This window comes from Dreissena polymorpha, chromosome 6, assembly GCF_020536995.1.
Source record: "Dreissena polymorpha isolate Duluth1 chromosome 6, UMN_Dpol_1.0, whole genome shotgun sequence".
Classification (NCBI taxonomy): Eukaryota; Metazoa; Mollusca; class Bivalvia; order Myida; family Dreissenidae; genus Dreissena; species Dreissena polymorpha.
In genome coordinates, this window is record NC_068360.1 from 87,899,872 (window position 1) to 87,971,960 (window position 72,089).

Consider the following 72,089-nt stretch of genomic DNA (forward strand, 5'->3'; position numbering starts at 1 on the left):
CTTGCTAACAAACTTATATACTCCAACCAGTCGGGCTTCTTAAAAGGTCACTCCACAGTCGCTCAATTAATCGACATTTTTGATCAAATAACGAAAGGTATTGATGAAAAGAAACTCACATGCATGGTTTTCTGTGATATTTCTAAAGCGTTCGACCGCGTCTGGCACACAGGACTACTCTTCAAACTTAAACAAAATGGATTTGATGGTAATTTACTTAATTGGATAAAAAGTTATCTAGGGAGTCGCACTCAAAAAGTCGTGGTTGGAGCATCAATATCTCAAACGTTAGAGCTTAATGCCGGTGTTCCACAGGGATCTGTTCTAGGCCCATTATTTTTTCTTGTTTATGTAAACGACATAGTCAAGCACCTTCAATGTACTGCCCGCCTTTTTGCCGATGACACTTCCCTCTCATGTACTACCTCAAATATATATAACATTGAAATTGTTCTGAACCATGACCTACAAGTTATAAGTAACTGGGCAAAACAATGGCTTGTAGATTTTAATCCACATAAAACCGTGGCTATGTTGTTTTCATCACACCATGCTGTTCCCCAACCACATGTTTTATTTAATAATGTACCGGTCAATTTTGTAGAAAACCACAAACACCTCGGTCTTACACTCAGCTCAAACGGCAAATGGCACGAGCATATCACTAATATAGTAAAATCGTCATCGAAAATACTTGGAATTATGCGAAAAATTAAATACACGGTCTCAAGAAAAACATTAAATCAAATTTATATTTCCCACCTACGACCACTACTTGAGTATGCATGTGTCGTTTGGGACGGATGTGCTCTTTACGAAAAAGAAATGTTAAATAAAATACAAAATGAAGCGGCAAGAATAGTCACAGGTCTCACAAAATCTGTTTCTTTGTCTAACTTGTATTCAGAAATCAACTGGCATAGTTTAGCCGAGCGTAGGAAGTATCTAAAACTTATACATATGTACAAAATTCACAATGGCTTATGTCCAGACTACTTACAAAATTTACTACCAGCAACTGTCTATCAACAATCTGCTAGGAACCTGAGGAACGCAAATGATTATGTAATCGTTACTAGAAGGACGGAACTTTACTCACGCTCATTTATCCCGTCGGCTATAGATCTGTGGAACAACTTACCTCGCGACATAAGACTGTTAGATTCTCTATCAAGATTCAAAACTAAATTGAAACAATTATTTCTCCCAAATGTCGAAACTCCTTTATGTTTTCATACTGGTGATAGAAAATCGTCCATTTTACATGCTCGACTAAGGAATAACTGTAGCGATTTGAAATTGCACTTGTTCATCAATCACTTAGAACCTTCACCTTTATGCGTATGTGGAGAAGTTGAATCAGTGTATCATTTCTTTTTTATCTGTCCACGCTTTTCTGAACAACGTACTACTCTTTTTGAAACCCTACACGCAATTGAACAAATAAATTGCAATACAATGCTTTTTGGTAATGACATGTTAGATAATGACACCAACTGCTTCATATTTAAAAATGTTCAGATATTTATTAAGACGACAAAACGTTTTTTATAATGTTGTTGTAGCGCATAGTTATGTTTATTCTTCTGGACAGGACTTCACAATCTCAAGGTTGTACTGTATGTTTTATTTCCAATGCTTTACAAACCATGATTTTCTTTTGTATTTTACTTGCGCACTTGTATTTTGCTTTCTTAATACAAATGTAATCTTGACCATGTAACTTACAGCTTTTCAAAATCACGCTATCGTCACGAATATATGCAATGTAAATAACAGAACAGGGAAAGACCACCAATAATGTTGTTAGAACTTTAGGTCCTACCCTTTTTTCAAAACAGTTGTATTTCTATATATGTTCTGTAGTTGTGTAACTATTTTGGAAATAAAATATGTTTAAACGAAACGATTTTACGAATTCTAACATGCCACAACTTAAGAAGGTCCACACGTTTCCAAATGGGCAGTGATTGTATGTTTCTGTACATTTTGGATGAATTTATCTTCGCCGATTTTTTAAAATAATGCGAAATATGTTGGAAAAAAACCCATATAAATTCTAATCACCATGTACAATTATCCGTTAAATTTCAAAACATCCGGGCCTGAGCGCCATCTCTGAAGTAGCATCGGCTCATATAAATGCATCTCACAAAAGAGGTGGCGCCCGTGATTAACGGCCGTGCTACATCTTATCTTTATGCATTCAGCTAAGAATACTTTTTGAGAAAATGTAAGGTTAAAGAAGTCCCTACCTGCAAAATGAAGACTTTTTAAAACTTTCAATGTTTTTTAACATCAAATTACATAAGAATTTGTATTATTATAGTGTGTCTTTGCTTTTATAAAAGTGTAGCTTTGTTTTAGAGTCTTTGCCGAAGAGTTACATTGAGTGCATGCGCAGTGCGTACTGGCCAGACTGGGACGAATGTGTCACCGACTACTTCACAAAAGAAGCGACAAAAAAAACAGACCAGACAAAATAAACATATTTTCGTTGCTATGAGACATTGCTGTGATTTGCCATACATCAAAGGCTCCACAGGGTACATAAATATCAAACATATAGCAAAGTGGCATATTATTAAATATACCATGAAGTAAATTTAGGGCGGGTATTCACAATTATGTTAACAACTTGTCAACAAAAATATATCATCTTTTATAAATAATGTAGATTTCGTTCTATTTCCACGATTTTGTGTTTCCATGTGTATGTTTGTAATAACGTTTTCTTGATATTTCGTCGCTCTTTTTCATAACAGATACTCTTTTACTATATTAATTTTTATATCAAATGATACATAATCTGTACACAGTGTTATCCTCATTATTTATAAATCGAATAGCATTTTCTAATGGCATGTTCTGTATTTTATCGATATGAATTATCATCTAACTTAACACTGTCATACTCGACATTCTCGCGTAAAATGTCGCCCCAGATTATAATAGGCAATCCGCACAGTGGTCGACACTTTTCGCTTTTATCGTATTGTTTGTGTAAATACTTATTCTAGCCGGAAAGTGTCGTCCCCGGTCAGCATCCGTTAATCTGAGATAAGACACTTTAGGCACATGCATAAAGGCCCGTCTTTTCAGTGCAAGGCTCAATCATTTTCCTTTGTGGTCATGCCACTCGTGAAACTAATTTTTTTTCACCACTCGCGAAACAAAATTTGACATACACTGAATGACCGTAACACAAACACAACTTTGTATTGTTTAATTTTAGTCCGTGGACGGTACAATTAAACTATTAATGTAAGCAGAGTCTTGCCTATGAAACTAAGTGCAATATGTGCATAGCATACGACGTACCTTAAGGAATTTTAACATCCAGGAATATGATATATACACAATTTAGAAATTTCAAATTCACACGCGTGTTTCAAAGAACAAAAACACATTTTCATCAGCTTTGCTCATCGTTGGAGATTGGTTGGAAGCTACCCGTCATACTTCCCGAGCCTCGAACATCTCATTAAGCTAGTTAGTTATTCCTTTTTTAATTAAATAAATAATTTTTAAACAACTTAATTTGTGTTTAAATTGCTTGCATAAACTTCAAAGCAGTGTTTACGATAATGAGAAATAATACCATATGGAAGGAGTATTTGTTTCAATCCGAATTTGTAGTTGTTTTGTGCAAGTTCCATTCTCTTTGTAAAGTGTTCGTTTGAATTCTTTATACCGTTTTAGAACCGTTACGCTTACCATTTAAATACTTATAGAATCGTAAGCTTGCATGGTATTCTGTAAACTTGTATTATAGGAGTTTTCCACTACGACCCAATTCAACACGATTTGTCCCGATTTCCAATATTTTGAGGTCAGTGACATTCGTAGCTCAATCGGCGAAGGTCCTAGCTCAGTCGTAGCTAGTCGTGGGTCGGTCGTAAGTGATTCATGCAACTCGCGAGCTCCCGAAACATCGTGGCCAGATTTTAAACGTGTTTAAAATTTTGCCAGGACCTCTAAGACCTTTAATCGCAGTTGACTCGTAACAGCGTCGAAGTGCGCTCTAGGGCGTCGTAATGGAATCGTAGGTATTTCGAGACTCAATCGGGGAATCGGTGATCACGTGATCTGTCTACGAATCAGCTACGACTTTGTCAATACTCTCACGAGTGAACCCCGAGTGAGTTGCGAGCCCGCTAAGATTCTCGCGATTTAGATCAATATCAATACATAGTGGCGCCTAATTCATGGGTGCGTTCGGTGAGGTCCTAGCGTAGTCGTGACCGATCTGCATCGTTCGTAGTACAGTCGCAGTAGACATCTCGTAGTGAAGTCGCGACCCTATTCGCAAGATTTCTACCGAACCCCACGATTCGTCGTAACCCAATCGTATCGGTGTCGTAACTGAATCGTAGACCGTCACGAGTCTTCCCGATTCAGTAAATGTGATAAATCGTAGCGAATCGTGGGCTTGTTTTCGTAGTGGAATAGGGCCATAGTCTGGTTCGTTGTGTAATGTCTAATAAATAAAAGTATTGTTGTCACGGAATTACTGTAAGTGCCGCGCCAAAGCTCGCATGTATCGACATGAAAAGTAGAACTGTTTCATATATTATGTGGTTGAATACAGTGCGAATTGGTGGTAGGAAATCGATTGGTATATAATAAAATAATATATTTACGCGACAACAATGAAGAATAAAGAGCACTTATGTCCAACTTCAGTAAGTTAAATTGTTGCCTTCATGTGACGTCGTATTCCGTTTGTGTAAGTACACAAAATTAACCAGCTCTCAAACTTGCAGTTTCTATATGACAAGTAAAGAACTGTTTCCTAGTTTTCTTTCCAATTTCGCAGCATTAGTTACAAGGACGGCGGGTGCAAAAAATATCGATACAATGAAGTATTTTAGTTGTTGCATAGAACTGTGTGAATCGCTGTTGCTGACAGATATTGAACACTTCTTAAGCAGTGTCATTGTTGTGGATCTTATGATAGAGGGTTTTCCCATGTTTAAAGAATACGTTATCTATAGCATTTTATTGCATGGCATGCATTGTGAAATAAAATCATAATAAACATAAATCTTAATGCTGTTACAGTTTTTTGCTGGTGTATTGTTGTTGTTTTTTAAATAATAAAGTACTTACGTATACCTATATTTGTTGCAGTTAAAATTGACATGGAATAAAAACACAATGTAAAAGATGCAACACAGTATTTTTAAGAATCCCATTGACTGGTACACATTAGATTTGCCGGCTGAATTAGTTGGTATTGGCAAAAACATTGGGACTACACAATTTACACATACGAATCTCAGGGTTTGAGTCCTAACCAAGCCACAACTTTTACAGTTAATGGTAACGGAATTATTGCTAATTTCCAGAAAAATGTGTGAAAGTAAATTGACTGCTGTTATATGATTTCAATAGTGTTATATATGTAAGAAACAACCAAAACGGTTCATGGTGCTGTATAAATGAATAACTCCCATCAATGGCCCGTTATAAATTTCTAGTGTCACCACCGTACATAATCGTGATGCAGTCTGTTCGTGTTTTACATTAAAACAAGCATCCAAAGTTGAAGGTCAGCACCATATACTGATTTTCAATATTCAACGATTGAATAATCAATGGAGAACACAATTTAGTGTATTATATTGCTTATTAATTTAAATAAAACACTTTCCGCATAAACTGGATTTTCACTAAGAATATACCTCCTTTAAAGGAAAAATTCATTTAAAGCGGTTCATTTTAAGCGGAGAGTGTCGTCCATAATTAGCCTATGCGAATTTCACACGCTGATCTTGGATGACACTTAACGCGCATGCATTAAGCTCCGTTTTCCCAGATTTGCTGTCATAACTTCCGGTACATCATGCGTATCGTCAGATACGTATTCTTGTTCCGCATGTCGTGTTGGTAACGGCCTCAGGACCTGTCATGCTTACGATAAGTTTGCAGAAAATATATGTTTTAAATGTTCTTCAATTTTAAAAATGTTGATTAAAATCTTGCTTTAAGTTGATGCTGTAGTAACAGGTGTGTCGTTATACACATACATTAAATCAGTGTTTCGTATTTATTTTCATACCAGGAATATACTATATATTTTGGGGTCCAAAATATCACGTTACTTATTTGATTGTTCATGTTGTAATTCGCATAGTGCATACAACATCAGTATCAAATTAAGATTTTCTTAAACAAAAACGTTTCTTGTTTTAAGATACATATGGAATACGCGCTCTATTATTGTAATCGAAAGTTTGTATTCCCATCTTGCGGAATTTTCTCGCCATTGCAAGAAATGCAAACCAGAAAGCGTCGCAATCAACATACAACATATTATCGCAAACCTCACTCCTCCAAAACGTTCGCCTGATAGTTTCTAAGGTCAAAAGCTAGTGCACATATCGATCGGATAATCAGCGTAGCTGTGACATTTCCATCATCTTCCGGTGCCTCATTGCGGCCAGCGACATTGCAACCTTGTATCAACATTTAGAAACAAAAGACACGCTCGACACAAAACATTAGGACTATACTTGGTAAGGAATGCCCATATAACATGAGTCGTTACAACGTTTGAGTTCACTATGACGTTTAAATTGTGAGCAGCTGTTATTTTTCGGCGTAAGCTGTATTAAGCCAGCTTTTCACCCTGACTTGAACTTTGTAAGTGTCCAATAATACTCAAATAAAATTTCCCGCGGCTAGGTACGAATGAATACACTTCATTTATTCCATTGGCTGATTTGAGTATAACACCAGACCATTGGAAACATATCCGCGTCTTTGTAACACTGTTTTACTGCATGAAACAATTTTATCTCTAATTAAAAGGCTCAATAGATAGAACAGTTTTACAATCAATTTTCGACATAAATACAGTTTGTGCGTTCACCTTTTATTTTCAGAGAATTACCAGCGCAAAAGCGTTTATACTAAAGGCTATGTTGTCATATTTAGTACTTACTTGCATTGCATTTCAACCCGCGAGGTTCGGGTCAATGCGCGGCCATTCGTGAAAGTCAGAGTTTATATACAGTTCATCACCGGAGTTCGCAGAAGGGGTTGCGATCATTGTGTTACACCGGTCTTACTGACAATAACGTAGTGACTGTAATGCATTGCATTCCAATCCGCAAGGTATCAAGGTCAGTTTGCGGTCAGTTGCAGAAATCTTTATATATTTACGCCGTCTCGTAAACTTTGTGCACTTTAAGTCTGTTTTGATCAGAAAGATACTAAATAAAGATATTCGGCGATATTATTGTGGTATGTCAATCATCGATTTTTGATATGGTTTCAACATTTGCATGATAAGGGCCAATTTTTATAAAATTAATTAGAAATATTTATCCATTTAGACCAGTTTATTAAGCATGAGCACAATAATTCGCTATACTATAATTATGCAATTAAATAAGATTCGAGTATTGCCGGCTGACCTATATGCACTCGTTTATTTTCATGTTTCTTGTGTTTTTCTATTCTGTAAATATAGATATCTGAGTAATAATATCACATAAAGCAAAATAAGCCACGAAATCTGGCGCAACACCCCGTAATTGATTTGCTTATGATGTAGCTAAGAACTGCGCACAAAAAAGGCATCCGCTACTTTTTATCTCATAGAGATAACTTTTGATCGTTCATAAACATCGACCACAATCAACGCCGTATATCTTTTTTAAAGATATTTCTTGTTATATTTACAGACTTCTTTTTATGTCCCCCAGTATATACTAGGGGAAATATTGTTTTTGCCCTGTCTGTTGGTTTGTTGGTTTGTTTGCGTCAAACTTTAACATTGGTCATAACTTTTGTAATATTGAAGATAGCAACTTGATATTTGGCATGCATGTGTATCTCATGGAGCTGCACATTTTGAGTGGTGAAAGGTCATCCTTTAAGGTCAAAGGTCATATATATGGGGGGACATAGTGTTTCACATACATATCTTGTTCTACATGCTTTCTAAAATTACTCAAAATAAGCGCGTTACAACTTATCCTTTACTATTAATTCGCATCCTAAACATGTTATACCCGATTGCTTTTGCGTGATTTCATTAAAGCTGGACTTAAACTTGTGTCATCACTAACACTTCGTATATAAAAAAGTACAACAATACTAGCTCGCTAGTTAAATTTAACTAATATTATTGAAACTGATTATATGGTGCATGTTTAAATAAATGGGAGCAATTGTCACATATAACTTGCAATACATACCTAATTAAAATCATGATAAACAGATAAAATAATGTATACACTTTTGTATCAAATGTAAAAAAGTATCATGTTGATCCAGCCAAAACAGAAAGAATTCTGCGGGAAAATAATGGTTTGTTACTCACATACACTGCTTTACTCATAAAATAATGGTTTGACCCGTTTTAAAGATATCAAATGAATTGTTTTTAACATAGGTTTATTCAAACAGTATTTTACTGAAATATATGGACGATTTCGGATTTCCTAAATTCGACACTTTTAAAGGGACTTGTTCACAGTATTGGAAATGACGATTTTGGAGAATAGTTGTCATACATTAAAATTAAAAAACAAACATGCATGCATTCTGATTTAACAAGCGAAATACCGCTCTTGACTATGAAACATGTCTTGAAAAATGTGTTAATTAATGGATAATCATCATTCGAAATCGGTACGGTAATAAAGCCTTTGTAACGATATTTCTCGATAATTTGGATAATACATAGAGTATTTTGCGGTTATGTTTCGCTCATTAGTAGGAAAGGCTGCGTGGTGCAGTGGAAGCACGTACCAATTTGCTTCCTGGGGACCCGGGTTCGAATCCCGCGGACGGTTATATTTTGTATTCAACTTTTTTTCATGCTTTTATAATAAGTAAGGACTATACAAAACATTATAATCAAATTGTTAACTAAACATATTAAATGATATTTCTCAAAAATGCGAAAATCTGTGAACATAGAGAATACTATGTAAGTGTGATTGTGTACTTAAATTTATCCCACGAGTGAAGAAAGGTTTACATGGCGAGGCTTGCCGAGCCTTGTAAGCCTTCCTGAGACGAGTGGGATAAATTTAAGTACACAATCACACTAACATAGTATTCTATTTATCCTACAATATTTTTTTTATTTAATTTATTCCTGATGCAATCAAAATAGTAGTCTTTAATTGATAAAATAAAAGAAAAAACACAATAAATTAACTGAATCTAACATTGCGTAGATATATTAATTGTGATCTTTCCCGTTTACGGAACTCGAAATAGTCCATAAGAATTCCACGCAAAAGAAGAAAAAAAAATGTAAACAGTGTAAGAAGCAGTACGTTGGACAAACCATGCAACCGGTGTCAAAAAGAATGAACAGTCATCGATTTGACATAAGAAACTTTTCTAACCCTGAATTTTCAACTTTGGTCGCATGATCACATTTTAATGAAGATCACCACAGCGCAAATGACTTTTCCTTTATGCCAATTGATGTTGTTAGTAACAACATAAATCGTCTGTGAAAAGAAACTTACTGAATTCATAGACTTAAAACATTACACCCTAATGGTATGAATAACAAAGTTCTTTTTTACATAAAAGACTAGCTCTTCAATATAATTAAGCTTACGTTTGTTTTTTCCTATTAGTATTTTTATATATAATTTTATAGGAAATTGTGTATTCTTGAATCCGAAAGTAAAGCTTAATTTAATTAACGTTCATTTTATTGACGTACATTTTCCCGCATTTTAATGTACGTTAAGTCAATGACGTAGCATCCGCTTTCTGTTATTATTTGTATTATCCTGATGAAGGCGTAAGCCGAAACGTTGATAAAAAAGGAAAGAAAAATATGTGTTTTGTTGGATTTATCATACGCAAAAGAAGAGTAACGAGAAAAATATAGCTATACGCCTCGATTCAAATTTGATCAGCGTTCCAAATGTTACACACTCAAGTAGAACACAGACGGTTGTGTTCAAACTACAATTCTTGTTTCACCACTGTAAAATACCAAAAATCAAAAATGGCTGCCATTTTGAAATTTACAAAATGTGTAGACACCTACGTGAAGCATGATTCAGCATTTATCCCCGCTGTTAATTTTAGTCAATTAACAACTCTTCTTTATACACACTTTTTACTTACTGACATAAAAAAGTAAAACATATACTGGTTATTGTTCTACTCACCGAAGTTGTGTAATAACCATGTTTATTTTCGTAAAGTTAAATTTGCTTCCATGACGAGTTAAAATTCTGGACACATTTCTTCATAGTCATCCATCTTTTCCATTTTAAAGCACTAGATGTGAGCAGACAATTCTTTGTGGATAGACATTCTTTGATCGACTTACAAAGGAACGACTTATTCATCAAAGAAATTACCCTTTTAATTCAACATAGATTTCATTCGAAAAGTAAAAGAACAATTCACTGACACTTTTCTTTAAGTTAAATTAATCCATCAAATGTTCAACAAAACATCGCGTTATTCGAGTACATTCGATATTTTAACGAAATCGAAAATGCAGTCTCACCAGTTTCATTCTAGTTTTATATCCCAACTCTGTTATTCACATTCAAAATATTGAAATAATCCATCGTTAACACACACACACTCGTTTACTCGTTTAACGATTGCGTACCCAATGACCTGAATGACGCAATCAGGGGTGAAAGGCCAAAAAAGTAGTCCCTATGTATATGTTCTAAAAATATCTGTGGGATAAACCTTATCTAACAATATCTGTGGGATAAACCTTATCTTTTCTGTATATTTCCTATTATGTTCTATAAAATCATTTATCTGTAGGATAAAAGTCCCTTCAAGATTCAATCGACACGGTTTGACAACCCATTCGTATCGTACAGTGTCGAGAAAAAGTTTAAAAAAGTGAAATGTATAAAAATTTGCAACTATTTATTCAGCTGATGAACGTTTAAACAGCAATGCCAAGTATTGCTAACGTATGCCAGATACAGACATGTTCGTGTAGTGAACGTTGATTCGATGTCGGCTAACAGCGTGTGTTGTCGGGGCGGGGTCCCGTACTCCCGCCGACTGGGACATGCCTGAGAACACTTCCGGGAGCCAAGCGACGGTGATATTCGTCAATCTTCAGGCTAACAGCAAATAGTACAGACGATGCATGTTTATAATTTACACATTGCAATAACGTATACGTATTGCATACTTTGAATATATAAAACTTTATATAATTTGAAGATAATATAATGACACGTATGCATCTAATGACTTTGTATTTCAAAAACCATCAAAGCGTGCGTCATCTTGATTTAAACGCGGCTGCATTTTTTTCCGGATTTTAAAGAACGAGGAAAGCTAATTCAAATCTCCATATTTGATTTTTTAAATTTCATCCTTTACATTACAGAAATGTCCGAAAAAGTATGGACTAGGCACGTTAAGTTTAATCAACAACATAAAAACCATACGATACAACAACAACAAAACAACATGAACATGTTATTAATTTGCCGCACCCCACACGTTTTTAGTACTCGTAAGAGAAACTGATTTTAAGTCAGAGCTTCTTTTGAACATATTTACACAGATAGAGGAAATTTCCCAATATTGGACATGTTTATGCTTTCGATTGAATGGTAGTTTTAAATTGAAATCGGAAATAATGAATGTCCAGAAACACTATCAGGAGACACTATCACGTGCCATTTGTTCGTGAAGATAAATTATTAACCCTTTCAGCGCTGGAACCGAATTTTAAAGGCCTTTGCAAACAGTTTGGATCCAGATGAGACGCCACAGAACGTGGCGTCTCATCAGGATCCAAACTGTTTGCTATTCTAATAGTATTCTTTGAAAAAAAAAATCGAAGAAAATGCTAATTTTAGAAATTCAGCATATGATATTTTAGCTGACGACAAATTTCCCAGCATGCAAAGGGTTAATACTATCCATGATGTGTGTGGCGCAGATATCATTGAGTGCACCGAGATTTCATCCGTACGCCCATCGCCCTAGAGAGTGCAAAATAAAGGAGACGCCCCATCCCAGAGACGAGCCCGTGTCTTTAAGTGTCCGATATGGCGTATATATGACACAGTAATTCGGTTTAACGTCTGATGCAAAAGACGAGCTATTGAAAATACAGTTGAGTGGGGGATCGAACCTGCAATCCTTTAGTTTTCGTGCAAGTAAGACCACGGATTTTAGCAAACAATCACTTACGCAGTCCACTGATTGTTGGCCAATGCAGCGTTCAAAGTGAAGTACTTATTCACGGCGAGCGTGTCGACCACCCTGATGTAAAGAACACGTGTGATCGGGTTCAAGCCGTCCAGAATAACGGCGCTGATGTTCACGCCATGTACGGTAGGGTAGAACTAAATATTCATACATAATTAAGTTTCGGTCTGTGAAAACGGGGTTTTATGAATTTGCGTTAAATCCGCATATGCTAACCAAGGACGGCACTTTCCGCTTTAATGGAATTTTTCATTGAAAAAAATTATTTCCTTAACAAAAAGCCAGTAAAGGCGGAAAGTGTTGTCCCTGATTAGCCTTTGCGGACTTCACAGGCTATTCTGGGATGAAACTTTGCGCACATGCATTTAACCCCGTTTTTCCAGAGCGAAGCTCATATTTATGTTGAGATCGTTTGAATGAAACGTGTAAAACAAAAACAAAACAAAAATGATGGAATCATGTCTAAATTGTTTCTATTTTTAAAAGCGTCGACGCACGAATTTGTGGGTTTTACTCTGCGTTCAATTAAATTAGACGGATTTCAGAATATAGTTAACACATGCACAACAAAAGTTAATATACCAGCAAACGTTTTATTGCTCACACATATTATGCAATCCAGTTTTGTTTGCCACATTTCTTCTACACCACACTGTATTATTTTAAGCAGCCATATAATTATGCGGATGACCTGTAGCCGATGTAAAAGATATTTATATTTTTTGTTTCATTTTTTATACCATCTTCGCACGTGCATGTTAAAAATAACAAAAGGTTTATATACTTAACTGTAAAACCGCGCAGTTTTGTGACGTCATTATGCTTTTAATGGCATAATTTCTTCGTGTTTTCTCAGTTTTCAAGACAACGGGCGATAATGCAAAATTCAAAATGATGAGATAAAATATGATACCAGTTCAGTGTCAAATAAAGATACTTTTATTTTTTAGGCACGAATGTCAATAACACTTGCTAAGGTTCATGGTTAAGGTTTTTTTAATCCAACGCAATAAATACAACACTAGTATTCTCCCTCTATTCGACTTACCACGAAATACGCTTACCGTCCAGTGCATTCCGTTATCCGCGGTGTGACCACACCGTTGCGATCCGCTAGAACGGTCCCTGAAGCAGCCGTAGAGCTCGCTAGCATTTAGGCGGACAAAGCTGCAGATAGCGCCCATGTACTGGTTGTGGTAGTGCGAGTTGATGAACCTGCAGTGGTGATGTGTAGGCTAGTGGGCGATAATTCCAGTATGTTTGTTTGGTTCGTTGGATGTGACGCCATTTTCAACAGTATTTCAGTCAGATCACGGCGGTCATAGTATTGTGTATGCTTTTCATCGTTTTTATACATTTTTTAAAATAACGTGTAATTTAAGAACAAGCGTCGCAGGAGGAATGCTACGGAAAGTTCATACACCAATGAAATGCAGAAAAGTGCTATTTTATTGTAAATGTATTTTCTTTATTCTGTCAATATATTCCTTGACCAATGTCCCTGGTCATACCAGTGGGCCGCGAGGTATTTGGGACAGGTATATGGATCCTGCCCAGTGTTTTCTAACATGCCCCATCTACCATAGACCTCGTTCTGGGAAAACGGGGCTAAATGCATGTGCGTAAAGGCTTATATGGCACGGCACTTTCCGCCTAAACGACACTTTGCGAAGAAATAAAATTTCCTTTACACAAAAAATATCATCACAGCGCATATTGCGAACTTCATATGCTAATCTGGGCCGACTTTACGCACATGCATTTAGTCCTGTTTTTACAGAACGATGCTTCCATAATACCTGTGAGTAGCGAGGTATTTGGGAGAGGTGTAGGGATCCTGCCCAGTGTATTCTAACATGCCCCAGCTACCATACTTGCTGTACTGGCCAACGGACGCAAAGTAATTGAACAGCCCACCTGCAAAATTACAAATAGTTTAATTTTTAGATGAATCAATCTTTCTATGACAAGAAAAGAAAGATATGACCAAAAACTAGTCTTAAGGAGTCTTTAAGAGAAATTATTTGTCTGCAACACCTCAATAGTATTATTCCGTTTTCTGTAATATGTTCATTCTTGCTTAAACTGTGTATACATGAAATTATGATACAACACAAGGCATTGTAGACTAAACTGAAAATGAGCCTCGCTCTGTGAAAAGGGGGTTTAATGCATGTGCGCTAAGTGTCGTCCCTGATTAGCCTGGACAATCAGCAATGCATATTAGCAGTACCCAGAGGCTAATCAGGGACGACACTTTCCGCGTTTATGACATTTTTAGTTTTCTTCATTTTTTAGTTTAGGAGGAAATCAACAATCCATATAAGCAATCCGAACACTTCTTATCAGGGACGACACTTTCCGCGTGTATGACATTTTCCGTTTTTAAAAGTCTCTTAATAGCAACAAATCAGTTTAAAGAAGCAAGCTACTCGCAGGCTGTTTTCGTCTTATGCTGTTTGCGTATAGCAATTTCGCTTTGCTTATTAGTGGGAAAGGGTTTACATATATACCTGGCGCTGTGTTTTGCGGATCATTGTAGACAACGTCGTACCATGCCTGCATCAACTCATTCACGGAATCGGCCATAAGGTCGTGGCGATTGTATGCAATGGCGTACTGGGTTGAGGCATCGTGCGTGGAACTCTCTAGACCCGGTCCCCCTTCGTACATCAGCAGTTTCAGACCGTGACTCTTGTCAAATAGATGTAGGATTGAAAGGGACCATTTCACGTTTTGGTAAATTGACAAGATTAAAAAAATGGTTCTGATTCGCAAATTTAAGTTGAAGTTATGATATTTGCGAGGAAACAGTAATACAGTACGTTTTTAATGTTCAATGTCACAACTCATTTTCAAAACAATAAACGAATATGAACGAATGAAGACTATTGCAATATCAATTGACAGCCATATCCATAGTGCTTCTTTAAGACCATCACGACAAATATATATATTTATAACTCTACGCCAATACCGACACGTTAAACCGTGTCTTCAAATTAAAACAAAACATAATATGTATCCAAGTGTCCTTAACACAAAGAACCATAGAGATTTCCCAATATAATCTTAAGTTCATCGAAATCTTATCAACTGGAATACAAAACGTTTTTTCTTTCTTTAACATTAGTTTTTATTTATCAACGATTTTTTAGCAGTTAATAAGATCACACAGAGCCTTCTTAAAACAAACTGAAGGAGGGGTTTGACTAACCCTAGACAAGTTCATGTGGAAGTGGAAGTTCCGGATACTCGAAGCGAACTCCTGATGGCAAAGGGCGTGTATTTCCTCAGGCGACATTGAAGATATATTCTGCAATGTAGTTAAAATGAAAAGATCTGTTAATTCAAAATATTGGCAAAGGAACGAAATGAGCATTGATCTATGAAAACGGGGTTTAATGTATGTGCGTAAAGTGTAAAGAAGCGTAAAAGAAAACATACAATACAAGCGGAAAGTGTCGTCCCTGAATAGTCTGTGCAGTCTTCACAGGCTAATAAGAAACGAAACTTTCTGTGTTTATTGTACATTACGTTTTCTTGACAAAAATACAGCTTAGGCGGAGAAAGTCGTTCCTGGTCAGCCTATGCGGACTGCACAGGCTGATCTGGGACGAAACTGTACGCGCATACATAACACCCTCTTTTGCAACAGCAAGATTCAAATGTTTTCCTCATAAGGGCGGATGTTACTTTAGTTGGGTTGTACATCTTCAGACATACGCAAATGCCCGTTTCATTGGCCTTTAATGTCCACTTTTAACAATAACTAAGAAATAAATGTAAAACAACATCAACCAAATACAAAAACCGCTAACTATAGATAGACTTCTTAATGATCAAAAGAAACATACAAATGTGGAGTGCACATTCAAACATATAAACTAGTAATAAACTGTGCTTGTGGAAGGCAATAAATTTGAAAAAAATAATGTTGGCAAACACCTTGTTTTTCAGTAGCCGACATTGAGCATATATTCTGTAATTTAATGTAATTGGGCCGTGCTCTGTTAAAAGGGGGTTTAATGCATGTGCGTAAAGTGTCGTCCCAGATTAGCCTGTGTAGTCTGCACAGGCTAATCAGGAACGACACTTGCTGCCTAAACAAATTTTTGCTAAGGAGAGACTTTCTTGAAACGAAAACTATCATAACAGCGGACAGTGTCGTCCCTAATTAGCCTGTGCGGACTGCACAAGCTAATCTGGGACGACACTTTACGCACATGCATTAAACCCCCTTTTCACTGAGCACGGCCCAATTATTAGGATGTGCATGTGTTCGGTGCAGGTTAACCTTCTTTACCAAGTTCCCTTACACAAACATAACACAGTCGCTTGTTTTATAGAGTGTTAATGCATTGTGAAATTATATGTTTGAAAAGAACCGAAAAACTTGCAAAAAGAAAATTTTCGAATAAAGTAATTGATTTGTATTCCCGCAAATACATGACTTTTCACCTTATACACGCCGCTTGAGGTTTGGCTATTTGACATTGAGTACATGTATAGAACAGTAGACAATGAGCCACGCTATGGGAAAACTGGGTTTAACGCATGTGCGTAAAATGTAATTCCGGATTAGCCTGTGCAGTCCGCACAGGCTCATCAGGGACGACACTTTCCGATTTTGTGGAATGTTCGTTTTAAAGGAAGTATTTTCTAAACCAACACCCTGTTTAGGCGGAAAGTGTCTTCCCTTATTATTTGCCTGTGCGGAACAAACAGGCTAATCTTCAATGACACTTTACGCACATGCATTTGGCCCGTTTTTCACAGAACAAGGCTCCAAAAGTGCGCCCTCAGTCTGAAGACTTACGTGTTTGGTGCCAGTCACCTTGTCGCAGCCAAAGTATCCGGTTATAGCGTATGCTTTGAAATGTGCCGCTCTAGTTCCGAGGTCTTCAAAGATCTGTCGCGTGTAGTCATAATACGCTGTCTGCCATGCCCAAACGGGGATGACTCTGTTTCCAAGAACCTTGCCGGATTATAAAACAAAACCATTACTTTATAAATATTTATCAAAAAGCAGTACTAAACAGTGTACATCTATAATTAGTGGTTATAAGTCTTTCGAACAATATAACCTCGTGGCGGCATACTACAGCGCACACACGGAAAATATTATTTTCTTTTGAAGAACAATGTAATGCCCCAGTCCGCCGAAATTATTAATTAAATGTGCATTATCAAACGGCATTTCATCGAATGACAGCAATGACATGATGTTACTGAAAAAGGCCAATCAGACTGCACAGGCTTATCAAGGACGACACTTTCAACTCTGACTGTATTTTCGCTAGGAAGACACATAATTTAAAGAAAAAGAATACCATACAAGCGGAAAGTGTCGTCCCTGATTCACATGTACGGAGTGCACAGGCTTAACTTGGACGACACTTTACACACATGTTTTAAGTCTAGTTTGTTCAAGAACGAGGTTGGAATAATGATACTATACGTGTCTTACCGATGTCCATACGTCGGCAACCTCGGTTGCTCGTTTGTTGTAATATTTTGCACCTGCCTTCCAGTCCTGTGGGTCCAGACCTAGCTTCTTTCCTTGCTCTTTGGTGTAAGTTGTTTGTCGGAAAATGCTGTTCCACACTTCATTTGAATATTCAACGTACACCTGTACAATAATTGGAATAATGATAAAAGCCGCCTTAATGTTTGTGCGTAAAGTGTCATTCAAGGTAAGCCTTTGCAGTCCGCACAGGCTTATCAGGGACGACACTTTCCGCACAGTCTGGATTTTCGTTTACAAGAGACTTGTTTCAAACGAACAATTCCATACAAGCGGAAAGTACCGTCCCTGATTAGCGTGGACGGACTGGGACGATAATTTACGCATATGCATTACGAGCTGTTTTACCACAGCGCGACTGAATAATAATAATTAAAATATCTATATATAGACACTGTAATTACTAGTTTATTTTCAACTCGATAAATGATAACCTTTTGTCGTATTTTCACTAGTCTCCATAATGTGTTTAATAGTTTTGTGCTTGTTATAAACTGTAAAAATAAAACACTGAACTAACGGGTATTACTAGAGCTACCGATATCAAATTGTGGATCGCATGATGTATTTTCTTCCTTTATGGTTATATACGTGGGCATGCTATCATATCTTTTTCACATGATAAATTTACCTATTATCTTGACATATTTTAGACCTATGCGTTCTTATTATTGAGGAGCATAAGTCAACATATCAAGACAGTATGTCATCACGTTATTATTGCTTTGTCCCTTGTGGTTAAGAGGACACGCGCTAACCTTAACATCCGGACGTAAATCCGATAGCGCCAAACGCGCAAATCTGCTCAGGAAGTCATCATCCGCCGCATGGGGCTGACAGAACCAGGGATCTGCCCCAAGAATATTGGCCAAGAGGATGGCGTACTCGATGGCACCGCCCTCACTACCGGTCTGTGTGTGGAAGGTTGTTAGGCGTCTTGTTGACCACGTTGTAGGTTCAGGCTGTAATAAGCTTTTCATCGAAGATCATTGAACATACCAACAATTAACTTTAATCTCGTAATACTCCGAATGCTTTGCTTCACTATTTTCTCGGCGGTAATAAAAGCTTTTGTGTCTGTTTTATAACTATTTTTGTTATGGTTACAATGCCCGGTATTGTATAGATGATGGGCCACTCGCCTTTAACCCCCCGTTCTCACATAGCTGCGACTTTACGACGATTATCTCGATCAAGCCACGATCTGAAAAAAAGGATCGAGGCCGATCGGAGTCTTAAATCGAGCAATTTGGCAAATTATGGTCTTCATTTCGACCGTTCTACGATGCCCCTACGTCAAACGCTTACTGCGTTTACTGCCGCGACATTCAAAATCATACTACGACGCTACGCAGACCTTTTACTGCGCTTTTACTACGACCATGAAGATCTCTCCACGATGCTTCCGCGCTGCCTGTATGATTACGGCGCTTCTACTACGCTTTTTTAACGACTTAACACTGATGCATGTTGGCCAAGATCCCGCTACGCTTGTTTTGAGCATGTTCAAAATAAGCGTGGCGAGAGCGTAGAGCTCTCCGATCATGAAGACTCTACCGCGATCATACTGCGCTTATGAAGACTCTACCGCGATCATACTGCGCTTATGAAGACTCTACCGCGATCATACTGCGCTTATGAAGACTCTACTACGTTTCTCCTGCGATTTGTCACGATCGGCCACATGTTCGGCCACGCTTTGATCCTAGTAGAAGCGGCGTCTATGTGTGAACGGGGGGTAATAAACACTATAGAATTTTTGTATAAGAATTTCTCTGATGATATTTCATCTGGAATTTTAACTGTCCTTTAACCTAGAGGCTATTGGCTTGATTGTTTGTCGGACCACTCTTATATAGAAAACCGTTTACTGTTAAATGGTGTTTGTCAGTCTTTATTCATAGATGGCGTATCATTTACTATGCCAAACTCACGTATTCCTAGTGGCATTGTGTAGGCAGCGAGTTAATTTGCAATAATTAAAAAATGATACACGATTCCTTATGCGTTTGTTCCTTAAATATAATGAAGACATAATTGTGCTAATTACTGACATAAGTCGTTATTTGCAAACTAGCTCGTTACTACTTTTCCTTCCTTTTTTGCAGTTGAAATTTCTTTGCTATGAAAACGTTTATCTTATTCAGAGTTTATGTAAAATCTCTTACAGCTTAAATCTTACTTCAAGCAATATCATATGATACCATGATGAGACATATAGTAGATCCTAAATATGATTCTTTTCTATATGAGCCTTGCACTTGGAAATCGGGGGTAAATGCATGTTCGTAAAGCGTCGTCCTAGATTAGCATTTGCAGTGAGCTTTCCGCGTTTATGGATTTTTTCGTTTAAAAGAAGTATTTTTAGCGACAATCCAGTTAAGGCGGAAAGTGTCGTCCCTGATAAGCCTGTGCGGACTACAAAGGCTAATCGGGAACGAACCTTTGCGCTCATGCATTGACTCCGTTTTTCCCAGAGAGAGGCATAAACACTATGTAAACTTAGGCATTTACCGTGTGTCCATTTGTGCTTAGGAAATCCATGAACCTCAACTCCGAGTATCGTTTGAGGTTTTCTACGAAGGGAGGGTAAAATGGAAACAACTCGTGTCTATCTTCAAATCCAGGCATTATCAACCGGATGTTGTGGATAGGGTTGTTTTCGTTGGTTCTCATTATCTTGATGAGAATGCCTTGATTGCCTTCGTGAAACTCTACTGTCTTACGGCCTATAGTACGTTAGAAATATATAGCAGCATAACTTAAATGTTGTTAAATCAATAACAAAAAGTTTTGTTTTGTATATAATATCTCTTATGAACCATGCCATATCAATGTCTTATTGTTCACCACTGAATGATTTAAGGAAATTAATTCTTTCAATCTTCAACTAAGTGACCCTTATTAACGGTCTTTATATACATATTTTGCACTCACAAAAGCATGCGTGATACAAGATGTTGAACATTATAACTCGTTTACACGTTTATTTCATGGGCAAAAATGACATTTTGACACGTTTGTAATGCCTTAGGAAATGTAATTAAATTAAATATATCTTAATAGATTCAAGTTTCAAATGCTTTATTTTCAACCCTTAGATACAGCAAACAGTATAAAACCTGAACAGCCGACGAGTTCCTCGCAGTCTGTTCTGGTCTTATGCTGGTTGCAAAAGTCATTTTCACTTTGCTTCTGAGCGGTAAAGGGTTAACGAGGGAATCTTGCCTTTTCCATTGTAGTGCACTGTGTGTGATACCAGGGCAAATGTGATTTCGCCGTCGCCATCATACAGTAAGGAGAAGTTACCCTGTGGGCCGTGTACACCCGCTGTACTCCGAAGAACTAGCTTCACGACTGACAGAGATTCTGCGGAGAATAGTAATACAGCCGCGCTCTCAGAAAACGGGGTTAAATGAACGTGTGTACAGTGCCGTTCCAGATTAGCCTGTGTAGTCCGCATAGGCTGATCAGTAACGAAACTTTCCGCCTTAACTCGATATTCGCTAAGTGGAGACTTCATTGAAACATAAAATACCATGACAGCGGAAAGTGTCGTCCCCGATTAGCTTGTGCGGACTGCACAGGCCAATCTGGGACGATACTTTAGGAACATGCATTAAACATATTTTTACAGAGTGCGGCTAAAGTATTTAAGGTAAAGTTTGATTTTTTTCTGTATCACGAAATCGTATTGTTTAATGCCCGTACTAAATCCCACGAGTGGTCTAAAGTGTGTTATAAGTATTGTTTATTAAAATAAAATATCTTAAACACAAACGTATGCCTCAAATATAATATATTCAGGTAATTTGTTTATGTCAAATGTAATTGGGTCTGGAAGTGATGAGACTCAAGAAACAACCAATAAGAAGCTTAAAAGATTCAATTCCCAGACCCATTCTTAGCTGGCAATAAATACTGTATACTAGTAATCATTGATATTCGCCAGTATGCAATTTCTGTATTAAAAAAATATATGTTAATATCGCGGACTTCTTAATTCGCGAACTTCTGATTTCGGGAAAAATATGAAGTATTTGCGTCGATCATTTTCCCCAGAAATCAACGAAAATTCATGTCCCACAAATAAATATGATTTTACAATTTCGGCTTCTAATGATCCGTCGTCTGACGTATAAGACTGCAAGACTAGGGGGATTGAATGGCCATGGGATCAGAACGTGTCAATGTTTAACCTTTGAGTTCAAACAATTTTCAAGATACAACATTCGAGTTCCAGACTACTTTAACCTATGAGTTCCACCTACTTGCCAAATGCACTTTCGAATTTCATGGTGCTTTATTTACGGCAAGTGACCAATGGCCAAAAAAGTACGAAACAACATACAAAAATTGTAGAATAAAGCTGGGGTCACCGCCTTGGAATGGTCAATGCAAAGCACTGGGTGTTTAGACAGGTTTTAGAGCGCTCAACCTCACACTTGGCCCATCAATATTCATGAAACATTAGAGTGTAAACTTATAAACTGATATAAACTTCGAGTTGCAGACTTAGTTAATATCTAACATTAGGGTTACTCCAACTTATGATGTAAACTACGAAGTACAGACGTAGTAAATATTTTACCCCGGAGCTTCACCTACTTTCAAGCCTCGCCGGGTATCCATCATTCCTCCACGTGATATTGTTCTGCTCGTGTGTGTCCCATCGGCCGTCGTGATCTCGTTGAGTGATCCAAGCCGACGAGAGTTTGGCCACGTCGACGAACTTCAGTTCCGGCGACCAGTAGGAGAGCCCTTCTATGTTCATACCAACAGAAATGTTGCGGTTCATCATGCTAAAAGAGGAAAAACACTTCAAATGCATGTACGTTAAATATTGTGCAAGATTAGCCTGTTCACTCCACATAGGCTTATCGGGGACGACAATCACCGCCTTGATTGGATTTGTGTTTTGTTGTGACTTCCTTGAAACGAAAAAGTTCATAAAAGCGGAAAGTATAGTTTCTAATTAGCCTGCGCGGATTGAACAAGCTAATCTAGCACGATACGTTACGCACATGCATTAAACCCCGTTTTCTCAGAGTTGGGTTCAAATGAATATTGTGTATGCGTATGCATGTTGCGGTTCGATATGCTGAAATAAAGGATAAACACTTCACTATGGAGCTATACAATACCCAATCGAAAAAACTTAACCATTTTCCACTCAGATCCTAATTTTTTTCATGTTTGTAGTTATTAAGAAAATAAAATAAAATAAAGACCTCTCTTTAAAAATTCACGCTGTTAAGGCTTCATTTCCAACCCTTAGATACTGATGAGCAGCAAACTTTATAATACCTGAACTGCCTTCGAGTTACTCTGTTCTTGTTTTATTCTGGTTGCATGTAGTCAATTATTACTTAGCTTCTGAGTGGGAAAGTGTTATGTATACAGCATCCAATTGACAGAAAAAAATCAATAATTTTTTTATGCGTATTTACATGTATTTAAAATGATACTTTTTCATGGTTTAAACTAAGAACAAAGTCTAAATGATCCTCGAATTTGGAAAACATGGCTTAATGCATGTGCGTAAAGTGTCGTCCCACATAACTCTGTGAAGTCAAAACAGGATAAGCAACAACGAACAAATACCAACAAAGCAGGAATGTCGCCCCTGATCAGCCCGTGCAAAGGCTGATCTAAGACAACAATTCCCACACATGCGTTTAGCCCCGTTTCCAGGAGCGTGGCTCATATGTGTTCAAACGGTACAACATACGTGTATGTACATTTTGTCCTTCATGTTTGTTACTAGTTTACTATGGTTACGTGTTTTTGTCCTACATGTTTGTGACTAGTATTTTTTTACGTGTTTTGCTCCTATATGTTTGTTACTAGTGCACTATTGTTACGTGTTTTTGTCCTACATGTTTGTTACTAGTTTACTATGGTTACGTGTTTTTGTTCTACATGTTTGTTACTAGTGAACTGTTGTTACGTGTTTTTGTCCAGCCTGTCACATCGGTCGCCCGTGTACCCTTCCCAGCATTCACACTGCCCGTTCCAGCAGGTACCGTACCGACACGCTGGCGTACATGCGCATACACCGGGGCCCATGCATTGCACACCTTTGAAACACATGAGACGCACTCTGTGAAAAGGGGCTTAAATGCATGTGCGTAAAGTGTCGTGACAGATTAGATAGTGTAGTCCGTACAGGCTAATCGTTGGCGGCACTTTGGGCCTAATCAATATTTTCGTGAAGAACATTTTCTTTAAACGAACAAAACAATAACAATGGAGAATGTCGTCCCATGTTAGTCTGTGCGTACTGTACAGGCTTATCTGTCATTACATTTTACACACATGCATCTTTTCTCAGATCGCGCCTCATACAATGTTGATCGTGATTTTTGCTAATGTTAAAATACACGACGATTTTCTATAGACGAAGACAAGTTGTCGTTGTAAATACGCCAGATAAATGTGATGTAAAGGTCATCGATCATATGATATAGTGGGTTTTTTGTACACGGGAACCCACAATCTTGTTTGATTTGTTGAACCCTGTTTTACTTCGAAAATGATTTATTACACACATTATACGTATTTAAAAAGAATTCGGGTTTAAAGACACTTTATAAAATATGCATTTGGATGTTTTCGTTTTTTTATTAATGCAATTCATATTGCTTTTCAAACTGCAATTTATGTAAGGTGACATCTTAAAGGCATATTTTGAAGGTTAAAGGTATGACCTCAAGGTAATATAACAAGCACACTTCTATATAAATACCGGTGGGGCAAGTACAGTCCCATATGCACTTGTGTTGGGAGCTTGACCATTTCCAGCCATTGTCGCATTGACATGTGTTATCTACAACAGAAATTGCGCATTTAAAACAAAAATGCGAACAAATATGTATAAGTATTTTTATATGTTTATGAGTTTAGATTTAAGTTTCAGTACTAGGTTATCTAGGATATGCCAATAAGAAAATCACATCAAAACAATTTTGTGGTGCTAACTACTAGTAACTTATCAGAAGGGTATACGTTAACGTGCTTACTATAAGGGTAAAAATAATCCAGTTTACTTTTGCCGATCTATATAATTCTATGAGCCGCGTTCTTTGAAATCTGGACTTAATTCATGTGCGTAAAGATAAGCTTATGCGGACAACTGTGCAGTCCGCACAGGCCAATCAAGGACGACACTTTCCGCTCTTACATACTTGTTTCTTTTAAAGAAATTATCATTTAAACGAAAGTCCATTCTAGGTGGAGAGTATCGTCACCTTCTAGCCTTTGCAAACTCTACGGGCTAATCTGGGATGATACGTTACGCACTTGTAAGCATTAACCCATTTATGCCTAGCGTCCTGGAAAAAAGAACTTTGCAAACAGCATAGACCCAGATGAGACGCCGCATGATGCGGCCTCTCATCTGGGTCTGCGTTGTGCTTTAAGGAATTTCAGTAATTAATATTCTAAATATAGAAATAAATATACTAGACATTCCTAATTTTGGAAATAACGTGATCCAATTTAGGATGATGGGAGAGTCCACTAGGCATAAATGGGTTAAGTCCGGTTTTCTCAGAACGAGTTTATTTTATACTCATAGTCTTTCGTCTTTTCTTTATAATCCCATCGAAATAAAATGCCTTCAATATTTTGTTTGTTTGAAGTTGTGTGAAAGCACGGCGTTCATTGGTTACACAAAGTGTCTTGAATTGTTTGTGTTAGTTATTGCATTAAATAGCAATACGTAAATCATACGTATCGCGTACCTTGGTTACAAACCCCGTGTCCTTGACAACCACAGTCCACGCTACAGTCGGTCCCTTTGAAGCCCTGGTAGCATTCACATTGTCTAGACTCTGTTTTACATACGCCGTTCCAGTTACAGTGAACGCAGTTTTCGTCCATAATAAACGCCTCGCATAGGCTTAAAGTAACGAGAATACATGTATGTTTGTCTTTGTAAAATCTTAACAGGTTTTTCCATTGTATTTGTCGTAGAGCTTTTGACCTTTTTTGAACTTGCCATTGTAAACTCAACCCCTTTCCACAAAAAAACAAAATTAAAAAAACAACAACGAAGTAAGCCGAATTGATAATTAAAATTTTCGTATTTTTTAAAAGTACCAAAAACTGCAAAATGTGCCATCTACAAACTCTTGCCGCAATTATATTAAAAATATACTCTATTTGATAATCCATTTTGTGTAGCATTACGTATTTTTTATATAATGTTAATTATTTTCTTTCACAAAATTGTTGAATTGTTTTCACACTTGACATGTAAACATGTCGCAGTTTTATAATATTTACACAAGCTGTCGCTTGAGCAGTGCAATCGTGACCCCTCTTTCTTAAATTATATCTTGCACGGTATCATGTGACAAATGCGCAAACCGGAAGTCCTGACAAAAAGGGTATATGCTGTCAGATTGATAACAAGTTCCCATTGTTGAGTGCATGATGAATATAATCATTAAAGTGCATTTTATATGATGTTTTTTAAGTATCAATTTGAAGGTATATATGTAAGCATAGGAAAACAACTCATTTCGTCGCTTCATTCTTAAACATTACTGGTTTCTAGAGTCACATCTTTTGTTAGTTGTGTTTTTTGCGGAAAATGGCAGCCTCCACTCCACTGAGTGTGTGCGTGCGTGTGCGTGTTTTTGAGCGTGTGTGCGCTTGCGTGCGCGAGTGTGTGTGAGTGTTATTCAGAGTTAATTTACAGGTTGCCGCTAAGTTTTCATGTCTACATTATGTGCGGACTTCCGTGCTACTGAATGCCGCTGTGTAATTAATATGTTGAATATTTTGAGTAACAACATCTATTTTAATGGTGTTTTTATGGTTCTTACCTTATATTCCAACCATGTACGCTAATATATTGGAAAGAAGCTTTGTCATGGTGAAAATTGTCATCAAACATTGCCAACGTAATTTAGAACATTTATTTTATATGCGCTGTGTAATCGTTAAAGCAAGTGAGCGGCCAGCCTGTCTGGAAATTGCCATTTCAATGCGTTCCCGTATATTTAGGCGAAACTAGAATGATATTGCGACCAGATATGTCTTAAAAGAAGATATTCGGTGTATGCCATTCATGTTATAATAATAATAATACACACATGGTAGGGTGATAATATGTTATAAATGGGTTTTAGATAAGAGAAATGCCATTAACTCGCTAAATATATTACGGATAATCGCGATTATTCACGTACTTTAAATAATCAAATAGCTGCGTTCGGAAAACATAAAAAAGTGTATACAGGTCTGTTCGAAGGTGTGTGAATATGTCATATATATATGAGCCTCGCTTTGTGAAAAGGTAGTTTAATTGAAGTGCGTTAAATGTCGTCCCATATTAGCATGTGCAGTCCACAAAGGCTAATCAGGGACGACACTTTCCGCCTAAACTGGATTTTCGTCAAGAATAGTCTTCCTTAGAAAGGAATTGTTATAAAATACAGTAACAGCAGACAGGGTGACTACAAAGGAAAGCAGACAGGGTGGACTGCAAAGGAAAGCAGACAGGGTGGACTGCAAAGGAAAGCAGACAGGGTGGACTGCAAAGGAAAGCAGACAGGGTGGACTGCAAAGGAAAGCAGACAGGGTGGACTGCAAAGGAAAGCAGACAGGGTGGACTGCAAAGGAAAGCAGACAGGGTGGACTGCAAAGGAAAGCAGACAGGGTGGACTGCAAAGGAAAGCAGACAGGGTGGACTGCAAAGGAAAGCAGACAGGGTGGACTGCAAAGGAAAGCAGACAGGGTGGACTGCAAAGGAAAGCAGACAGGGTGGACTGCAAAGGAAAGCAGACAGGGTGGACTGCAAAGGAAAGCAGACAGGGTGGACTGCAAAGGAAAGCAGACAGGGTGGACTGCAAAGGAAAGCAGACAGGGTGGACTGCAAAGGAAAGCAGACAGGGTGGACTGCAAAGGAAAGCAGACAGGGTGGACTGCAAAGGAAAGCAGACAGGGTGGACTGCAAAGGAAAGCAGACAGGGTGGACTGCAAAGGAAAGCAGACAGGGTGGACTGCAAAGGAAAGCAGACAGGGTGGACTGCAAAGGAAAGCAGACAGGGTGGACTGCAAAGGAAAGCAGACAGGGTGGACTGCAAAGGAAAGCAGACAGGGTGGACTGCAAAGGAAAGCAGACAGGGTGGACTGCAAAGGATAGCAGACAGGGTGGACTGCAAAGGAAAGCAGACAGGGTGGACAGCAAAGGAAAGCAGACAGGGTGGACTGCAAAGGAAAGCAGACAGGGTGGACTGCAAAGGCAAGGGAAAGCAGACAGGGTGGACTGCAAAGGAAAGCGACAGGGTGGACTGCAAAGGAAAGCAGACAGGGTGGACTGCAAAGGAAAGCAGACAGGGAGGACTGCAAAGGAAAGCAGACAGGGTGGACTGCAAAGGAAAGCAGACAGGGTGGACTGCAAAGGAAAGCAGACAGGGTGGACTGCAAAGGAAAGCACACAGGGTGGACTGCAAAGGAAAGCAGACAGGGTGGACTGCAAAGGAAAGCAGACAGGGTGGACTGCAAAGGAAAGCAGACAGGGTGGACTGCAAAGGAAAGCAGACAGGGTGGACTGCAAAGGAAAGCAGGCAGGGTGGACTGCAAAGGAAAGCAGACAGGGTGGACTGCAAAGGAAAGCACACAGGGTGGACTGCAAAGGAAAGAAGACAGGGTGGACTGCAAAGGAAAGCAGACAGGGTGGACTGCAAAGGAAAGCAGACAGGGTGGACTGCAAAGGAAAGCAGACAGGGTGGACTGCAAAGGAAAGCAGACAGGGTGGACTGCAAAGGAAAGCAGACAGGGTGGGCTGCAAAGGAAAGCAGACAGGGTGGACTGCAAAGGAAATCAGACAGGGTGGACTGCAAAGGAAAGCAGACAGGGTGGACTGCAAAGGAAAGCAGGCAGGATGGACTGCAAAGGAAAGCAGACAGGGTGGACTGCAAAGGAAAGCAGACAGGGTGGACTGCAAAGGAAAGCAGACAGGGTGGACTGCAAAGGAAAGAAGACAGAGTGGACTGCAAAGGAAAGCAGACAGGGTGGACTGCAAAGGAAAGCAGACAGGGTGGACTGCAAAGGAAAGCAGACAGGGTGGACTGCAAAGGAAAGCAGACGGGGTGGACTGCAAAGGAAAGCAGACAGGGTGGACTGCAAAGGAAAGCAGACAGGGTGGACTGCAAAGGAAAGCAGACAGGGTGGACTGCAAAGGAAAGCAGACAGGGTGGACTGCAAAGGAAAGCAGACAGGGTGGACTGCAAAGGAAAGCAGACAGGGTGAACTGCAAAGGAAAGCAGACAGGGTGGACTGCAAAGGAAAGCAGACAGGGAGGACTGCAAAGGAAAGCAGACAGGGTGGACTGCAAAGGAAAGCAGACAGGGTGGACTGCAAAGGAAAGCAGACAGGGTGGACTGCAAAGGAAAGCAGACAGGATGGACTGCAAAGGAAAGCAGACAGGGTGGACTGCAAAGGAAAGCAGACAGGGTGGACTGCAAAGGCAAGGGAAGCAGACAGGGTGGACTGCAAAGGAAAGCAGACAGGGTGGACTGCAAAGGAAAGCAGACAGGGTGGACTGCAAAAGAAAGCAGACAGGGAGGACTGCAAAGGAAAGCAGACAGGGTGGACTGCAAAGGAAAGCAGACAGGGTTGACTGCAAAGGAAAGCAGACAGGGTGGACTGCAAAGGAAAGCACACAGGGTGGACTGCAAAGGAAAGCAGACAGGGTGGACTGCAAAGGAAAGCAGACAGGGTGGACTGCAAAGGAAAGCAGACAGGGTGGACAGCAAAGGAAAGCAGACAGGGTGGACTGCAAAGGAAAGCAGACAGGGTGGACTGCAAAGGCAAGGGAAAGCAGACAGGGTGGACTGCAAAGGAAAGCAGACAGGGTGGACTGCAAAGGAAAGCAGACAGGGTGGACTGCAAAGGAAAGCAGACAGGGAGGACTGCAAAGGAAAGCAGACAGGGTGGACTGCAAAGGAAAGCAGACAGGGTGGACTGCAAAGGAAAGCAGACAGGGTGGACTGCAAAGGAAAGCACACAGGGTGGACTGCAAAGGAAAGCAGACAGGGTGGACTGCAAAGGAAAGCAGACATGGTGGACTGCAAAGGAAAGCAGACAGGGTGGACTGCAAAGGAAAGCAGACAGGGTGGACTGCAAAGGAAAGCAGGCAGGGTGGACTGCAAAGGAAAGCAGACAGGGTGGACTGCAAAGGAAAGCACACAGGGTGGACTGCAAAGGAAAGAAGACAGGGTGGACTGCAAAGGAAAGCAGACAGGGTGGACTGCAAAGGAAAGCAGACAGGGTGGACTGCAAAGGAAAGCAGACAGGGTGGACTGCAAAGGAAAGCAGACAGGGTGGACTGCAAAGGAAAGCAGACAGGGTGGGCTGCAAAGGAAAGCAGACAGGGTGGACTGCAAAGGAAATCAGTCAGGGTGGACTGCAAAGGAAAGCAGACAGGGTGGACTGCAAAGGAAAGCAGGCAGGATGGACTGCAAAGGAAAGCAGACAGGGTGGACTGCAAAGGAAAGCAGACAGGGTGGACTGCAAAGGAAAGCAGACAGGGTGGACTGCAAAGGAAAGCAGACAGAGTGGACTGCAAAGGAAAGCAGACAGGGTGGACTGCAAAGGAAAGCAGACAGGGGTGGACTGCAAAGGAAAGCAGACAGGGTGGACTGCAAAGGAAAGCAGACGGGGTGGACTGCAAAGGAAAGCAGACAGGGTGGACTGCAAAGGAAAGCAGACAGGGTGGACTGCAAAGGAAGGCAGACAGGGTGGACTGCAAAGGAAAGCAGACAGGGTGGACTGCAAAGGAAAGCAGACAGGGTGGACTGCAAAGGAAAGCAGACAGGGTGAACTGCAAAGGAAAGCAGACAGGGTGGACTGCAAAGGAAAGCAGACAGGGAGGACTGCAAAGGAAAGCAGACAGGGTGGACTGCAAAGGAAAGCAGACAGGGTGGACTGCAAAGGAAAGCAGACAGGGTGGACTGCAAAGGAAAGCAGACAGGATGGACTGCAAAGGAAAGCAGACAGGGTGGACTGCAAAGGCAAGGGAAAGCAGACAGGGTGGACTGCAAAGGAAAGCAGACAGGGTGGACTGCAAAGGAAAGCAGACAGGGTGGACTGCAAAAGAAAGCAGACAGGGAGGACTGCAAAGGAAAGCAGACAGGGTGGACTGCAAAGGAAAGCAGACAGGGTGGACTGCAAAGGAAAGCAGACAGGGTGGACTGCAAAGGAAAGCACACAGGGTGGACTGCAAAGGAAAGCAGACAGGGTGGACTGCAAAGGAAAGCAGACAGGGTGGACTGCAAAGGAAAGCAGACAGGGTGGACTGCAAAGGAAAGCAGACAGGGTGGACTGCAAAGGAAAGCAGGCAGGGTGGACTGCAAAGGAAAGCAGACAGGGTGGACTGCAAAGGAAAGCACACAGGGTGGACTGCAAAGGAAAGAAGACAGGGTGGACTGCAAAGGAAAGCAGACAGGGTGGACTGCAAAGGAAAGCAGACAGGGTGGACTGCAAAGGAAAGCAGACAGGGTGGACTGCAAAGGAAAGCAGACAGGGTGGACTGCAAAGGAAAGCAGACAGGGTGGGCTGCAAAGGAAAGCAGACAGGGTGGACTGCAAAGGAAATCAGACAGGGTGGACTGCAAAGGAAAGCAGACAGGGTGGACTGCAAAGGAAAGCAGACAGGGTGGACTGCAAAGGAAAGCAGGCAGGGTGGACTGCAAAGGAAAGCAGACAGGGTGGACTGCAAAGGAAAGCAGACAGGGTGGACTGCAAAGGAAAGCAGACAGGGTGGACTGCAAAGGAAAGCAGACAGAGTGGACTGCAAAGGAAAGCAGACAGGGTGGACTGCAAAGGAAAGCAGACAGGGTGGACTGCAAAGGAAAGCAGACAGGGTGGACTGCAAAGGAAAGCAGACGGGGTGGACTGCAAAGGAAAGCAGACAGGGTGGACTGCAAAGGAAAGCAGACAGGGTGGACTGCAAAGGAAAGCAGACAGGGTGGACTGCAAAGGAAAGCAGACAGGGTGGACTGCAAAGGAAAGCAGACAGGGTGGACTGCAAAGGAAAGCAGACAGGGTGGACTGCAAAGGAAAGCAGACAGGGTGGACTGCAAAGGAAAGCAGACAGGGAGGACTGCAAAGGAAAGCAGACAGGGTGGACTGCAAAGGAAAGCAGACAGGGTGGACTGCAAAGGAAAGCAGACAGGGTGGACTGCAAAGGAAAGCAGACAGGATGGACTGCAAAGGAAAGCAGACAGGGTGGACTGCAAAGGAAAGCAGACAGGGTGGACTGCAAGGGAAAGCAGACAGGGTGGACTGCAAAGGAAAGCAGACAGGGTGGACTGCAAAGGAAAGCAGACAGGATGGACTGCAAAGGAAAGCAGACAGGGTGGACTGCAAAGGAAAGCAGACAGGGTGGACTGCAAAGGAAAGCAGACAGGATGGACTGCAAAGGAAAGCAGACAGTGTGGACTGCAAAGGAAAGCAGACAGGGTGGACTGCAAAGGAAAGCAGACAGGATGGACTGCAAAGGAAAGCAGGCAGGGTGGACTGCAAAGGAAAGCAGACAGGGTGGACTGCAAAGGCTAGTCAATGATGATACTTGACGCACATGCATTAAACCTCATTTTCCCAGAGCGCGTATCATATGGATGATTCGTGTTAGCCGGGGTCCCTATATGTTATTTTATATTTCATTTTCACATAGTTGTTTGTGTTTTATCTTTAGATCAATTATCAAAACTATCTAATAATGAGAAATAAGTCACAGCAACTTTCGCAAAAGCACGTAATTGGCGTGGGTGTCATTAAATCATTGATATAACTGATGATCGGTCACCAACGCAAACCAACTTCAACGCCGTATATCTTTTTCTTATGCATTACACTTATATATGTCACACAAAGCATTTCGTTCATTACAACATGATTTATTGAACGAACCATTCTACTTGGAATGAATAGTATACACATTACGTTATTTATAATCATATTAACGTACCTTATATGAATCATAAAAAATACTTCATCAAAGGAAATAAGTTTTAAATCTTATACCGGTAAGTGCTGCCCTCTTTGAATACCTTAGCGGTATTACTCGACTTTTCTACAAATACATTCTTAATTTCTTAACTAAAACAAAAACAAAACAAGTAACTACCTAAGCGATATAAATCCTAATATTAGCAGCATTTTCCCGTGAACATATCAACGCATCCTTGATTCTTTGTGTACAGTGATGTCCCAGACTATATATACACATCGAAATGTACGTACTGCAATCACGTTATCAGTTAAGTCCCTGTCCTCTTTTAGCATAGTACGAGAAATGAGCAGATGTTAAGGTCATTTTACTTGACAATTTTTATGACACAAACAGTATGGTCGAAACTACCCTTCTGCATAACGCTCTGAAATTATATTTCATATTTGGTTATAAGTAACCTGTTTATATTTGAACAACAACACGTCTACTGTAGCATCTTGATTTAACAATTATACAACTCCGTCATGGGCAATTATTTCGTTTTAATTGATTAACTTGTTAACTATTGTTTACACTCGCCATACACTAGATCCTAGATGGCCGTCCGCTTAAAGGGGCCTTTTCACGTTTTTGTAAATTGACACATTAACAAAAGTTGTTTCATATTCGCAAATTTTCGTTTTAGCTATGATATTTGTGAGGAAACAGTAAAACATAAAATTTACCTTGCTCTAAAATATACACGATATGCATCTTTTGATGATTTGAAAACCTGAAAATTATAAAGCGTTGCAACGCGAAACATGAATAATTTGGAAAGTTCTGTTGTTGTCGTTATATTTTGTTAAACAACGAGGATTGCTTAATATATAAAGTAAAAAATACATCCACTAATAGCATGAGCACCGATGGCCGAGTGGTCTAAGCGGAATACTTTTAACTCCAGGATTCCAGGGGTAAGTGGTTCGAGCCCTGTGGAGGGTTACTTTTTTACTTTTTTGAATTGTATTCTTGTTTTTTTACTGGAGATGTTTAGGTCCAATGTTTAAATTTATCAATATATAGCATTTAATAACAAACTTCAATACATGCCAAAATCTGTGAAAAAGCCCCTTTAATTGTATGTTTCATAATTTCTCTAACGTGACGAAATATAGTTTGATGAATGACTTACACCAAAAGTTGGACTACCTCCTCTATTTCCGCGCCAGACAATACAACACAGTTAAAGCTCAATAACATGCATTACTAACTTAACACATGCTTCATAACAACACACTTAAATGGTCAACACATTTTTTCGGCTTCTAAATTACTTTTCATTAAACATGTAAGACTTTTTCTGAACAGAACAATATTTAATGGCTCCTTTACCTTTCGACATCTTAAGCACGTATCATACGAAATTGTCTACCAGTGGACATAAGGGTCTCATTGGTCACCGCGCACTGGTCTGTTCCACAAAATAAGATCTTTCAGTTGGCGAATATCCGGGAAGCTTGGAAAATATTACCTACTTTGGCTCAAAATTATCAAAGCGCTGAAGGCATTGCATTTATTTTCTCTTTGAAGGTATTGAATATTACTTACAGTAACAGGTCAGACTTTTGAACACCAAGGTCATTTACTTTTCATTGTCTACAGTGGTGAGATTTTGAAAAAAGGAGGGAAGTGCCATTGATTTACATTCTCTTGTTATTTCATGCAGGATTCCCACAAACTCTACTTATGATTACAAAGATGAAAACAGAAATTCAACGTATATTTAAGTTGGCGATAGGGAAAAGTCTGTGAGTCTAACAAAGAATGAACCACACCATAATTCTAAGAATTAAATGTATTTGTATCAACGAGCTTCGTATTAAATTCTCGATCAAACCGAATTAAAAAATATTAAATATTTTAGCCTGAAATTAAATGCTTTATTGAATGTATTTCCATTTCATTTCCATGTACTGGCCTAAACGCGTAACTCCTCTACTCCACCCGTCACCAATATTTTTATGAACGAACCATATACTGGATCTTTTAATTCGTAAATTAACGTAAATTTAATATAGCTTCAATGGGTCAATACTTTTCATCGTGTGCATTTATTCCGATTTAAATTTTTCCTCCTTAAATTCTTAATGTACTCAATTGCTCGTCTGTATTAAGTAACAGCACCTGGTCTGTTGCATCACGCACGCATTACATCTATGGAACTTGATAGTCGACAGCAACTATTTCGAACTCTTATAATAACACGATTTTTGAGATGCGTTCAAATGTACTTTAATGAGCAAATATCAACAAATGGCTATACAATAAAAATATACATGTACTGAAATTAAATTGCTACCGCATAGATTCTTAAAGGTTTTTGTGTTCACAACTTACTCGCCATAAGGATTCAGTTGTTCACCATTTGCTTGTAACTTTTCATAAGTAACTATTACTTGCAGTTAAAAGGTGTGATGATGGTACCAGACATTGTCTTTAATGTAATGTATTAATTACCGGTTTATACTACGTAAATGGTAAAATTGTAATTATGTGTTAAACAATCTGCAGTGAACGCTTAATTCATTGTTCGACGTCAATCAAAAATAATTGGCGTCAGTTAACCTCGGAACCGATTGGGCGGCGGAAAATACAGTTTTGCAACTAGAAAGTAACCTGCGAATTTCCCGTGACGCATCTTTGTAAGCAAAAATGACTGTAATGTGGCTTGTCAAATTTACATCGGTTGCCAGGGTATTCGCAATAATTGTGATCCAAATAGACCAGTGCACGGTTGCAATTAACACCTTAATTTGCACTGGTAAACAATTTAACGGCAATTCATGTCTGGTTGCCCTTTATTGGACAAGTTAACACAGCAAAGGGAGTGCTAAACATTGAAAGATCTTCTCCCCGCTCCTCGCGCGCTGCGCTGCTTGAATGGCCTCTATAGACGCCACAAGCTGTCGATTCGAACCCCAGCACGGTTTTCCCAGCACGTTGAGTGTACTTGATACCGCCGTCCTTCGACACTTCCATTATCTTCATAGGGCCACCCCATCGAAATCCTGGCCTGTATCTCTGCCCAAGGTCCGCCACGCCCGTCTTCTACGCTGCCACCTCCGCTGTCCCCGTCCCTCTTCCGGCGATGTAGTGAAACCACTATCTACCTTCGGACAATTACCATTCCGATCATCACAGTCGTCGTTATCGCCATCATCATCATCATCACCATCAGCGTAGTCATCAAAATCGTCATCATCTTCCTCATCATCATTATTATTACCATCATCATCATTAGCAGCAGCAACAGAACAATCAAAGCACAGTCTTTTAAAAATTAAAAAAAGATAATTCTTTACAAAATAATGTACAGCAATAATGTGTATTCGTTTTGTAGCTGAATACAATCGTCTTTAAAATTAAAAAGTACTGACTTATGTCGCAGACGTTGTTTGCAAACAAATTATTTGCCGTATTACATCCACATACATTTCACGGAGTACGAATCTTATCGGAGACGTATGACAGTGTTGGGCGATCTAGATATTGCATCTCTATATGGTATTTATCTTGCTTTTATGTAAAATGAATATTTTGTATTTAATACTATTAAAGACCTATATAAAACCACTGCATACTGGCAGTAAAACTCAATAAGGATCAGTTGGTGACGTTTCTACAAAATTACCAAATCAACAGAAAAAGTAAGAATTTTCCATTAGGGTTCGTCCTTAATGCTATACTACACACTCATAATTTTCAGCCAGTGTTCAGACTTTAATTTAACTTATTTTAAAGACAATGTGGAACTTTCTTGATTTTCCTTAATTTAGACATTTTTGTAACTGCCTAAATTCCATTTATTTATTAAGGGCCTACTCTCAAACATGTTATTGGCCTTGGGTAAAGGTAAATTAAGGTGATAACCTGGGTAAGACAGCTAGGCTAAAAATAGATTGATGATCTCAAGATCTAGAATCTCAATTGCAATGATCAGAACAATAACGGTAAACACTATTTCACTTCTCAATTGCAATGATCAGAACAATAACGGTAAACACTATTTCACTTCTCAATTGCAATGATCAGAACAATAACGGTAAACACTATTTCACTTCTCAATTGCAATGATCAGAACAATAACGGTAAACACTATTTCACTTCTCAATTGCAATGATCAGAACAATAACGGTAAACACTATTTCACTTCTCAATTGCAATGATCAGAACAATAACGGTAAACACTATTTCACTTCTCAATTGCAATGATCAGAACAATAACGGTAAACACTATTTCACTTCTCAATTGCAATGATCAGAACAATAACGGTAAACACTATTTCACTTCTCAATTGCAATGATCAGAACAATAACGGTAAACACTATTTCACTTCTCAATTGCAATGATCAGAACAATAACGGTAAACACTATTTCACTTCTCAATTGCAATGATCAGAACAATAACGGTAAACACTATTTCACTTCTCAATTGCAATGATCAGAACAATAACGGTAAACACTATTTCACTTCTCAATTGCAATGATCAGAACAATAACGGTAAACACTATTTCACTTCTCAATTGCAATGATCAGAACAATAACGGTAAACACTATTTCACTTCTAAATTGCAATGATCAGAACAATAACGGTAAACACTATTTCACTTCTCAATTGCAATGATCAGAACAATAACGGTTAACACTATTTCACTTCTCAATTGCAATGATCAGAACAATAACGGTAAACACTATTTCACTTCTCAATTGCAATGATCAGAACAATAACGGTTAACACTATTTCACTTCTCAATTGCAATGATCAGAACAATAACGGTAAACACTATTTCACTTCTGATTGTGATATTGAACAAAAAAAGGAATTGTGATAAAAAGGCCCCATAATGCTTTCAGAAAGCATGATGACTTCAAATGTATGATAAATATAAGTAGTTATTAATTATGATAACTAAATTAATCATAACTTAAACCCAAAAAATAGCATTATTTACAAAGAAGTGTCATCTTGAAGATTTGATCCTTTTGTAATTAAAAAATAATATTTATAAATAATGATAATTTAATATAAACAAAATCGCATATATATTTTATCATGAATACCATCAGAATTATAATACATGGTTAGGATTCAGTGTCATTGTTAAAGAGTTATCATGTCATGTAGCGTTTTATATGCCATTTGCTAAGACATAAATAACCCAATCATTTGCGAAGACATACAGGACTACAGGCAGCGGGAATACCATTTCAATCCAATGAGATTTTTCTGTTAAACAGAGATTGTGTAGCTTTAACATATTTTGATTAAGTAACCAAAAAACATATTAATGTCTTGATAAGTTCAATATTGTTATACAGTTACTTTTTTCATAATGTACAGAAACAACAGTATGTTCAATGCTGCAGTTGCAAAATGTGGCAGACTCAAAAAACTACCTAGTATCATTCGGTTACCTTTAGTAAATCTGTGTCGCAAGAGGTAACGGTTGCTGAACCCGTGCAGAAAGGCTAAACGACAATCTTCCCATCAAATTACAGAAGATCAACCAGTCATCAATCTAAATTGTTTGCTATACTTCCAGTTTTTCGCCTGACTGCCACAGTTGACGTCTGTTTATTTTCCAAGTATAATGATTCCAAATCGTTACTTAGATGAATGGCTGCACAATGACATAAATACGAAATACATATGTAGTATTACATTATTCAACCATCCGTTTTTTTACCGACTTAATACATTAACCGCTTAAAAGTATTTCCGTTAAATATTGTACAGATACAACACTCGTTCCAAACTTGTGCAAATCTTCCTGAACATTAAAGAACGGCCAATATATATACACATAAAAACACAAACAAGTGAGTCGAAAGTAATATATTAATTAATATATATTATTATTTATATATGTGACAAGGTATGCGACATCATCGCTTGAAATGCTGATCTCGGCACAACAGGCAATGTATGAAGCTCACTTCTTCATCAATGTTAAACCGATTTGCAAACCTTGGTATTAAACAACACACAATACTTCGTAATAAAGGAATCAATTGATGCATGTTCGCACACGTCTACAGTGAAGCGGTAATGAAACAGCAAATTGCAGAAACATTTTCTAGAATCGATCTGGCTACCACGAACATTAATTGCAACATGACATGCATAATTCGGCTTGACCGTCATTCCTACTGTAATTACAAATAAAATAAAATCACAATTATCGTTATTTTACACTTACTTACAATAATATCCCTCCAAATCCAATTGCGATATCAGCTTTCCAACTATTCAGCATAATGTTATTACTTTCGATTAACAGGAAACCCCGCCTCCGATATTAACCAATGAGAGCACAGCTTTGTTAAAAACTATTCCCGCGGCATATATGGCGTACCGGAAGTTAAAACATGGTCTATCAAAGTAGAAGCCATTTTGTCTCGTTCTTCGCAGTAGTAATAACGCATGCGCAAAGAGACAAATTCACTCGATTTTTTCAATAACTGATTTGTTAACGAAACGAAAATCGTTTTATTTTCAAAGAACGTTATTTTTGCACTAAAAAAGGTCTTAGACAAAGTCTTAGAAGAAAACCTTCTAAAAACAATTTTCTAACAGAAAAATTGTAAGAATGATACAATTCTATATAAAATGTATTAGTATTGTTTAAAATACCACCCCAGAAACTGGCAAAGTTAGTTTTATTTGATATTCTGCTTCAACAAATTTAGCAAAAATCAAAAAGTTCAAGTTGCGTGTTCAAATACTATCCAGCAAGATAATTTATTATTAGACACCCAAGAGGTCAATACGTTTGATTCGAAAATAATGTCTATTTACTGCGCCTTGAAATATATTTGTCTATTTATGGGGTGTATGAATAAAAACCAGTATAACATAAACATTATATTATAATGCTTGGCAAGTTTTACCATCATATTCATGTTAAAATTTACAATTAATATTATTTTATTTTCAGTTTTCGTATTCTCACATTCCACGTTCCACTACGGATTTACAAAAAGAGTCTTTGATTCAACCTGGCATATACTGTTCCTAACAATTGAATGTTACCCAATAATACTAGTATCTAACGTTCTCAACACTGCCGGCGTAGCAAAATGTCTGGCGAGAAAAGAAAGTAGCAGCAGTAGGGAAAATAGTGTTCACACCGTTCGTCTTGTGATGTTTGGTGAGTTTGGGTGAACGTGAGTTTGGGTTTTCTTTCCGTCCCGATTTTGTGTCTGCTCTGTAACTTCAACATATCTAGAAGAAAGGTTATATAGCTTAAAATAAGTATTCCACATGACTAGATCCAAGTAATTCCATGATCCTCGGAAGGTTAATGTCAAAACTCAAGATCTAAGGTTATACGTTTTGGTGTCCACACTTTAAATTTCATACGGACTTTTAATGACTTTACTATAACTTTATATACATTATTATTCGCAATTATAAGAAGATGTGTTGTATATAGATTCTATGCTCCTCGGTTAAAGGTCAAGATCACAGTTTAAGTTCAAAGTATAGAAATGATTGCCGCTTCTCGAATAATTGTAATTGTCTGGTAGGATCTAAATTTAACTTCTAACAATTATTCCCCATTGCCAGATAATGTGTCACATGTAAATTCGCCCCATGCTCAGTAAAAGGTCAATGTCACAATTCGATGTTTAAAGATATACATTTTCGTTTCTGATCTGTAATATGTCAGTTCCACAGAGGATTTTAATATAATTAAGAAAAATTATAATCAACTCCATGACCAAACAATTTGGTGCAAACAAATCGAATTCTCCTGTTCTGTGTGAATGTTCAAGTTAACCATTTCCCACTAGGATACGGATTTTGACGCATTTGTAGTCCCTTAGAACGTTGTATTTATTTGAAGACCTTTCTTAATAAATTCAAGTTTTAAAATTACCAACCCTTACTTACAGAAGAGCAGCAACCAGCATTAAACCTGAACAGACTGCGAGTTACTGTTTGCACATAACAAGTTTCACTTTGTCTGTGAGTTGGAAAGGGTTAACAGGGTTTACAGTTCAATTTTTAAGGATGTTATATCCACTCCGTAACAAATACAGGTGTACATTGAACCGAACCGTTTATGTAGGCTGCAGTCTGCATTATATGTTTGTGTAAATATACAAAGTGGCGTAGTTTTATCATTTATCTTTAATGTAATTTCTCACTTCAATTTGTTTGCTTATTTAATCAATGTGTGCTAAACAATATTTAACACATTTACATAGATGATGCTATACTATCCGTTTAACTGCAATGATGAATTGTGAGGCCTTCATTCAAAATAATAACATTAATGTATGATTATAACTGTTTTTTATCTTGATTATATTGAACGCCTAAATGTTTTGAGGCAATCTCAGGGTTGTTGTTTTGGTAGAATCAGTACTGAGTTTCTGAAAGAATAAACTTGAATTTTTTTATTATTTTTTTAATGTTTTTTTTTCAATATCATACATACAATGTAAACATGTATATGATCATACAACATAGTGATTGTACAAAGCAATATAGTTCAGACATGTTATACAAGATATGCTAATATATATATTTTTTTAGAGAGAAAAGAAAAGAACAACAGAGGAATAGTTATGAAATATGATGAATTGTATAAAGTTGAAAGAAAACATACTGGACTTGTGTGTTTTGTTGTATATTCACAATGATCTTGTCTGATTGAAAAAATAAGAATAAAAAAAATTAACAAAACTATTTTAGAGAGATAAACTAACATTAGAGTGAAATGTATATAAGTGGACAAAACATTATGAGAATTTAATCCGATTCCATTTTTGTTCAAAGATGTGTAATGTGTCATTACTGAGGGCTATTTCTTTCTCAATCTGAATTTTTAGTTTAAGACTATGGACAAAACAATTAAAATTTGGTACTTGTTTTTTGTACTTCATGTTTCAGATAAAATATTTCATCAATATAACCATAAAATTCACAATATTATTACAGTCTATTGATTTCAATGAGTTAATTCCGAAACTTACATTTAAGAGAGATAGTTTAACGTTTAGTTGATGTTGTTCAAGAAAAGATATTAATTGATTCCAAATAGGCTGGATGTGTTTGCACTCCCAAAAAGATGTTCTATAGTTTCAATGTTTTCACTGCAGAAGTCACACGGATTTGAGTTAGATAATTTACATTTAAAGAGATATTTATTTGTAGCTATAATTCTATGGATGTATTTATATTGAAAATTTCTCAGTGTGCTTTCAATAGTTGCTTTTTATGGCATGGTAAATATGTGTTTCCAATTAAATTCATACTTTCATATTAAAACCTGGAACTCCTGATTGACTGGTGGACATTATACACAATACTCAACTTATACGGGTTATCAATGCAGATTTGGCATTACTTTTTTAGTGGTTGTTTTCACATGATATATGAACTAACTGTTTGGATTAACTGTTTAAAGTCTCAGTTAGTTGAATTTGTCAAATTTAGCAATGAAGACATACTGCTTTAATTTATGTATTTTTTATATAGGTTAAAATATTAAGTTACTGAAAGTGCATATGTACATTTATTTAAAAGAACTCAATTGTCAGCTTCAAATACTTAGAGCTAATTATTCAGAATTCCTCTTTATTTTGAAGCTTTTACTTGTATCCGAATAATTGTTGATGCTATGTTAATAATATTTTTGTAAAATTTTATATTGTGTATTACATTTTAATTTACCACTATTTAAAAATGTCTTTATTTAACATGTTATCGAGAGGACCAATTCTTACCTCCGATTTGATTATTGTGGGTCCCTAGTTTAAGAAACTTCATTGAACACTATTTTATATCACTGAAAATAATGTTGCTCAGTCACACAATTTTTTTTAATGAAAACAAAAAACACGATTTTTAAGTTATTTAGATAAACCTTTTCGACCCCAAAAATGTTATGTTTGTGTAAACTCTGTGTTTTCCTAAATCTGTCAGTATAAAGCACAAAAAATGAACACCTCTTATCCTTACTGGTAAATTACTGCTTCTGAAAAGATAGTGATGACGTTTAAGCATTAAACTAGCCTTATCAAAAAGCCACCTTTTCACAAACAAAGTGTTCGAGTAACCTTCAGTTGTTTATTCTAGGCAAGATTATTGTGTTCAAAATTAACCACATATCCACAAATCGTTTTTTTTTATAAATATAATACATGTTACAAATCCCTTAATAATATCTTTTCACGTACTATCGACGTTTATAATATCATATATATGTTTTGATGTTTTCAACGACCTTGAGTGCTTAAGACAGTGATATTTATATGTAATTGTTTCGTATTTTATGTTCATACATACTGTATGGTGGCATAAAGCAGTCGCACTGTCCGTCCGTAAGTCGGAATGTCCGCCAGACCGGAATTCCGTGTCCGGAGTAAACTTCAAAAAGGCTTTCAGATACTAATCTGTTTGCTGGAATGTGAGTCTACCTGCATGAATTACAGATCAAGTTTGAATTTCGTTCCGGTCCATTGATTCTATGCTACCTTATAGACCGTGTTCGTATAAAAAAAATCTACAAAAACAGTTTTTCGAAAAAAATATTAAACGCTTTAAGATATTGACCTGATGTTTCGTATTTGATGCTACTTACATGGCTTTCATGCTCATTGATTTTTGACAAAGTACCGATCCTTGAACTTTACAATTTACTTTGAAATAGCACTTTTGCGGTGTTGTTTTTGTCCGAAACGCTTTCAGATACTACACTGTATTATGTGTGAGTCTGAATGACTCAAAGATCAAGCTCGAGTTTTGCGATAACTGCTTAAATTGCGTCATTGGTACGATACGTTAATCACTGGAAAAAAACAGGAGGGTAGTGTTATCAATATATGTATTATACCAAAGTCTTCATAAATATAAGTTGTCCGATGATTCTATACTGATTGAGTCTACATAAGTTTCAGAACACGCGTTGCCATCTACGAATTGGGGTTATCAAAAGCAACAACCGCGCCGTCTCAGATTTAATCAAAATGTCAGCATACGGTAGATTTATGTGCAAATTATGTGACGATTTCTTGGTGATTTTCGTTATTTGCTAAAGAATGTATTTGTGAAGCTTTATAAATAATACAATGGGATGCTGAGTCATTAAAAATTGGTTGTCGGCAGCGATTTCTATGCATATAACTTTCGCAGAAAGAATGCCATGCACAAACGCAGCAAAATATCATTTGTTACAGAGTGATATTAAACCATCCATATTCACTCATCTGCTTATATTATTTCTTATTTCAGAAGAACTTTTAATAATTGTATATATTTATTTACACGTTAAAACAAATTAAAAATCATCAATAAAATAAATTAGTTAATTTAGACTAATGTCCGTATTCTGATCTCATGTTATGACATGATGTCAGTAAACTATTTATCTGTATATTTTCAATATATAATATTTATCAGGTAATATAATGTCTAATACTCGTTCCCTGACCGATAATGAAAACAATATGTCTACGCTTTAACATGCATATCAAGGTATTATGCTAGAATACATGTAGTTAATATTGGAAGACTTTTTATTTTTACTATATCTTATTGGCGACAGAAACAAGAAACATAAAGACTTTGTTTTGTTTTATTTTAAACGAAATTATTGACGAACGATTACTCCGTGTGTAAAGATGTTGTCTCAGGCAAAGAGATGCACGTGTTTTATTTTATCAGCTGTACTGCTGAAACATGGAATGTAATATTCGACTGAAAAATCTCTGGAATCGGCCAGTATGTCGAGCTCAAAAAGGTCGATACTAGAATTATTTAGCCAATTATAAAATGTGTCATATTTAATGTACAAAAACCAAACTATCAAGATATCGCCAAAATTTACAATTCAAGAACTAAGTTCACATACATATATTACATGTATATGGTATATTTTGTATTAAAACAAATAAATCAGTAGAGTTTTATATTTGGAATCACTTATTATTTACAATATATACAATCTATCTTAACATTATCATCGTAATCACTCGCTAAGTAAATTTGGACGTGCCTCCGTTGAATGTCTTTATCGCTTTCGCACGTGATCTAGGCAGTATACATTTATTATTTTGTACAGTATGTATTTTATAAAGTTCAGTACATCTTTATGTTCATGGTTAGAGAATTACTTATTTTCATCGCGTAATTACTTAATTATATCACCATTACAAATATTCCTTTTTTGTAGACAGTGTAACTTTGAAAATATATCTTTCTTTCTTTCAGTGAACATATCAATGGTAATAGTTATAGATTGGTGTAAGTTGTAAAGCGTATTATAGTCATATATGAATATACTAAAAGTTTTACAATTTAATATTTAAATATGTTAAAGTTATGACAACACACTCAATTTAAATGACCAAACTAAAACTGAATGTTGTATATAGGTCATTTGTTTAAAACAGTTTAAAATGTTGGCGAAAATAAATGTTTAAAGCCCAGCAAAACGAAAATTTATAGATCTATTACAAGTACCGAATAAGTGATTTAACATACCAATAAAATGTTATAAAACCTAAGCCATGCAAGTTGTTTTTGAAAAACGTTTCTGATCATAAATAGTATTATATATTATTAATGTACGAAAGTGTTTCTGACCGTTATGCAGCACCTGCAATGTTTTTGATGACTACGCATCCCGATGACTTTAGTTATTACGGCCCATCCATAGAACCCGTCTATTCTGACGTAGATACCTAAACGAATTCCGAATAAAAATGTAGTTGTAAGGGATCATTCACAGCACCCTTCTATTCTGTTGTAGACGCCTAAACCCATCTCGATGACTTCAGTATTGACGGACCATCCACAAAGCCCGTCTTAGCTGATGCAGACGATTGGCTCTAGTTATTAAAGACTACCCACAGAACCCGTCTATGACCATCCTACAGCTGGCTTATTTCAATTGCTTTATATATATAAGTTATATTTGTATAATGCACATATCATATTATAGGACGTCTTTTGTTATTAATAATAGTTTTATGAAGCGGTGACTGCGTTACTTCTGATTGGCTATAAGTCTTGCTTCTATGCATCGATCGTAATCATATGCAATGGAGTTTAAATGATCAAATATAAACTTAGCAATTATAGATAGAAAGATAGATTTATTTCGGCAAGGAATGCATACATGGGCATTTACAACATGAACACTATATAAAAATATCTCATAAATTAAGATAAAAATACAATGACATACACAACAACACCAAGGATAACACAAAAATTAGTAAATCCATATTTTCATTGTGGTCCTTTGTGCTGGTGGCAGGATAAAGAGTGGCACTTATAAAAATGGAGAATGCATAACATTTATGGAATATAGGATCAGTGTTGTGAAAATTGATGACTAGAAATGATTCCTTAATCCAAAAACACAAACAATACACATACAAGTTACGTATTTGCTAATAAATGAGTTTTTAAAGACGACTTAAAAACAGACAATCTATCAATCTGTGTTATACTGAAGGGTAAATTGTTCCATAATGAGCATCCCGTGTAACAAAAGGACTTTGACCCGAAACCTTTGACTTTAGGGACAGCAAATGCACCTTTTAGAGTTGACCTGGTCTTGTATGAATAAAAAGAGGCCTGCGGAATAAAATGTTCTCCCATATAGTCAAGGGCCAAACCATTTTTAATCTTAAACACACAAGAACAATCTGGTCTGCACGTTTATTGACTGGTAGCCAGTTGAGCAATCGAAAGTGTTCTGGCCCAATATGTGCCCTTGCATCGATACCTAGGACATACCGCAATAACTTATTCTGTGTGATTTGGAGCTTATTTTGTAACGCTTTGGTGAGACTATGGTACCATATAGATCAAGCATAATCAAAATGACATTGGATTAAAGACATGACAAGAATCTTTTTGGTTTGCTGGGTGATATATTCTTTTTTTCTATATAGATGGCACCATTGCAAGAAATATCGAGAGAATGGTTTGACCTGATTCTATGCCTAGAACCAAAAATAATACACTCCGTCTTACCTAAATGCAGAGACAACTTATTGTCAACCAACCACTGACTAACCAGATGTAAAACCTCTTTCAATATCAGTTTTACACTTACCAGACACGAGAATACCTGCGTCATCTGCATATAGAAGGAGCTTATGTTTAACCACAGCAGACATATAATTAACATATATTAGGAAGAGCAGGGGACCTAGAATAGACCCTTGTGGAACTCCACATGATATTGGGGCTGTACCGGAATGAGTGCCTGAAACATCAACAAGTTGCTGTCTATCTGAAAGGTATGATTTGACCACCTTAAGATATCATCACCATGACCTGCTGCACTTAATTTCATGGGAAGTATAGAGTGATTAACAGTGTCGAAGGCCTTTTGGAGGTCTAGAAGAATCATCCCTACGAGATTACCTTTATCCATTTCCAACCTGATATTATCAGTCAGATGTTTGAGACAGGTGTCCGTTGAAAAACCACTTCTGAAACCAGACTGAAATTTATACAACAATTTGTCAACGTTGAAGTATGACTTAACCTGGTCATATACAACCTTTTCATATATTTTAGATATAATACTCAAAATAGAGACTGAACGGTAATTATCAACATAGGTTTTATCACTTTTCTTAAAAATAGCAACACACCTAGCAGATTTGAGATCCTTTGGAACAACACCCTGTATAAGAGATAGATTAATAACATGAGTAAGAGGTTGAGAAATAATCGAAGCCCCATCTTTCACAAAACGTGAGGGCATACTGTCTAAACCTGTTGCTTTATTAGAACTAAGCTGGTTTAAATATTTGAGCACTTGAAAGCGAGTAGATTCTATAAACGATATTTATACTTTTTAAACCGATACAAGGTTTATAAATAAAAAAAGCTAGAAAAAAATTCAAAAGAAATGCTACCAAAACATAAAGGGCAAAAAAGGTTTATTAAATTGAAAAAAACATATCATTTACAGCAGATAATTCCTTCACGTAAACATGACATGTACACTGTTAGGAAATCCCAATTAGTATGTGCTGCTTTGTTTAATACGACGTTTAAAGACACACTTGTGTTAATGAAACTAATTCGTGCAAGCGTATCGGTGTCGGCGCAAACGTTTTCGTTATTAATTGAATTTATTAGTTCAATATACATGTGGTTGATAGTATCATATAATTCTTGCAATACATTTATATATCACGCTTCATTCATATTCATGTGTTGGATTATGATTTAAAGAATAAAAAATTGACCCCGGAATCGTATATACTCGCTTGCAACTCAAACATTCCATATTTATAATCAACAAGCTATTAACTTAAACTTTATTCAACATTACTCTATTACAAAATGGAAATTTTGCTTGCTTACTTTTGATGATGTCTGAAATAATAACGAAGGACAATCGGTAAATAGTTCCTCTAGTTCTGTCTTTTGACCGCCTTTGAATTACACACAATTACTTAATTAATTGGGTTAAAATGTTAGCGATTTTCTTTGGAGACATTGGCATTTTGCGTTTTTGCTTTTAATAATTCATGAAAGAAAGCTATTGAATTCGTTTTGTTAAGTTTCATTCATAGTTAAAGTTTTACCAAGTGTACAATTTATTGTAAAGTGTTTGGGGAAAAACACAAAGTCGATATAAGTGTACACATATTTCTTCGCACAGCACAATGACTTTAAATTTAAAATTCTACTTGTTACATGACGTGTTTTGCATTCTTATTCAATTAACACCACTCCTCAACCACGTACACTTTCTCGTGACAGAAATACATTAAACGCGTGTAATCAAGACCATTTGCATTAACCAAAATGTACAAAACATCTTTTATGGTTATTTATTCTTTATGTTTGTCTTGTTTTGAACTAGTTATAATTAATGTAAGTTTGTCATTTTGCTGTAAAATACATTGATTTACAGCAAAAAGTATTTCTAGTACAAATACACATTTCATACAGCGTTCTTAGGCCGATAACCCTGAAGATAGGCGGTTACCCTGAAGAACAGATTTGTGTTAGCTTTTGTGTTGTAGAGATTTCATGGCAATTGGTCATATGCTTTGACTGAAGGACCGTGTATTACAAAATAATAATATTTAATTCCAGGTTATTTATACAGAGTTCCACTTTAAACAGCAACTACAGAACTTTAAATGAAGAATTTTTTTTTTCTGTTGGTCTTCCTCGTGTAATGATACATTAATATTACATTTTCAACATAATGCAGACACATGTCTCTATATAATCATTATATGAACTTTGCGCACTGATATTTATTCATGATTCTTGGTTGCCTATAACAAGTAACATAATTTCGTATCGACGCAGACATACAGATTTGTGCGTAAATTATGCGACGAACACTCAAATAATATTATCAAACTCATCAATGGTGAGCTTAATGGTCCGCCTTACACAACTGTCCACGACTTTTGGGTCTGCAAAAGGATGACAAGTTTTTTATTTATATCTTATGGCTTTCGATCATGCACAATCTTTTTTCTCAAAATAATAATGACTTTCGAAGAAAGTCTGTTTTAAAGTGCAAATTTCGTCACGAGTTTCCTCTTCAAGACAGCCTTATTTTAGGATATTATTATCATAGCAATCAAAATTCGAAATGCTAAATAAGTTAAATTATTGAAGTATTCGTCAAACAACGTCCAAGAATAGCATAGTAATGTAAAGCTGTATTTGATTCGTATTATTCAGAAGATATGGCATACAAAATGTTTCTTTGAGGTCACGTTTAAGTATATGTCTGTGAAAGCTCTACATACTTTACGTCATTAAATTATTTTACTACGCCGTCCTTAAAGTAACAATCACGCTAAAAAATATCGAATAGATCGTAAAATAAGGTTAACCCATACACAAATCATTGTTCCTTTCAGCAAAATGCAAAATTTTAACGTTAGATGTTGTCTGGTAACATTGATTTAACGAGAAACAAAATGCTCGACTTTATTTTTTGTGTCACAAATAATTTCATTTGTATTTCCCGCGAAATATCCGAACATTTACGGGGAACGCGAGATTGGATTTGGTCAGCGTCGGAAGCATGGCGGCAACAGATTTCTGGGATAGCTTGTATAAATTATGCAAATGAACGCAACCCGAATGAATCCGATCCTGACTCGATATCATCCACAAAACGAAAGTAGATGACATCGTGGAACGATATTTACATGCTTAAAAGTTGCCGAATGTTTGTATTTTAACGTTATTAAACCAATGTTATTTGTTTATAGGGCCTTCCTATTGTAAATAACAATCGTGTGTTACTGATTGTTGCTGATTTGTTTATATAGCATAATACAGTACGTATGTCGTATTGGTGAGCTTGATAGTGGCTTTAAAGAAAGTCCTTATCTAAATAAAAGAAGCAAAGGCAATGGCGCTATCAATGTAAGAACGTTATTTTCTTATTTCTTAGTAGCATGTGCCCTACAATAATAAGGTATTTACTTATCATTATTATTAGCAAATGGTTTTATAATTTCCGGGGAGATTATGCGAGATAGTTAAGATTCTAATTAAGATGACAGTACTGCATCGGTACAGGCCATGTTGGCGACGCCATGCTTTAATTTCAGTTAACAGGATTGTGTCACCAATGTGGGTCAGTGTTGACTTCTTCAATGATGATGACATACAAAGAAATGGTATGCAATATGTGGGTCAGTGTAGACTTGTTCAATGATGATGACATGCAATGAAATGGTATGCAATTAGCTGGCTAGAGTTGCATAATGATTGTAAACGGCGGCACTGTAACTAAACGATTACATGATTACCTAAACGATTCCAGTTGATAAAATGTACATTCTTAACAGTGCGGATTTGATTAATGTGTCAATATTACTTATTATCAAAATATGAATAAAATGTTTTCAAAGTGTTAAATTAACACTAAAATTACTTATTGTTCAAATATTCATAAAATGTTTTTACTCAAATTGGGATGGTGAATGCTATTTTAGTTTTGGCACTTCTAATTCAAGAGGAGTTTGCATTTTATTTAATAAATGTTTGACAAATCTGAATGTTAAAGTGCACAATCAAGAACAAGATATAAAGGGAAATTTATTAATTCTAGACTTAACAATAGATAACCATAGATTTACTCTGTGCACTCTTTATGGACCAAATACTGATACTCCTTTGTTTTATAGTCAACTTTTTAATATAATAGAGACCATAGGTAATGAGTCTTATATTTTATGTGGAGATTTTAATCTAGTACTTGACGTGAATATTGATTATGCCAACTATAAAACTTTGAATAATAATAAGAAGTCAAGGGAATTGTTATCTTCTGTAATCAATGATAAAAATCTAATAGACACTTTTAGAGTTATAAACGGGGATACAAAATGTTTCACTTGGCGAAAGCCTAACACTGTCCAACAAGCTAGATTGGACTTTTTTTTAACAACTAATGATTTTAGTCAGTATATTAGGAAATCTGATATACATGCTAGCTACAAATCAGATCACTCCCCTATCACTCTGGAATTTAATTTTAGCAAAATAGAACATGGAAAAGGCCTGTGGAAATTTAATAATTCATTACTTTATGACCTAGAATATATTCAATGTATAAAACAAAAAATTGAAGAAATTAAGCAACAATATGTCTTACCTGTGTATAACATTGAATATCTTAACACTATAGAAAATGATTTAATACAGTTTACTATAAATGATCAACTGTTTTTAGAAACTTTATTAATGGAAATCAGAGGTAAAACCATATCATATTCGAGCTTCAAATCCAAAAAGAGAAAAGAAAGAGAATATTATATTTTAAAAGCAATTGAGGACATTGAAAAACAGTTAACAAATGAAAACATTGAAGAGCTCAATCTTTTGCAACAAGAACTCATAGGCATTCGAAACTTGAAAATGAAAGGCGCTTTCATTAGAGCTAAGGCGAAGTGGATTGATGAAGGCGAAAAACCCTCAAAATATTTTTGTAATTTGGAAGCACAATATGCATCTAATAAAAACATTCCTTTCATTGAAAACGATGAAGGTCAGCGGCTATTTGATAATCCTGGTATTTTAAAAGAAGCTGCCCAATTTTACAAAACATTGTATACAAAGTCTGTCTTTAATGACTCTTATAATGTACATGATGACCTTAAAGGAATAAACACAATTAAATTAAACACTGAACAATCTCAATCATTAGAAGGCCTTCTTACACTTAAGGAAATATTAATTACTTTAAAAAATATGAAGCATGACAAAAGCCCAGGATCAGATGGTTTTACAGCAGAATTTTTTAAAGTTTTTTGGAAAGATTTAGGCCACTTTATAGTGAGAAGCCTCAACTATGGTTTTACCTCTGGAACCATGTCAATTACTCAAAAACAAGGTATAATCACATGTATACCTAAAGATAATAAACCCAGACATTTTTTGAAAAACCTAAGGCCATTAACACTTTTAAATGTAATTTACAAGCTTGCATCTGGGACTATTGCTAACAGATTAAAAACTATCCTTGATACTCTTATTTCTAAAGATCAGACAGGATTTATTAAAGGCAGATATATTGGTGAGAATACCAGACTTTTATATGACATTATGCAATATACAGAAGATAACAATATCCCTGGACTCTTGATGACCATCGACTTTGAAAAGGCGTTCGATACCCTTGAATTTGATTTTATAGAAAAAACATTAGATTATTTTAATTTTGGTACAACATTGAAAAAATGGATTTCACTTTTCCTACATAATACCTTGACGGCAATTCAAATCAATGGGTTTTTGTCAGAATTTATGACAATTCAAAGAGGTTGCAGACAAGGAGATCCAATAAGTTCCTATATCTTCATTCTGTGTGCTGAAATTTTGGCAATTAAAATAAGAAATTGTAATGAAATTAAAGGAATAGTGATAGAAAATATTGAATATAAAATTTCTCAGTTTGCTGATGATACATCTCTCTTTCTGGATGGCACAGATGTTTCCCTTAATGCTACCCTCGATCTTTTAAATAACTTTGCCTTATGTTCTGGATTGAAAATCAATTATGACAAAACAAACCTTATATGGATTGGCTCCAAAAAGTTTAGCATACAATCAATAAAAACTAAATATAAACTAGTCTGGGGCACAACAAACTTTAAAGTTTTAGGAATATTATTTGATGTTGATTTAAAGAAAATAATAGAAATAAACTTCACGAGTAAACTGGAAAAGCTGCACAATATCATAAATTTTTGGAAAAGAAGAAATTTAACACCCCTAGGAAAGATAACAGTTGTTAAATCACTACTACTTCCCCTTTTTACACACCTGTTTGTAGCTCTTCCTAGCCCAGGAGAAAAAGTTTTAAAACAAATAAATAGCCTTTTTTCCAATTTTATATGGGATGGACCAGCAAAAATCAAACAAACTATTGCTATTAAATCATATGATGATGGAGGAGTTGCCATGACTGATATATATGCTTTTGAAAAAACTATGAAAATGACATGGTTAAGGAAAATTGTATCAAGTAATGGAAAATGTTTCCAACTTGTATATTCTATGTTTGATGTGAAGAAAATGTTTAATTTAGGAAAAAAATACATAGAAAAAATTATGATAAGTTTAAAAAATTGTTTTTGGAGAGATGTCCTTACATGTTACATTGAGTATATTAATAAACAAAATGTCAGTAAGTGTGAAGATATCCTAGATATGCCGTTATTTTATAACCACAATTTTAAGATAGGTGGGAATATTATATATAACAAAAAATGTATGATAGGGGAATTAGATATGTAAGAGATATAATGTGCACTTCTGGAGAATTTTTAAAACAATCTGTATTAGAAACTCTCATTGGCGTTAAAGTTAACTTTCTTTTTTATGAAGGTTTAATTAGAACTGTGAATGCATTTATCAGGCTATCAGGACTTCCATCTATTAAAAAGCCAAATATACAATGTGCATTTATATCATTTTACTTGAATAACATTGTATTTGGATATAATCAAAACAAACTTGTCTATAAATGTTTTAGCTATAATACAGATATACCCACTTGCCATTTAAAATGGAATACACTTTTTAATAACGTTGAATGGACAAAAGTGCATGCACTTGTTTTTATTATATCTAAAGACACTTACACTCAGTGGTTCCAGACAAGAATTGTTCACAGAATCCTAGGAACCAAATCTTTGTTATTTAAAATGAACATTGTTCATGACAATTTATGTTCTTTCTGTAAAGAAAATGAAGAAACCCTATTACATATATTCTGGGACTGCGTTTTCACAAAGAGAATTGTTAATTATGTTGTAGATTTTTTAAGATCCCATAATGTGCAAAAATGTACTGATATTTCATGTCAAACAATGTTATTTGGTTGTACAAGTATTAACATGACTGATATTAATATTCTTATTCTTGAAATTAAAAAGTATATATTTGTATGCCAGAGAAAGGGTCTATTACCTTCAATAAGGGGGCTGAATAATTATCTTTGCGTAGCATGGGAGATTCAATCTAATACTAAATGTAAAGAAAAGAAACTACTTAACTGGTCAATTGTAAAACTTTTTGTAGATCAATAGAACAGTGTTATTGTAAATTGTGTTGTTTACTTAAAATATTTAATACCATGGTCGTTTGATTAATGTTTTTAATTGTCTGAAGTCAAAACGTTTGATTAAAGCTTATGTTTTTCTGAAGTCCAAACAATTGTCTTTTTTGTTTCATAACATCGCATGTATGTGTCTGTGTATGTGTGAACTGTAGGATTGTGTCTATATAATGGAATGCATGGATTTTATTTACCTCTATTATATTATTCATTTGAATTGTTAAACAACTATATTATATACTAACAGAATAACATGAAAACTAATGATACACTTTGTAATGTATGGAGGTGAATAAAGTTTATTATCCCCCGCCATAGGCGGAGGGATGTTAAAAAAAAAAAATAAAAAAATAAAAAAAAAAAAAAAAATAAAATGTTTTTCCAAATTTAAAATTTACACTTTAGTAATATAATTTTATAGTGTTGTTGTGTTCATGCGCGATATAATAATGTATATTCTTTAACGAAATCAATAAATACAATATGTTTTGAAACAGGACAAGTGTAACTGAAGTATTAAACGGCGGTATATATGCAACACATTTACAAGGTATTAGACAAACATGCATTTGAACATGCTGGCAACGCCGGGTACACATCAAATCGCAGCAATGCAAAAACGTTATCACAACAAATAATTAAATACATTGACAGCCATTCAATAAGTAAGAGCAAAGCGTCGTTGTTTCTTTACGTTACGCGTACAGAGATTCTTTACCGTAAGGATTGTCTGTTAAAGTTGTTTCCAATAATATTGATGGATAAAGTGTCAATATTGAGAATACTAGACCAAGTTTACCGTCCATGCAATTACCGATAGTATGCCGTTAGACGTCATGCGATCTGGCTATTCACAGGATATATCTTTCAGAGTAACCTTCACGCACTTACACAGTTTAACTGGGCTTTTCTCACGAATTCTCAATTGATATGTAGGCAATGTACACAGAGGAAACAATAGTCAGCCTCAAAAGGATATAAAAGAGCGTTTCAAGCGATCAGAAACGCAATTAAGACCTTAAAAATATACTTCGACCTGTAATGGTTTGAAAGGCTTATTATGGCTTTTAACAGATATTTGTAGTATAACATCACAAGGTAGAAAACTTGCCGGATAACGGACCATTCACTTACAATTACTGACATGTATGGTCTATAAGATGTGTATTAACTCTGACTGAGGAAGGTCATATACTTACAATAATTAATTTATTATCAAGAAACATAGACATGATTCGTTAATAAATTCAGGGTCGATGTCGTACATTTATGTTTATTCAGGCGGGGTGTCGCAGATAAGTGTTTGCTGAAATGTTCGTGTAATTGGTATTCTTAAAAAAGCCGTTAAGAAGAAACCGTGTATTCTTATTACATAAATTTGCAAAACCATGCTGAGGTATGATACTTCTAGTAATCAAACATATTCATACAGATTATAAATTTAATTATGATGATGATAAAAAATGATGATGGCTTTATAATGGTGATTGTGATTTGAATTGGTCTTTCTAGAATTTCTGACAATTTCATTGTACTGTTGTTTCTTAATGAAATATACTACTGATTACGTAAATTGCTAAAATATTTATCCACATATCCATATTAATGTTTTAATATAACAATTGTGAAACATCAGCATCACAAGAGGAAGAGAAACCTTATTCCGTGATACTGTCCCCAATTATTGCGAGAAACGTTTGTCGTTAAGAATGACACAAACTCGTGAATAATACAGAAAAACATACCCAACGCGCAAAAATGTATAAAACTGTTGTTAATAAATTTAAACGGTCGATTCAAAGCATTCGAGTTTCTTCGCATCAGATCTGCAAATTACTGAGTTGACCGACATATAATTACATATAAGATAGATAGATAGATAGAGAACGGATACATTAAGGTCATCCCTGCCAAGAACCATACCTTGCTCACTCTACAACCTTTAAAGATTATTTTTTAAGTTTTTGTGCAGCCAAACGAACATTTCGTTCACGTTAACGTGACTTACCTCTCTGTAAATTGAAATGAAATGACATAAATATATAAGAAATATACATGTAAAATGGAAATGTAAATAAAAGTGTTCGGTTTCTTATTGAATTTATTATATGGCATTAAATTGCCTCTTCATTTCTTGCCTCACAGCTATACAAATCGTAACACATGTTAACATTGACCATATTACTGAACATAATATTGAAAGCGTACGAGGTTTAAACTAGAGGGGACGAGTTATTAATAATTAGGACGGTGCAACTTACTCATTCGAACGAATAACGTAGTTGAAGAAACAACATTAATAAAACAAACATATCAGTGCGACCGTACGTACATGTATATTAACTTATTTTACTTGTACAATCATTTATAAATCATGCCTTTATCTCATCGAGATTTGTGATGATCATGCTATTGTCTTTGCCACTTCAGATATCTTTGTTGTGCCAAATTATATCACTGCTGATGATATTAGAGAATTGTTATGTGGGCTTAAACGTCGTGAAATAGATATTGAATCAAACAAAGTACGTTCAGAAAACAGGAAGGGAAGCCATTAGCCAATTAAATGAAGACATTGTTAAGGAAATAATTGTTTAACGAAATATCACTTTTCTAGTTATATATTTACCCTCGACGCTTATAATTTTTTACAATATAAGCATGTTTTTATCGGAAAAGAGAATACATAGTAAGGCATATTTATATGTGTTTCTGTTGTTGTTTTCGATTGCATTTTAATTTAAAAATTGCAGTAAACAGGTACCATATAAGTTATGCAATTAATTGTTTATACATATGTAATATTTTTATCTTACTTCTTTTTAAATATGCAATACACAATGTTCTATGTTCAATGTACTATAAAGGATGTCCAGCAGGTGTCTATGCAAACGCTTCAAAGACGATATTAATGTAAACATTGTTTTGTGGATAACCAGTTATATCGTGTAATTGGTACAATAAAAAAATCACTGAGAATAAATAGCAGGTAGCGATACCAATATACGTTAAACAAACTCATTGTCTTTAAATATAAACGTTGTCCGATGTTTCCATATTAATTGTGTCGACAAATATTCTAATAACACGTGTTTCCATCTACAAATTGAGGTTATCATAGGCGAAAACCGCACCGTCTCAGATTTAATCGATTTGTAGTCAAACGAATTCTGTGCAAAACCGCAGCAAAATATAATTGTAAAACCGCAGAGATACATAACAAAATTCATCAGCACTCTGCTGTTTATATAATATCTTATTGAATTAGATCTTTAAAATAAAATTAGTTTTAGTTACAAGTTCAAACAAATTTAAAATAAACAAATAATAAATAAATTAGTTCATTAAGACATTTATTTCCGTATTATTATCGCATATTATGATACGATTTCAGTAAACAAAATTTCTGTATATTTTTAATATAATGCAGTAATCACTTAATAAAATGTCTTATACTCATGACCGATAATAAAGAAAAATGTCTACGAATTAACATGAATATTAAGATATTATGCTAGAATTAATTAGGACAATTTTTGAAGACTTTGGTCATATTATTTTCGAAAGATAACAATATAAGCTCGATTCTAAACAAAGCGTTTGTTCTCAAGAAGCTTTGACATTTTAAAATTGTTGTTATAAGGTATATATTCAACTTTGTACTTTGTTATCGATTGGCAAACCAAATATATATTTTACAACAAACTTATTGTGTAATTGCATTTGTTTTCTTATTGCGTCATGATACCTACATATTTTTAATTTAGACAATATTTTTCCTGTAGAATCATATTGTGTATGAACATAATGTGAACACATTGAAGAAAACTTCATGTAGGTAAGTTAACTTTTTAACACAGTTATTGTATTACAACAACGTTTTTGTATAAGCAAATTGATTAAACTGTTTGTTGCGACGTCAGGGCTCGGTTTCTGATTTTATTCAGGGCCTTTCCCGGGTCATTTTGAACTTAAATCAAGTGAACATGTATTATGTGCACAGTAATATAGTAGGCAATATATGTTAAACCAAATATTTAGGGGGAACCTTAAAAAAATTACCAGCTACGGTTTATGACCGTAATTGATTATATTTTATCAAATGTTGCAGTGTTTTTGTTTTGGTCTTTTTGTTTATGAATATTATACCTATTAATTAAAATAAAAACACATATTGAACAGAGAATGTACATTTCAATTTAAAAGCATAACAATTAATTACAGGTTATATGAAATGCCAAAATAAAATGTAATAAAATTACCAACGACTTGTGTAAATTATGTCGACAAAAATGTTAGCAACACGTAATTCAATCTACGAATTGAGGTTAATATAAGCGTCTGAGGTTTAATCGATATGTCAGCATATGGTAGATGTATGAACAAATTATGCGACGATAACTCTGTGATTATTGTTATTTGCTAAAGAATGGATGTGTAAAGCATTATAATGCTTAGATTAAACTAAATCTGTGATATATTTCTATCTTATTATGTATTCCTATGTCACGCAACACTATATCTCAAGGACCATAATGGAAATAACTGTTTTTCAAACGCTTTTTTGTGTCTTCCTTGATATATAATGATGGTTGCCATGTCTTCACTCATGTATGTGTTTAATTCATGCATTTCTTTCTTATTAAAGTACATGTGTATGTTATACTTGTATTGCCATGTATTCTGCCTGTATATATTGAAATCAATCAATCAATCAATCAAACATTAATTAAAAAAACCATTTTGAACAGAAAATGTACATTTCATTTAAAAGCATAATAAATAATTACATGTTATATGAAATGCCAAAACAAAATGTAAAAACATGTGTTAAGTATCACAAGTCGTATGTATGTATGTATGTATGTAATGTACTCTATTGTTTTTCCAAGTTGCATGGATGTACATGTGCATACGTTTTAGGTGAGGACATTTAAGAAGTCTTTGAACACTTGGTCACTCAACACAAACATTTTCATGTGTCACTGAACGCTGTTATTTTGGGGACGGATGCTCTTCTTAAAAAAACAGCACGAATATCGTCTTTAAACACTTGGGTATTATTAGTGAATTACGGACATGTGATTATAGCATAGGGAGTAGGTTATATTCTAAAATATTGATATGTATAAAAACAAAAACACAATTCATACGGTAAAAACCATACATCAGAAAACGTCATTGTACTCATGGTTGAATGTAAGCAATTGTCGTTAATTTGTAGATATATCCAATTATGTTGACATTTAAAACCTTTCGGCATGAATCATGCTTTTGTGATTGACATGGACAAGACTTGCATGTGTAATTGTGTACCTAAAGTCAAATAGTATATTGCATTTAGTTTTGATAGCTCGGCACAATTAGCAAACACTCATGATTGTATAAAGTATTTCTTAATATTTGTTTGATGAACACGATTCCAGTAATAATAAAGACACACAAGCCGTATGCCCAATCTGAAAGTGTTTTTGTGTTTTTTCCACAAACAAGATTGCATACAAAAACATATAGAATATAATTATAACATGATATAATGAAATCTGGGATTCAAATACCATATGAAACATATCTCAGGTTATCTGTATAATAGAAGTCAATGACTTTTTAACTGTTAAGGATGTGCGTGAATATTACACTCCTAAGTAGGAAACTATTTCTTTTGTTAATATAAATGAGCTACAAGCAACATAATATTTTTAGAGGAGATAACATAGTATGAATATAACGACTTGAGAGATAAATCAATATTTAAAAAAAATAGAATCCTTGGACAGTGAATGCTATTTTCTAATAAACTAAGAATTTAAATTTGATTGACGAAGATATTTTCTGTATATTCACACACACACACGCACACACACATATATATCTATATATTTCTCTCTCTCTCTCTCTCTCTCTCTCTCTCTCTCTCTCTCTCTCTCTCTCTCTCTCTCTCTCTCTCTCTCTCTCTCTCTCTCTCTCTCTCTCTCTCGCCAAATAAGTGATTTTACTTACCAATTAAAATGTTGTAAACCTAAGCCATAAACTTTCTGATAAAAAATGAATTATCATAAATGTTAAATATTATTAACCTTAGAAAGTGTTTTTGACCGTTATGCGCTAGCAGCACCTGCATTTTTATTTCGATGAATTTACGCATCCCGATTACTTTAGTCATTACGGTCCATCCATAGAATCCGTCTATTCTGTTGCAGACGCCTAAAAGCATTCAAATTACTGTAGTTATAAAGGATCATTAACAGAACCCGTCTATTCTTTTCCAAACGACTAAACGCCTTGCGATGACTGTATCGGACCATCCACCAAGTCAGTCCCATCTGATGCAGACAGCTGACTCTAGTTAATAAAGACTATCAACAGAACCCGTCTTAAACCATCTTACAAATGACGTATGTTGATTAGATTCATATCTTCAGCAATTGATACATGAGGCATATTTGAATAATGCATATTTATCATATTTGCAGACGTCGGAGTTATTATTGATATTGTTTATGATGCGGTCATTGCGTTATTTTTGATTGCCTAAATAGTCTTTGTTCTAAACAGCTTTATTCTAAGCAGCAAACAAAATGAAAAACATCACTCAAGAAGTCATTCGAATTCTTTGGAATTGAATTATCAAAATTAAATTAATCTATTTAAAGCGAGTATATACAAGCTTATTTAACTGTATTCAAAACTGATACAAGTTTCGTGATTTTGAAACTAGAATAAAAACTATGAAGAAATGCTTCAAAAAATAAAGGACATACAATTTTCATTTAATTGCAAATCCCGTCCTCAGTAGAGCAGTACTCCTTCACGTAAATAAGACTTGTACACAGTTAGAAAATCACAATTAGTTACAGTTTGTGTAGATTTGTTCATACGACATATAGACACATCTGTGTTTATGCGACTAATACAAGCAAACGTGTCGGTATTGGCGTAGACTCGTTCTTTATAAATTTCACTTAAATATATATATGTGTGTGTGTGTGTGTGTGTGTGTGTGTGTGTGTGTGTGTGTGTGTGTGTGTGTGTGTGTGTGTGTGTGTGTGTGTGTGTGTGTGTGTGTGTGTGTGTGTGTGTGTGTGTGTGTGTGTGTGTGTGTGTGTGTGTGTGTGTGTGTGTGTGTGTGTGTGTGTGTGTGTGTGTGTGTGTGTGTGTGTGTGTGTGTGTGTGTGTGTGTGTGTGTGTGTGTGTGTGTGTGTGTGTGTGTGTGGTGTGTGTGTGTGTGTGTGTGTGTGTGTGTGTGTGTGTGTGTGTGTGTGTGTGTGTGTGTGTGTGTGTGTGTGTGTGTGTGTGTGTGTGTGTGTGTGTGTGTGTGTGTGTGTGTGTGTGTGTGTGTGTGTGTGTGTGTGTGTGTGTGTGTGTGGTGTGTGTGTGTGTGTGTGTGTGTGTGTGTGTGTGTGTGTGTGTGTGTGTGTGTGTGTGTGTGTGTGTGTGTGTGTGTGTGTGTGTGTGTGTGTGTGTGTGTGTGTGTGTGTGTGTGTGTGTGTGTGTGTGTGTGGTGTGTGTGTGTGTCTGTGTGTGTGTGTGTGTGTGTGTCTGTGTGTGTTTTTGTGTGTGTGTGTGATTGATGTTATCATATAAATGTTGTAATAAATTTTATATAACATTCTTCATTAATATTCATATTGTTAGTTAACGATTGAGAAAATAAAATAATTAGCTTTCTCGTTTATAAAGACAATAAACTTGTGTAACCAAAAGCATTCACATTTAAACAATTTACATAAAATATATATGGTTATTTATATATGTTCCATTCGAGGTTAACATATTATTCAGTCTTTTTGTCTTGTTGTATGTTGTTGTTGTTGGCTTTCTTGTAATATCTCAGTTTGCTGAAAAATATATTGATTTGAAGGGGGCAAGCGTTTCTTGTCAAACAACACGTGTTATCAATCTTGACGCTGATTGACATATAACCGTTTGGTTTTGTGTTTTAGTGCAATGGGTCATATGCGGTTACTGAAAAAAAACGTGTATTGCACAATATTAAGATTTTACTCCAGATTATAAATAAAAAGTTACATTTAAGTATATGTTTTAATTATTTATTCCTTCGATGCACCATTTACGCTTTGCTCAAAAGAATCTTGTATTATGCCTGAGATATATTTTTACGTTTATTGGCTGTATATTTTATGTTAAAACATTATCCAACGATAACCAACAGTTTATAATTTGAAATGAAGAAAAGTGGTGCTGCTGCATTTCTTCTAGAAATCACACTATGGTACTACATGTGCAGCGTGACACTATAATGCAGACAAATGTACCTGTATAGTCATCATGTAAACTTTGGGCACTGATGTTTATTCGTAATTCTGGGTTGCTCGAATTTCGCATCACAGGCCCGTAGCCAGAGTTTTGAAAAGGGAGGTGCGAATTTCCCATCAACGATTGTTATTGAGCCACGAAGTGGCGAAGGTGGTAGGTGCGGAAGGGGGTGTCCCCCCCCCCCCCCCCCCTGCAGGCGGGGGGGTTGGGGTGGTCTCCCAAGAACATTTTGAAAATGAAACGTGAAATTCTGCATTCTGGTGACTTTTAATTTGTTTTTAGAGACTGAAGTTATAGAGCATTTTTATATGAAATTTCACTTTAATTGACAATACTCAGTGAAAATTAGGTAATTTTTATTAACAATAAAGTTGACTCAGTGGATAAACAGTATAATGTTTTCTAATTGAATAAATAAAATAAAATATTACTTTTGAAAATGGTACATTTTTTTATTAAACTAGAAAACACTATACAGTACTGATATGAAAATCATCATATAACTTTTAATCTATGAATTAAAACAACATTATAAATAATTCTTAGTTTTAACTATGTAAGCGAACCTACCAGTAACCTTCCACTGGATCGGCTTCTTAGATCTTCTCACATTTAGCTGTCAAAACTTATTTTGATTTCAACAATTCTACGGTTACAAGTTGGAAATAAAAATCATCCGCTATATTGGAAATGACTTCATCGAGAAATTAATTATATGGTGACCTGTCGGTAGCCTATGAATTTAACAATATTGTATATACGCTTAAAAACGAAGACTTGAACTGGATTCCGGGAAAAGAGTAATAACCGTTCTTGCGTCGAATAAAGTTGGGTGCAACTTATAGTACAATTTTTTTACTCGTCATAAAAAGTTGGGTGCGAACGCAACCAACCCCCCCCCCCCCCCCCCCCACCTACGGGTAAGCCATCAAAGCAAACGTCCAGATGTATGCGGATATTATGCGACGATCACTCATCTAATATTGCTTTTTACGAACATCAATATTCATGAATCGTTAACATTATTGGGACGCCGTAAAAACGCCAAGGTTAGTTGAGTTGTATGTAAATCCATTTGTCTTTCAGTTATGTAATTTCTTAAGCACATCATACAAATTTCTTTCACTTAAAGTCTGTTCTAGGTCAGTAAAAATAAAGCCAAGTCTTGCCCTTCAGTATCAGCTTATTTTGTTTAGGATATTATAATTAAAGCACAAGATACTGAAATGATATGATTTTTAAATAAGTCTTCGCGTTTATTATTTGCGCAGTAATGCAAAGCTATACTTGATTGTTTTATAATTCTAAAGCTATGGGTTTCACATAGTTTCTTTGACTTTACGTTTAAGTAAATGTCCTTTACATCATACTTTACATCAGGGACTTATTTCGATGCATCGTCCTCAAGGAGATGCTAAATATTAAAATGCAATATTAGAATATAATATTATACTTTCTTAATAGAAGCACCTGATAATAATTGGGTATTTACATATGATAAATTGTAGCAAATGGTGTTATAGTGTACGGAGAGATTTATAAGATGGTGTAGACTATAATTATGAAGATAGAACTTCAGAAGTACAGTCATTTCTGGCTTAAATCTTCAGTTTTCAGGATTGTATTTGCCATTATGCGTCGATTTCGACTTTAAAATAAGAGGATAATATACAATAACATGGTATGCAATAAGATAACTCGAGTGACATGAACATGATTGTATACGGAGGCACTGTAACTAAACGATAAAACGATTACCTAAACGATTCCAAGAGGCAATAATAACACTTTTTATTGTGCGGATTTACTCGACATGCCAATATAATGAATAGTCAAACAATATATAAAATGGTTTCCCAAGATAAATCTGAAAGTATTGCACATATCTCATTAAATATATACTAGCGATAGTTGTAAAAATAATAACATAGTATTTAATAATACATGTAAGTAGTTTTGCCGTGAAATGTATTATTATTTATTAAATCATTAACTATTTACTTTGTTAACACTAAATGCTTACTATGTCCACTTGGGCTCTTGGCCTTCTGGATGTATTCTTTAATAAACTTATGTTAATTTCACGGTGCGTTGTTTATATGTTCAATGAGACGAAATATAATATTGTCTTCTTTAACGAAATTATTGAAGAAAATTTGTTTTTTAAAAAGCACGATTGTAACGGTAGTGTCCAATGCTGATAAATGTATGTATACGGTCTGAATGTAACAAATAGGTTGCCGTAGCATATTGGATATGGTGTCCGCTTTGCGACCGGGATGTCAAGGGTTCGATCTCCTCTGTGTGAGCGTTCTTTAGATTTCCCCTATAGACACCAAGTACTGGTTCTGGAAAACGAACTCGAGAGTGAATTCAATAAGCCTTAGGCTTTCGATACAATCGAGTTAAAATAAATAGGTTTAAACTAATATGTCCAAACATGCATTAGGCGTCTGATGAGCGTCTGCACGTGCTGGGAACGCCGCGTATTGATTTAAACGGCCAAGTACACAAACAACTTCAACGCAAGTTATTATCTATGGTAAGCCATTTAAAGAGAAAGAAACAAATGTCAACGTTTCTTTAGAGTCTAAGATTATTTGCGCGGTGTTCTGATAAAACTGGGCATAATGCATGTGCGTAAAGTGTCGTCCCGAATTAGCCTGTGCAGTCCGCACAGGCTAATCAGGGACGACACTTTCCACTTTTATGGTAGTTTTCGTTTAAAGGAGGTCTCTTCTACACGAAAGTCTAGTTCAGGCGGAAAGTGTCGTCCCTGATTAGCCTGTGCAGACTTCACAGGCCAATCTGGGATGACACTTTACGCACATGCAGTAAGCCCTGTTTTCTCAGAACAAAGCTTATTTGTACGCGTATCCTGATTGTTTATAGTTGAAAATGTTCTGTTAAAAGTGTTTCCCGATGTATCAATCGTCAATATTTAGAGGACTACACCAAATGAACCATTCACGTAATTATCGATGGTATGCAGTTAGGCTCCTTCTAATCTGGTTATTGACGATATATTTCAGGGCAACCCTCACGCACCAACACAGCGTAACTGGGCTTTTCTCACGAATGCTCCATTTAGAGTTTGTTAATGACAATCACAGAGAAAAAACAATTCAGCCTTAAAAACATTGATGCAAAGCGTGGCATAACTGTAATATCTATATAATTTTTTTATTCGTTTCCTTGGTGTCAATTTTACATATGTTGCATTTGAATGAATACTAATTCCAAAGTAATTGCGGGCAAAGTTTGAGGTTTTACGCCGTGCTGACCAGATTAAACACGTTGCATCTTATGTTTTGCATTCACCGTAACATGGTATTGAAGCTTGTTACATGTAAACATGTTTGCGTTTATCTTGTACTTTTATAACGTTGAAAAGTTGTTTTATTTGGCAATTTAAATACATGAAAGAACTCGTATTTATAATAAGATGCATCTTTTTCTGATGCAACTGGAATTTCACTGCGTAAATATTTGTCAAAACATTCCGATATTCACGATTAATTTACATTTTGCGAAATTTGTCAGGATCAATATATCGAAAGTGATGCATTGACCCCATAGTACGCCGAAGTCAACAGTTACGTTATATTTACATATGTGCGTTATTTAAACAAACGTACTTCATAAAGTATTTAGATAAATGTGTCAATGTAATTGATGTCAGCTATTTGAAGGAGGGTTAACGACGGTTTGTGGGTTACATATCGCGTAATCAATGTCTTAGTCTCAGTCAGATCATAACTGATGCAGTGCATACTTTGAAAATAACGCCATCAATAATTGATGAATAACATTTTGTACGGCAGAGCGATGCTTTAGTGTCATGGATTGGCTTTATCACTGGCAGCTTTTTACACAGATTGTTTTTCGATTGTGTTGTGTTTAAATTTTGCAGATTTTTAAAATAAACAAATGCATGAGAAATAACATTGTTGACCCGACTGGTAATCACAAGTTCATTGGCAGCTTTTAAAATAAGTTGTTGTGTTAATAAAGCAACAAATCAACAAATCACCATGTTGTCAATGTAATTAACCAATACGTACCTGGACATTTTTGCTACGCATGTTTACTTTCAAACCCATCTCTTAATCAAATATTTGAAAAAAAAGTGTGTTTTGTTTTCATTAAAGTTTGGAGTTATCAACAGCAGCATCGTACTTTTCATTAGTCAACACAGTGTTGTTTTATTTTTTTAACTTACATTAACATGTATGCTATGTTAGCGACATTAATTCATTAACCACCTTCAAAGGCGCAGTCACGTCCCATAGGAACAAAGATTGATTCGAACTTCCATAGAACATGTAGCAACTGAACACAAACATAGTTTTAATAAGTTTTTCCTACATGCTGTCCATTCATAGACACACATACGTAAAAGCGAAAAGTCAAATAATATTTTCAGGTACGCATCTGTATCGTTTCCCGTAAACAGTTTTAAGGATGGATGTATAGCAATGAAACCACGATTAATATTATCATTTATATCTTGTAAATATTGCCCAACAATAATAACATGCTCTACAAAATGTGAAGACAGATACAAATGTAATCTTCTGGCCTAAACACATTCAAGAAAAATCGCCATAGTCGCGTATCATCTCCACGGAAAACATGCATCATCTTTCTCCCAAAATAGATTTCTCAGTTGGCATTTACGAGGTTTATCAAAATGCTCTGTTACAAAAATATTTTTGAGATTTTGACCTTATTTAAAAGCAAATTAGTCTACAAAAAAAGCTTCATGTTATTTTTTCAAATGTAATTTATTAAATAAACAAAAAAGTCCATTGTGAAATGCTTTCATTTCCGCAGTACTTATTTCTATAATGTTTACAGAGATTTATAGGCAGATAAGTTCTTCGTTGGTATTATTACCTAAATATCTTAATTTTCGTTGAGAAACGGTATTAGCGCCAGAACTGAAAAAGAATATTAAACATATTATATATAATAAATATATGCTAATATAAATAAGTGAAACTCAAGCTGCTGGAGCAGTATTGCATTTTTATTATATACAGTTTGTCGGTCCTTCATTTAAGGCAAGTGACCGATTGCCAAAACAGTATGAAACAGCACAATGCGAAACAACATTCACATAAAGAAAAATAAAGCTGGGGTGTTTTTCAACTTAAACTAAGGTGTTTTTCTTTTAGTTGATAGTGTGGTTTTTTTAAAGGACGTGAATGAAGTTCTTGAACACAATTTATTATTTCAATATCACATCATAACATACTTCTTAACACTTCATAGAAGTATTATGTATTAGTTCAATGACAATATCACATCATAAAATACTTATTTACACTTCGTAGAAGTAGTGTATGCCAAGCTTAAACGGTGATTGTATAAAGAGATTTGTATCATAGCGGGACATGTAATCTGTAATCTTAAAAAAAGTAAGTAACGTTCATTTTCGTCGTCCGTTTATGATATTCGTAGTATCAAATTATGGATTCCAGTGAATAAACATGTGTGGAAAAAGACGGTACTCATATTATAAACGTTTAATATTCGTAACATTTCCTTCTATTATTCCTTTTGCAACTGATATATATATAATTTAGTAAAATGCAATACTTGTTCATAAAACCTGTTTTAGATCAACCTGCTAAATGTGTGCATACTGAAAGTGTCAAATAATTCTTTTCCGGCGACTTGTCTGGATGTTTATATTTGACCCACAACTCTGCGAACAAATGCAATTTATAAAAATCGTAGATCGCAGTGATTCTTTTTTTTGAAACACTTAACTGAAGTTTTATCAATAAATATTATCAAGTTAAAAAAAATTAAATCTCCGAAAAAATCGCACGGATCGGTTACACAATGATTTAAGTAGTACATGCGCGGATTCATTTTAGCTCGACTATTAAATATGAAATATATATAGTAGAGCTATCCTACTCACCCCGGCGTCGGCGTTTCCGTTCCGTTAGCAGGAAAATGTTAGTTTTCGTACTACCCCAATTATTTTCATTGTCCCTTGACATATTGCTTTCATATTTTGCAAACTTGTTTACAACATGATCCCTAACCTTTAAACAAGAGCAGACAACTCTATCAAGCATTTTGTCATAATTATGGCCCCTTTTTTACTTAGAATATGCAGCAAATGTTAAAGTTTTCGTACTTCCCCATTTATTTTCATTGTCCCTTGACATATGCTTTCATATTTTGCATACTTGTTTACCAACACCACCCCAACCTATAAACAGGAGCAGACAACTCTATCAAGCATTTTGTCATAATTATTGACCCTTTTATACTTCGAATATGCATATTATTGATATATATCTATGTTAAAGTGTGCGTACTACCCCAAATATTTCCTATATCCTTTGACATATTGCTTTTATATGTTGCATACTTGTTTACCAACATGACCCCAACCTATAAACAAGAGCAGACCACTGTATCAAGCATTTTTCATAATTATGGCCCCTTTTATACTTCGATAATTGAACATTTTGCTTTATTTGCCATATCTTCTTTATTTATGATCACATTTTATTATTACTTTGGTAAAACAACACTTACCTGAATACCACAATTAATTCCACCCAAACAATACCCCACGCCCCTACCCAGAATCCCTCCCCCCCGAACCCCCTGAACCCTCAAAAAAGATTTTTTTAAACATCTAATAAATTAGCACACCCCACATTATTCCCCCTCTCACCCCCTCAACCCTCCCCCCCCCCCAAAAAAAAATATTTTTTTTTAAACGTCATCTAATAAATTCCCACACCCACATGATTACCCCCTCTCACCCCCTACCCCCCCCCCCAAAAAAAAAAAAATTAAAAAAATATTTTTTTTATTTTTGAAAGATCGTCTAATAAATAATTGAATATGAACAATTTCCCCATGATGGCTTATGTTATACTGTCAAGCACTCGAATGGTCTAGCGCGCTGTCCTCCGACAGCTCTTGTTTACTGAATGATATCATTCATAAAAGACTTTGTGTAAAAAAAACTCCTTAAGGTATTTAGTGTAATCGTCCATATATCGAATTATTAGCAGCCTTTCTTTCATCGCAGCTGAAGCAGTATACTGGTCTCTACGGTGTCATTTGCAGCCGTGTATGTATCTCAACTGCTTCAATTTCAGTACTTTTGATGCAGTTCACTCGTATATTAAGCATAGTAAACGCTTTGATACCTAGTTATCGGTCAAATCAAAAAATCAAAACAAAAAAATGGCAAATTAAAAAACAATCAAAAATAACAAAAAGCAAACATTCAAACATCTGTGTTCCACACTATATCGGTACGTTTCATAAGCTTCATTCGTCCGATCCCGGTATTAATGTATTTTTTCGCTTCTTACAATTGTATTACATAATGTTTTGTTATTTAAACTATTTCTTTCTATATTACAAATTTCTTTCTTTTGTTCAAATGCCTTAAATGCCTTGTACATATACTCACAAATGATAACCACCGACTGAATCGTAAATTTACAATCGTATAAAAACTATGTACAAGACTTGGTCTTTCGTTCTTATCCATTTTCGGAACATGTAAATCAATTATAACTAGGTATGCATACTTTGTATATGATATGAATGTTCTTGAAATAAAATATGTTTAAACTAATTTCAGTTGTGTATTTATGACTCCTGCTAAAATTACAGCCGTGTATTTTTTCAACTGCTTTAATTTCACTTGTGTATTTAACTTCACTGTTTCAATTGAAGCAGGAATATTATTACTGATGAAAAAAAATGGTTGGTGACTTTTGATATCATAAAACATCGGATATTGCGAACGAAAATGCGAGGCTTTCTGATCCTTACCACGCGTCTTAGGAGACGAGTTTGATATTTCTTGAAATAAAAAGTCAACATTCATATATAATATTTATTGTGTCATTTTTATCGTCAAAAAAACGCTTAAAACCTTGACTCTAAACCAATAAAACCAAAGAACCGAAAATATTAAGCGATCTACAGTACAACACAAAATGCAAATGAGACAGCCTATTGACGTCAAAACGGATGGGCGTGTATTGAGCATTACGCAAACTAAATCGTTTTGGATTAAATCAAGAATAACATTTAAGCACAAATACAGTTCCACTTGATGGAATTACTCAAATTCGCAGTAAAAATATCCCCAGTTGTTAAAAAGGTTAACACAGTGATAAAGTTGATAAGAATAACGTTGCAATTACTCTCTTAGTAAATTTTGTAATGTGCCATTTAGTTTTCTTGATCGTTGTACCAAGTAATCTAGATTGTATACATGTATTATTTAGTGTTATACATGTATGTATAGTAGAAGACCCAGTGTGTCTTTATGTTCACTTGTTTTATATAATTATTATTAATATTTATTTTTTGTAGACAGTGTAATTATAAGAATACAGTTTCTTTCGTTCAGTGCACATATCCATGGAATAATCTTTAAATAGGTTCACGATTTTAAAATTATTATAATCATACATGTGTAACCGTCAAGGATTGCAGAGGCTGTGATAACTCAGTGCAATAACCCCTCCAGAACCAGATACAACTACACAAGAACAAAAAATAAATTTATTTACAAAATTAAAATAAACTATTTACAATATGATATGACTATCAAAAGAAATAAACCAACAAAGTATTAAAGTAAATGGCCAGTTAACGTTGTTCAACTGTAGATGTAAGATGTAGTGGTGGAGCACTATTGAGTGTCACGACCTGAACCTATGTCCAGCCATCAATGACCAGAACCGGAACTGAGCACCGGTGTTTGTGTTCTGCGACGTAGCAAACTTGGAGCTGTATCAAGCCCGAAAGTAGTGTGCAGATAACCCGAGCTGTATCAAGCCCGGAAAAAGACTGTAGATACCCGAGCTGTATCAAGCCCGGAAGTAGTCTGTAGATACCCTAGCAGACGATGCCCGGAAGTAGAACGTTGTCAAACGCCGAGCAGACGTTGCCCGGAAGTAGAACGTACTGGTGACGTTTACGTGACCGGTCGTATACCGGTGCAAACGGTTCCCCGTATTCCGCCTTATAACGAGGTGTCGTCGGTATTGTCAACGAGTATGACGCCCTGTAGACTTGCGGATGCTCAGGTAGCACTGGTGTAACGCTAACGGTGCGTTGACGACCTGTCGTCTACCATGCCAAACGACTACCCACATTGAAACGGCTAAAATAAATGACATTAGTAAATACTTTGCCATTAACGACTGTCTTACAGTCATACCATATAAATATATATAGCACAATGTCATACAATGCATCACAAACTTGTTTACGTCCATAAATGCACAAGTTTCTTATAAAATATTGCTTCTCGCTTGAATGCATAAATTAAATTCACGATGTGCAAAAAATGTACATAATGATCAGTTCACCAACTAACATCTAAATGCTAACTGTTAAATATGATACTCCACTGTTAATGTGTAATATTGAATTAAATCAAACTCTAATGGTTTGTTAAATCAATTG

General features: G+C 35.8%; 1 protein-coding gene across 2 annotated transcripts; it reads right to left on the reverse strand.

Moving 5' to 3' along the window:
• Nucleotides 1–10,875: 10,875 nt before the first annotated feature.
• LOC127833592 (uncharacterized) lies at nucleotides 10,876–33,029 on the reverse strand. 2 transcript variants are annotated; one of them, XM_052358938.1, is made up of 16 exons: nucleotides 32,870–33,029; nucleotides 25,471–25,628; nucleotides 24,474–24,554; nucleotides 23,676–23,805; nucleotides 22,334–22,527; nucleotides 20,954–21,094; nucleotides 20,240–20,454; nucleotides 18,484–18,687; nucleotides 17,669–17,830; nucleotides 17,018–17,176; nucleotides 15,416–15,514; nucleotides 14,712–14,892; nucleotides 13,998–14,115; nucleotides 13,263–13,413; nucleotides 12,181–12,335; nucleotides 10,876–11,093 (listed from the first exon to the last, which is right to left on the reverse strand). In XM_052358938.1, exons 1-16 carry the CDS (start codon nucleotides 32,899–32,901, stop codon nucleotides 10,988–10,990), a joined length of 2,286 nt encoding a protein of 761 aa, XP_052214898.1. In that variant the 5' UTR covers nucleotides 32,902–33,029; the 3' UTR covers nucleotides 10,876–10,987. The 2 variants fall into 2 exon arrangements, with proteins under 2 accessions (XP_052214898.1, XP_052214899.1); XM_052358939.1 differs by lacking the exons at nucleotides 23,676–23,805; nucleotides 32,870–33,029 and having other exon boundaries at nucleotides 25,471–25,537.
• Nucleotides 33,030–72,089: the final 39,060 nt, after the last annotated feature.

Bases quoted from the DNA above. Each gene is read 5' to 3' on its own strand.
- LOC127833592 (XM_052358938.1), bottom strand. From the start codon at position 32,901: ATGCTGCTAATATTAGGATTTATATCGCTTAG. The intron at 21,095-22,333 runs GTAGGTGAAGCT...TATTCTCCGCAG, and splicing joins ATACCCGGCGAGGCTTGAAA to AATCTCTGTCAGTCGTGAAG. The intron at 17,831-18,483 runs GTTAGCGCGTGT...ATTATTGTACAG, and splicing joins ATTTACGTCCGGATGTTAAG to GTGTACGTTGAATATTCAAA.